The sequence below is a fragment of the Camelus bactrianus genome, chromosome 2 (assembly GCF_048773025.1).
Source record: "Camelus bactrianus isolate YW-2024 breed Bactrian camel chromosome 2, ASM4877302v1, whole genome shotgun sequence".
NCBI classification, from domain to species: domain Eukaryota; kingdom Metazoa; phylum Chordata; class Mammalia; order Artiodactyla; family Camelidae; genus Camelus; species Camelus bactrianus.
The window spans coordinates 82,340,600-82,402,536 of record NC_133540.1 but is presented as its reverse complement, the minus strand read 5'-3'; the positions used below and the strand labels follow the sequence as shown (position 1 = coordinate 82,402,536).

Here is a 61,937-nt window from a genome sequence, read left to right as displayed (position 1 = left end):
CAAAATATGCCACTTTGACATATGACTTTTTATTAAAGTTACTAAACAAACAGCTGGTGCAAGGATATTCTGAGCCTCCATTATTGCCCTAAAAGCAAGATATCAAACTCCCATGTGCAGCTGCCCTCCCTATACCAGGAGAGTAGAAGCCATCCTTATCAACAGAGAGAGAGGGAACTCTGGGCTGAGAAGGCTGTATAAACAAACTTTGTTACTTCATGAATTTGCAATCTGTTGGGCTGCACTATGCAGGCCTGCAAGGCCTGTATTTGCCCAACCTCAAGACTGAAGAAAGAGCTCGGAGTTGGCGACAGAGATATCAATGGCTCAATGGATAGGGGGATCTTAACATGTTGGAAGCAAGGTCCTGGAGTGACACCCTACTGTGTGCAGCAGACAGAGAGCAGGACACGGACACAGTCTTTGCTCAGGGGGGCAGGAGAAGGTTACCAGTTACAAAGGTTCGCTCACTGGTTACCAGGAAAATCAACAGAGGGGCACACCCCTCATCACCTCTTTCATAAGCTATCAGGGTGGCTTGAGTTAGACCAATCATTAGCTGGGGTCTGGCGCAAGTATGTAGGCAGGTCAGTCAGGTGAGTAGGGTATAGGTGAAACAGGCGCTGCTTGAGCAGGGAATGTACAGAGAGCAAGAGAAAAGTCACCTTGAGTGTCCTGACCAGACAGTACCTCAAGCCCAAACCCCTTTATCTTGTCAACTCTTCACAAATGTATTGCTTCTTTGTCTAAAAGGTATAAAAGCTGCATGCTTTGGTCACTTCTTTGAATCTCATATTTTTACAGGATCTCATAAGTACGAAACTAACTTTTCCCTTGTTAATTTGTTTTACGGCAATTTAAGTATTAAGTCAGCCAATGAACCAAGGAGAGAAGGAAAAAGTTTTCCTCTCCAACAGGCCCACGTGTAGCTTTTATCTCTGCACCCATCACCAACCAGTCTGTTCAGACATCCATCAAAGCAGCACTAGAGTGCCAGTTATTTGGTGCCTGGTCTATGGTGAATATTAAATCTAATAATCCAAAATATATGGAAATATAGTATTTCATTGATTTAACTGGCAAATCTCTAATTATGAATATGAATGGTCACCTTTTTATATGTCTGTTTTTGTTTTTTTGTCCATTCCAGGTTCTTTTTTTTTTTTTTTCATGTACTGCACTCCTTTTCCATTGTGGAATTTTTCTACTGACTCTTCTTTGGTTTAGAGAAATTACAAAAAGTCAATTTGTCATTTATAAAAAAATCTAGAATTCCAGAGCCATGGATGACAGTGGCTGAGAGTGACTGGCAAAGAAATAATATCCATGAAGTCAAATAAACTGGTAGAAGTTAATCAGAAATTCGAGGTCAGGTTGATCAATCATGAGGACATGCAGACTGCAGGAGTCAGGACTGTGAGGCCAATTGGCACCCTTCAACTTCCAACAACCCCCATTCCTAGGCTCCCAGGTGTCCGCCTGCAATCCCTCAAAAGTTAAAGTACATTCTTTCCTGACGTGTGTTTGCCTAGCAGCATTAATAGCCTTAGGAAATGGGCTACTCTCACAATAGCTCGGGCTGGTTTGTTTTGACCCACATATCCTTTTCAGAGTCATAAATCCCACTGCCCCTTCATGGACCCTAACTTCCTCACTTCATCTACAACCAATCAGAAACTTGTGCATGAGCTGATTACACAGCCCCCAACCCATTGTGTTCACCAACCCCTCCCCATAAAGGACCCTAAGCTTTCACCATCAGGGCACACACAGGCACCTCTCGTCTGTCTGGCCCACTGCTGTCTGTGGCAGCGTACCAAATAAACTCCTTTACTATTCTCCTCCTTTGTCTCTCGTAAATTCTTACACCACCTGCTCACTGTCCCACCGGATTCCACAACATTTTGGTGGCCTGTACAGAGACGGGATATCTCTCTTCTCCCTTCTTCCTACCGGGGCTCTCCCTGGATTGATCAGAAGCTCCTAGGCATTTCTCTGCGCCAGACTCCCTTGGGAGTGCGGAGGGTTGGAGAACATTTAGGACGTCACATTGTCAGGAAAGGCTTCCCTGCAGGCTTTGTTCTCTAGGCAGGGATACTCCTTCCCTCTCTCTCTCTGCTTTGTTCTCTCTCTTACTCTCCTGCCTTTTCCTAGAGTTCGGGACTTCCCCAAAGTCTCACCAGTGACTGGTGGGCTCTGGCTGGGCTACTCTCAGCAAGCCCTGAAACGCAGTCTAACAAATGGGACTGGATGTTTAGCCCCCAAGGCGAATGCAAATCTCACTCCATACTCCATCCCTGGGTCAGAAAGGACTCTCTCATTGGAGAAGGCACACATAAGGACTAGTCATCCAGTGCCTTGAGACACCCAGGACCCTGTCTCCTGGTTGGCCCCAGACCCATACAAGGTGGGGATGACTCAGTGTGTCACAGCACTTGGAGCCCCCTCATAGGCAGCACACCATCTGGCCCAATACCCACTTCATCTTCCCTCTCTTCTTACTCCCTTCCCTCCACCTTTCCCTTGTTCTGGCCTTGGCTATCGAAACACCTCTTAGTTCTCGGGCCTGACCCATTTGGTGCACCTCTGTCTTCTCTCCGCTTTTTGTGGATCACACCTGCAGATTGGCTAAGCCTCCTGTCTTTGACCATCATGTGCCAGACAGAAGCCTCAATTTGGTGAGTCTCCCTGTCCTTTCTTCTGTTTCTAACATTTCCGTAGGCCCCTAGTGCTACAGGCTTCTCTTTTCTGATGTGATGCCCCAGATTACGGGTTTGACAGTCCCTTTGTGGGTGTTTTCTTTTCTCCTCCTCTAATCACTATAGGGCAGGTCTTCTCAATCCCCCAGGACTCACCTTTGGGCTGCATTTTAAAGAACTGCCATAAGTTTGATCCCCAGACATTAAAGAAAAGATGTCTTGTCTTTCTCTCTACCACCTGGCCATAGTACCAACTCCCAGATCAGGAGACTTGGCCCCTTCATAGGACTCTAAACTATAACACCATCTATCAGTTTGATCTCTTCTGTCACAAGTTGAAAAACAGTCTTAGGTCCCCTATGTTCATGCCTTTATGGCCATCTCCCAAGATTCAGATCTCTGTAAAAATTGCTGCATGTCTCTTTCCCAATACTTAGAGGCATCGCCACCCTCTGGCTCACCAGCATCTAACAGCAACCAGATATTCTAGATGACCCTTTACTTTCCCAGGTTCCTAACAATAATCAGTTCCCTTCTCTGTACCCTTCATTGCATCCAATGGCCTCTAACTCAGGGACTTCTTCAGATTCTTATTTCTCCTCCCCGATCCCTCCTTGCTATTAGAATCCCTTCTCCCCACCACATACTAGAGCAGGTGTTATTTTTGACACAACAGGACCAGCATCCCCAGTTAAGACTACTATTCCAGAAGCCTCAAAGCAAGGGAATCTGTTACCCTTTCTTGAGGTTGCTAATGGCAAAGTGGGCACGATTCAGGTCCACGTCCCTTTCCCTCTGCCAAGTCTCCCACAAATACAAATTAGGCTCTTTTAGCCAGAACCCTTCTCACTTCATACAGGAATTTCAGGCCCTCACCACAGCCTTTGATCTGACCTGGCAGGACGTATTTGTTATTTTCACCACCTGTTACACATGAAGAAAAAACTCACATTTGGTCCTCGGCTCAGAGCTGGGCTGACAAGGTCCATGCTCACACCACCCAAAATCCTAGATCTAGAGGTTCATCTAGGTCTGGGAAGGAAGCAGTCCCTGACTCAGATCCCCAGTGGTCTTATCAAGAGAGGAACACCAGGAGGGAATACCATAATCACATGATTATTTGTTTAATAGAAAGGATGAAGAAGGTCACTTTTAAGCCTGTTAATTATACCAGACTGAGGGAAATTACCTAGGGACCAGATGAAAATCCAGCCCTTTTTCATTCCTAGTTGGCAGAGGCAATGACAAAATATACAAATCTTGACCCAGAAAACACAGAGGACCTTCCATTCTTGCAGTCCATTTCATTAGCCAAGTCACACCCGACATTATACATAAACTTCAGTGGCTTGAACAGGGACCACAAACTCCTTTTCCTGTCCTACTAGACAGTCTTTAAGGTTTTCAACAACTGGGAGGAAATATCGTGGGCTGAACAGGCAAAAAGGACAAAGAAAGAGACAAGCAGCAGGCTAAATACATGGCAGCCACTATTGCCCACTCCCTGCCAGGTTCAACTCAACCGAGGCCCTACGGGACACCGGCCCCCAAGAAAGAGCCTACGTCTCTTGGGCCCTCTCCTGTTTGGTCCCAGTGCCAACAACCAGGACATATCAGCCAAGATCGGAGGTCTCTGCAGGGCCACGCCCCATCTGCAAGAAGAAGGGACACTGGAGACGGGACTGTCCCTCTCTCCCTCGTGGGAGAGGGCCATCCTCACTCCAGACCCCCTTGCCACGGCTTAAGCCTGTGGCTGGCCAGCAGATGCCCTTGACCCTGCTCCTCAATCATGAAGAGCCCTACGAAGACGGCGATGATTACAATTCTATCCTTGACTGAAGGGCCCCAGAGGCTGTGCAGGCTCCCATGCTTTCTACCTCAATGGCAGAGCCCTGGGTGATCTTGGATGTGGCAGGCGGTAAGGCTGAATTTTTAGCTGACACAGGAGCCACGCACTCTGCCTTAATTTCTCTGGTCCAATCTTTTAGTACTCAAGCCTCCTCACCAGTATAGACAACCAACCATAAACAAGCCACTTTATTGCGCCATTAGTCTGTACACTAGGAAAATTGTTTTTACACATGCTTTCCTTGTTCTTTCTCAATGTCCCACTCCCTTGTTAGGCAGAGATATTATGACTAAGCTCCAAGCAAAGGGCCACTTGCCAGAGCATGTTTGCCCTCTACTGGCCTCACTCATTCCTCTACAGCAGGCTTCACAGGCTCTCCAGGCTCTCCCTCCTGCTGTTTATTTACAAGTGCTCCAGAAGGCTGGGACATAGCTACTCCATGGAGAGCTCTTTTTGCAAAACCTGTAAAAGTCCAATTAAAAGATCTTATTTCCTTTCCTAGAAAGCTTCAGGATCTTCTAAAATTAGAAGCCCATAGGGGCTTGCAATTTCTAACAACAAAATTCTTATCAGCTGGTCTATTAAGCCCCTGCAACTCTCCGTGTAACACCCCCATTCTAGCGGTTAAAAAGCCAGATGGAGCATTTAGAATGGTTCAAGATCTTAGGGCTATAAATGAGGCTGTAATTCCTGTCCATCCCATTGTGCCAAACCCCTACACTCTTTGGGGACAAATTCCAGCTGAGACCTCCTGGTACACAGTGTTGGATCTTAAAGACATCTTTTTCTGTACCCTTGTTCACCTTGACTCTTAATTCCTGTGCCTTCAAATGCATAATCTGGAAACCCAAGATCCCCAACAACTAACCTGGATAGTTCTGCCCAAGGGACTTAAGGATAGCCCTCACTTGCTTGGATCTTTCCACTTTATAATTCTCTGCAGGCAGTGCCTTGTTTCAATACATAGATGACTTGCTGATACACAGCCCTGAGAAGGAATCCTCAAATTCTAACCTTATCATGGTGTTACAAAAATTGGCCTCCAATGGATATAAAGTTTCTCCCTCTAAGGCCCAAATAACTGCACAGGAAGTATAATTCCTCAGACTCATATTAACCGCAGTAACCAAAAGTCTGCCAACTCAGAGGAGACAATCTTAGATATGGGAGTTATCCACAACCAAGCAACAGCTGTGTTCTTTCTTGGGCGTGCCAGGGTTTTGCGGAACTTAGATACCCCAATTTGACCTCATAACTAAATCCCTTTATGAGGCCTTACGAGGACCAGAAAATGAGCCCTCAGAATGTACCCCAGAAATGAACCGGGCCTTGACAACTCTTAAAGAAGCTTTTTCAACGGCCTCAGCCCTGGCCCTGCCAAACTTACAAAAGGTTTTCTTCTTATTCATATGTGAAAAGCAAGGTGTCACCTTGGGGGTCCTTATCCAAGCCTTGGGACCCACTCAGCACCCAGTAGCCTATTTATCCAAAAATCTGGATCCTTCTCTCAAGGATGGCACCTTTGCCTCAGGGCATTGGCATCTACAGCTTTATAGGTAGAAGCAGCATCTAAATTAACCTTGGAACAGGGGATGACCATTTATACCCCCACCAAGTTTTAGACATCCAAAACCCCCAAGCATTTCACTGTATTTCAGACAGCCAAATGACTAAATACCAAACTCTATTTTTAGAAACCCCCGAACGCAACATTAGACCCTGCTCCCCTACTTCCTAACCCCAACTCTAACTCCTTTTTGGAACATTCCTGTCTCTAAATGCTAGAAGTAACTTGCCCAGCCAAGCAGGACCTTCCAGATACACCCATTGACGATCCAGATGACACACGGTTTACTGACAGCAGTAGTTTTATTTTAAATGGAGTAAGGCTGTCAGGCTACGCAGCAGTAAGGCTCACAGAGGTTACAGAATCGGGGCCGCTTCCATGGGGCTCCACCTCAGCTCCAAAGGCAGAATTCAGAGCTTTACAACTTGGAGCTGATAGGAGACTAAATCTTTACACAGACTCGTCCTATGCTTTTCATGTTGTTCATGCCCATGCTGCCATGTGGCGAGAACGAGGTCTCCTCACAGCACAAAATACTCCAATAAAACACACCCCAGAAATCGTGGCTTTACAAGAAGCCGTCGTGCTCCCCCGACGAGTGGCAATAATTCATTGTCAAGCACACCAAAAGGGACACGGCGAAATCCCCCAAGGAAATAGGGCAGATAAACAGGCTAGGGGAGCAGCAAAACTCCCCACACAGGCAGCCCTCGTCCAGCCTTTACACCTCTCACTCCACATCACACCGAGGAAGAAATCCAAAAGGCAACAGGGACAGGCTTCGTCTTTACCCCAGAAGGATGGTTTAAAAACAGGGTAAACTGTTGCTTCCAGGGGCCTTACAATGGAAGCTGTTACACAACCTTCGCCAAATCACACACCTTGGGGCCAAAGCCTTACAGGACTCAATACCACTCACTTCTGTAGGAAAAGTGATTTCCCGGACAATACGTAACATCCCTCGAGCCCGCCTTCCTCGCTGTCGGACAGATGCCGAGGGCGCCCTTTGAAGCCGCCTCCTTCATTACACCCCCTTCAGAGATAAGGAACTTTACCCGGAGAGGACTGGCAGATAGGTTTCACCAACATGCCTCCTTGTAAGGGCTTAAAATATCTCTCGGTATTTGTTGACACGTTTACTGGATGGACTGAGGCCTTATCTACTCAAACTGAAGGGCCTCAGAGGGAAATAGTGCTTTGACAGAACATACGTCCCTCGTTTTGGTTTGCCTCCTTTGCTACAATCGGATATGGGCCTCAGCTTTGCTTCACAGATGACACAAAGAGTGCCAGAAACTCTTCAGACTGAACATGACTTACCCCAGGCCTCAGGCTGCGTGGAAAGGCCCACCAGACCCTTGAGAGCCTTGTAAGGAAACGCCCGCGGAGGAAACTCCGCCATCTTGCCGGCTCTTCTTCCTGCCGCCTCACTCCGCGCGGACGGCTCCCAAGCCGGACACATTTAAGCGTTTGGAGCTCCTTTCCGGCCGGCCGTTTCTCCAGACGCATTTACTAATAGATTCTGGAAATCATTCTCTCGCCCAATAACTTCAGGCCAGAATGTTAAGTCTCTTCATGAATATTGTGATAAATTTAGTCCAAAGCCTGATCCCCAACTTTCAGGGAAACTCACAGCCAAAATTCCCCCGCCCTGGGGTTGGGTTTACTTTAAAATTCTCCCTCAGGATAAACAGCCACTTCAGCTGGCCTGGGCCGGACCGCATCAGGTGCTTTTAACCAGCCCTACGGCAGTCAGGTTCAACGGGTTTGCTTCTTGGGTCCAGCTGCCCCGCATGGAGGTTGCCGCCCCGTTGCCGTTAGAAGTGGCTGAGGCGTCTCCAGCAAAAACCGCCGACAGCTGCGAACCTGTGGAGGATCTCTGCCTGTTGTTCAGGAGAAAACCTGGTGCTCTGAATCCCAATTCCTAACTCATGGGCGCCACCTGCTGGCTAACCCCATCAGTGGCCCTTGTTTCCTTAGCTATTCCTGGTAGCATTTTGTCTTATTATACTTCTTACTTTCTGTTGCTCCAAGCCGTGCTAATCCCTGCACTTCCCATCCTTGTGCTGACTGGTACTAAGTTCTCGACCTGCCCTATTTTATGACATTATTCTTTCAACATTAACTGAAATTCCCGTTTAAGGTCTTCTTTCTTTTTCTGAAACAGTTTACAGATTTAATTCCTGATCTATATCTTCAAGGTGACTTCTGATTTTACACCTGATGAAATTAATCTTTACTTAGAATATTAAATATGACACCCAGTTGTTCTGATTTTCCTTCTTACTTCACCCCTTACTGTTATAGGAAACAGCTTTTGGGGATGGGCTTTTTCCTATGCTAAAGTGTTTACTCCAATTTCCGGATCTGTGGCCAACTGCCAGTCTCCAGATTTTTGGGGCTCCCTTCATGGGTTTCCCTTTTGCAGGGGTCCTATTGGATCCAACTTGCAAAGCTCATACAGGGGCTCAGAGAGATTGACAGTATTTTAAATGATCCAGACGTTAGTGAATGGAACCCTCTCATGTGGAAAATTAATTTTACATAATCAAACCCAGGGCATAATTTTTTGTTTCCGTTTATGAGACCTATTCTCAGCAGGAATGAGCGATGACCTAGTTAAAACGTCAGGGAGACTGGTCTTGGAAACTTCCACCACGCCTAGAGAGAAGAAACGACAGGTACTCCCAAATACGGGATGGCACTTTCTGGCTTACTCCCGAATATGGTTGGCTCAGCTGCACCCACTCCCTTATGTTGGGAACAAAGAAATCATTCCCATGATTCTTGGCCAAATTTCACTAGTCATGTTAGATGGACATCCTCAGACCATGTGGAGCGACTGTATATCTCAAGTAGTCTGATTGGTTTGGAACTAACTGGATCCACAAATTCCAGATTCCCTGGCCCTCAATGGAATTAAATGGATGTATGAGTCCAATCTCTGGCCTTGGCTGCTAAACGTGTGGATTGGCCAGTGCACATTCGGTTTCCCCTGGGCTCAGGTACATATATGGGCCTCACTCCAGAGTGCAAAAACAGCCAACCTCCCCTGTTACGTGCTCAGCGGACCAGGTCAGTTTTCCAATGCTACAATCACTTACTAAACTCTATATATCCCTCAGCTGGGTTAGAGGATGTAAGCCTTCGTCTAGAAGCTCTAGAAAAATTTACACAAAAAGCACTAAGTGATGCCAAGGAAATTACATTTTTATTCAATACAGAGATGATCCGAATGAAGAGAATCTTACGAAACTGCATGTAAGACTTGCACATGCTAAGTAATACATACTGAGTGCTGTACTTACATCCCTGACGAGTTAGGTAAAGTTTCTACTCTCCTCACCCAGTTACAAACTCACATAAACACTTAAGGGGATGCCAGTGCTTACAGTACTCACCAAACAGGTCATTGACTGGTTTTCCAGTGTCTTTTCCTGGATCCCTGACGGAATAAGGTCCTTATTTCTAGGCATTTTAAAATTACTCCTCTCCATACTTTTACTAGGACTGGCTGTTTATCTTGGTATATGTATTTTTGTCTTGTATCCCTTTCTTACAAAAATGATTGTCTCTTTTTTTGAGATCCAAGTTTCACGAGATTAGAGGCAGATACACTCGCTCTGCTGAAGATGCCATGATCCGTGCCAGTGCTATGATGATGCAGCCCTCAGACGCCACCGGAGTCTCCTTCCTGGCCGTCCTTTAGGCAGTCGGATTTCTTTGGGACGCCAGGACCACCGCGCGCCCTGGACAGACTGGCATGATAGGCAGGGACAGCGTGATGCCCTTGTTCAGCAGGAAGTAGCCACAGAAGAAGAGACCATCACCCCTCTTCCAAAGATTTGTCACTGCCAATCTATTAGGGGGACTGTGAGGCCAACTGGCACCCTTCAAAGTCCAACAATCCCCATTCCTGGGCTCCCAGGTGTCCGCCTGCAATCCCTCAAAAGTTAAAGTACATTCTTTCCTGACGTGTGTTTGCCTAGCAGCATTAATAGCCTTAGGAAATGGGCTACTCTCACAATAGCTCGGGCTGGTTTGTTTTGACCCACATATCCTTTTCAGAGTCATAAATCCCACTGCCCCTTCATGGACCCTAACTTCCTCACTTCATCTACAACCAATCAGAAACTTGTGCATGAGCTGATTACACAGCCCCCAACCCATTGTGTTCACCAACCCCTCCCCATAAAGGACCCTAAGCTTTCACCATCAGGGCACACACAGGCACCTCTCGTCTGTCTGGCCCACTGCTGTCTGTGGCAGCGTACCAGATAAACTCCTTTACTACTCTCCTCCTTCATCTCTGGTAAATTCTTTTACTGTCTTCTCACTGGCCCACTGGATCCCATGACAAGGATTGAAGGAAATAAAAACTGAGGCAAACACACTGAATCAGATCACAAATACTGCAGAGTAGCACAGGATGGGGAAATAAGGCCAGGAAAACAATTAGAAACGAGAGCTTTAGAAGCACAGCAGATAATCAGGGGGCTTCTGATGTAAGGTGTTAGCAAATAACACACATTCTAATCAGTTGACTGAAAATTCCTAGAGCCTTTAGGTCTAGGGGGCTCTATCAGCTGAGGTTCAGTCAAGAAAGCAAATTCGCTAATTCTCTCTATAGCTGGTCTTGTTCATTCTTTTGATCTTCCATTCAGTCCCATTTTATTTCGTATAATCAATGAGTGTATTTCTGATTTCTAGAATTTCTAAATGGTTCTTTTTATATTCAACCATCCCACCCATACCCATGCTTATTAACTGCTTCATCTCTGAACATGTTAAATGTGCTTACTTTAAAAAGCTCATCCTGATTTTTTTTTCTATCTAAAAACCGTGGGTGCTAATCACCCTGTTTTGTATGGTTGGTTATTTCCTCATGTGGTTTTCATGAATTAATCTTCAATGGGTGTTGATTTCTTCAAATATTCCATATGTCTTGTATTGTAAAAGCATCCCTTCAGAATGGTTTCTTGATTGCCTCTGCTGGGGTCTAGGGGATGACCATTTCCATATAATTTTTTTAGCCTATAGTCACTGCATTCTGTAGACAGAGTAAATTTTGATCCTTATTTGATAATGTCTTTATCTTTTTTAATTCCTTTCCAAACTACTGTTGTATATCTCCTACAATCATTTATTCATGCAATTTCCTCTTATGAAACCAAAAGAGGATATCCATAAATTGTTAGCATATTTGGCTGTGTATGTTGTCCTATGTTGTCTTTTCTTCAAGATGTACATGCGACTGAAGCAGAAGTGGGGAGGGTTGAGTCGTTTATAATCAGCTCAGTCCACTACACTGAATGGAACTCTTAAGTGTGTATGTTCGAGGATGGGGCATTCCTTTTTAATTATTTTTAGAAATTTTATTGCGCTATAGTCAGAGATGTCTTATATAAATACTGAGAATTTGCTGAGATTTCATTTGTGACCTTGCCTAAGGTCAATTTTTATAAAATGTTACATCTGTGTGCTCCTGAAAAGAATGCATACACTCTATTTGGAGCTGCAGGATTCAAAAGATAAATCTTGTTACTTTTGTTGCCAAAAAAAATCAACTTTCATACTAATTTTTGTTTGCTTGATCTATCAGTTTCTGAAGGTTCCCAAACTCCCATCCAGCTGTTTGCCATTTGAAAATCAATACCAAGAGGCAATTGTTGGTAGAAAGGAAAGTTACTTTTAAAGAATGCCAGAAATCTGGGGAGAAGGCAGACTTACATACCCCCAAAAACAACTCTGAAGATTCTGCTCAGCCATGGAAGTTTTAAAGGGAAAAGGAGAAGCAATCTCAATTAATCACTGAGAAAGGGGATCAAACTCATAGCCATCTCCTACTGCATGCAGGCTTGCTGACTATTATCTTTCTTTTGATGCTACTTTGTTCACATAGTCAAGGGGAAGCTAGGAAAGAGATCTAGATATCTGTTAATTACTTATTCTTCATTTCTATTTCTTTGATCTATTAAAAGAACCAACAGGTTGGGCAAGTATTATTTGATCAAAAGGTTTGAAAAATGTGCTTGGGCTGGAGGTGAGTAGAGCATGAGGTTGCCTGATTTAAAAGTTAGTTACAATGTAGCTTTGGTAAAGTGAGAAGGCAAAAGGGGTTTCTTGCTGAGAGCAGTTTCCTGCTTACATGAGGGTACATAAAAATTTCACAATTTTTCTTATGTGTTGATTCTTAGTAAATTACTTCTAACCATAGAAATGTTTAACACATTTCATACTTTCCATCTTTTCTTCTACTTGTTTGATATTAATAATATTGCATAAATTTTCATTTAGTATTAGAAATTTTATATATCTGTATGTGTAACATATATATATATAAATATATATATAAACAATTTTAGGCCATTTGTATTAGTTATTTCATTTTTAAATTAAAAAATCGTAACTTTACAGTAAACTGTAGACATCACCTTAATCAAGTGATCAAAGGTAACATCACCATTAATGAGATACATTAACATCATGTATCTCCTGAAAATGAGATCACACTTCTGCAGCATTATTGCCAAAAACGCATAATTTGAATTGAATCATGAGTAAATATCAAGTAAACCTAAACTGAGGATCATCCTCTAAAATAACTAGCCAATAATTCATCAAAATTGTCAAAATTAAGAAGGATTAAAAAAAAAAAAGGCCAAGGGATTATCCCCAATTAAAAGAGACTAAGGAGACATGACAACTAAATGCAACATATGATCCTGGATTGGATCCTGGTGCAAAAAAAAAAAAAAAAAAAAAAAATTAGTGAGACAATAGGAAAACCAGAAGCTAGGGCATTATACTGTGATTCCTATACCCTTCCTACCCTCAATCCCCCTCTACCCCAAATTAGCGTCCTTTTCTAAAGAAATTGAAATAAACTGGCCAGGGTGAAATAAAGCAACTAAAATCAAGGTAACACATCAAAGTAAAGCCTTTCTCATCCTAAAATTTATGGGTCCCTTAGGTAATGCTTAGTAATACACACTCAGCATAAAAGTCAAAGCCAGACAGTTAACAAATCCTTCACAGGTACAAAGAGATCCCAGCAATCTCTTCGATCTATTGCCTCTTTCTTAAATATGGACAACCAAAGATCAGCCAACATTTAGGGATAGCTGATAAAATGGCAGAGTAAGGCCAAGATAAATAACCACGCACACACACACACACACACACACACAACCAGAATACATAGACTGATAAACAAAGGAGAATTTTAAAAAATAAAAAGTTAACCTTATTTAGTAGCATAAATAGTCAAAAATATTTCATCCATATACTACAAAGAAACAAGAGAAAAAGGGGGGGCTCTTATATATTTCACATCTCTTATCCCTATGTCATACCTTTTTATCCCACTTTTTTCACTAGTTTTCGCTGTGCAAAGGGGCTTCTGCACGGTTATAATTTGGTAGCCCAGATCTCTCTCTTCCTACAGTAGGGCTTCTTTGACATCACTGCATAGAACTGCTGATGGAGCTCATTAACACTCACATATGCATAGTCTAGCAGTATGTTCAATAGGAGCCCTCCCCCATCCTCCAGGTAGTCACCTGTGAGTACATGCCACGTGGCTTCTTACTGGGTCCCAGCGGGATTAGGTTCCAGTTGCTCACAGTGATGATGAGCTTGGCAATATGCTTGTACTACCTTTCCTCCCCTCCTGTTTCACCCTTCCCTGTCCCTACCTCCTGTACCCCAGGATTCTCTCAATAAGCTATTACATTCTGATCCTTATCTCAGGCTCTATTTTCTGAGGGGAATAGACTGAGACAGTTTGTACCAGAACTGGCTCTAAAAAGCACACTGCAGGATGAAACTTGGAAATTGGATAATTCACTGGCAATCCTGGCAATAACAATCTCACTACTGATGGCATGTGTGACGGTGATAGCTCTTAGCATTCACTCGAATCACAATTTATAAGATTCACACAAGATAGGAACAAGGAATTTGGGTGAGGTACACGGGGAAGGTAAAGTATTGACTTACAGAAAGTATAGGGACAATGCTAATTACATAGTTTATAGTGATTTTTTTTAAATGTCACAGTTTTAGAAGTTCTGTAAAAAGTAAATGACAAGCTCAGTTTGAACAAATATCAAATCAAAGTACACTGTGAAATTCAGAAGTTCTCCCTGGCAGTGTTTAGAGATTCTCTTCTTCTGTAGCAGCAGAAAACCAGGCTTAAAATTTAATTGCAAAGATAAAAGAGCTACAAAGGAGACTCAACTCACAACCTCAACAGCTTCCTAGACCAAAGTCAGGGCCTAGATAGAAAGAGAATGGGACTCCTGAGACCTGAGGTAGGGGAACAAGCCTGCAAATCCTCAATACCCAGACTCTTCTGGGTTCTGCTTCTGGAGGTAGGATAGTGAAGACATTTCTTTCATGGGTCACAGTAAGGCTACCACTGAACTTAAAGCTATGAATATCACATGGTCATTTTAGACTCCTCCCATCAGTGGGACAGTGGGCAAGGAAAATAGTTACTATCAGTGGGGACAAGTGACCCTGATTACAGTCAGGAGCTAGGATCATAGTTACATGATAGGGAAGGAAGGAATTTATCTGAGATCCAAGATGCAGAGGGGTACCTACAATTTAGAGGGGTGGAACTCAGTGCCGAATGAGAACTCTAAGAGCGCACCTGCAACAAGCATGACCCAAGAAGGGTAGGGCAGTTTGCGGATAAAGGCTCATGTCATCTGATCAGACTAGCAATACAGAACACCTGAACTGCTGGCCCAGCGAGAGAGAAATAAAGAATTTGTAGTAGAGGAGGATGAAGAGACAAGTGAAGCTAGCTTTCTGTAAAGACACAGATAGTGGTCACAGTTCTTCAGTGGAGGAATTGAGACTAAAAATGTGGCTGATTTGGAAAGAGGCAAAAAATTTTACAAGGGTTAGATAAATTAATTATAAAAATGCATTTTATAAACCTGATAAATCTATAAACAGCTATGTAAGGATATTATCTGGAGATGTGATAACCACTAGAAGAAACAAAAACTGAAATGGTTAAGTAGGCTAACGGTGAGGAGATACTTATTTTATAATATAAGGCCATATATAGTGTTTGATCTGTTTAACCACATATAAGAATTCTTAGATTTTTGCTAAGTTTTGTTTTCCTTCTCAAATGAAGTATCATTATCATGAAAGTCAAGAACTGGACAAGAATATTTAGTTGTCAATCTTTAACCATGCAGTATTGTACTAGAAGTCCTGGCCAATTCAATAAGAAAAATATGTTAAAATAATAAAATTGGAACACAGAAGGAGAATTTGACATTATTTGTAGGTAATATGGTGTCTGTTGAGAAAAATCAAACGTAACAACTGGAAAATTATCATAGGTTATTGTAAGTTCTGTAAGATGGCCAAGAACAAGATTAATATTAAAAATCAATAGATTTCCTAAGTGTCAGGAAAAAAAATCAAACATAAAATATTGTAGAATTTACCACAATAGGAACGGAAAACATAAAATAAATAAAAATAATCTTAACGAGAAATGTACAATACACATTGGAAGAAAAATATAAAGATTTACTTAAGAATATGAAAAAAAAAGGAAAGAACTACTGTGTACCTAGATGGGTAACCTCAATAGTTAAATTATTCTCTCCAAGTAGTTGCATGATCTCAATGCATTTATTCAAAATCCTGAAAATATTTTTAAAAGGCACAAAATGTTAGTGTTATTATGGAATATTAAATGCACAAAGATAAGAAAAAAATTGAAAGTCAACAATACACACTAGAGAGGACCATAGTTATGAAAACACTGTGGCCCTGGTGTAAGCAGATGCAGATAAGTAGATCAATGAACAGTCTAGAGTTCAAAGCAGACCCAGGTGTATGTAGAAACTCAGTGCCTAATATTGGGAGCTTTGAAAATTACTCATGATTTCTCAATTATAAACCATGTTGGGACAACTGTACAATGAGACCCCCATGCGATAGTCTCACAAAAACAAACTGCAGATTGAATTGAAGATTTAAATATTAAAAACTTCAAAATTTTAAAACTACATGGAAGAACACTTTTTTTGTGTTCTTGTGAAACTTGGAATGAAAACAGTGTAAAACCAAGAATCCATAAATAATTTGTATGTTTAACTATATGAAAGATTTAAACTTTTATGTGGAGGAAGATCCCATAAACAAAATAAAAAGACATCGTTAGCTGAGAATACTGATAACACATGTCACATTAATATTCATATATAAAAAGGTAAACTCATAAGCAGAGAATAGGAAAAGGCAATTTCTAGGGAAAGGAATAGAAATGTTCAATGAATTTATGAAAAGATGCTCAAATTTATAAATAATTAAGGAAAAGCAAATCAATTTTAAAAAGAAATAGTGTTTTTCTCCTGTCAGACTGCAGGGATTTAAGGGCTCTATAGTTCCCAGTGCTGATAAGGGTGCATAGTAAATGGACAAATCTCATAGACTGTTTAAGTAAATTGTACAACTATTTGGAGAAGAATTTGACAATAACTATCAAAATGTAAGATGACTGAACAATATCATTTCAAGATACCTCCCTATCTTATAAAAAACAGCGTGTTAAGATGTATGTGTGAAAATACTCGATATAGCACAGTTATCTAATTGTCTAAGATATTGAGGAGTTCTCTAATTGTCTAAGAATAGGTGAATGGATAAAGATATTTGGGTACATCCATACGTTAGAAAAGCTGGAGCCATCAAAACAGAAAAAAAAGGAAGTCAGTACTCTTTAACTCTGAAGTATGTTCATGATACATTTTTAAGTGGAAAAAAACTATCCGCAGAATATTTCCTAAGATATTTTACAATGCATGCAAATGATTATATACAAACATAGAAAAAAGCCTGGAATAAACATCAAACTGATAATATGCTACCCATGCTTCCTGGAATAATCTCCAGGGACAGAGGCTGTCAGGCGCCGTTTTCGCATCTTTCTTTCTTCCTTCTCTCTTCTTGGCAGGTGCCATCTTCATGCTCTCCCTCTGCTGGTGTCCTGATTTTTGTGGCTGCTGCCCAGGGTACACCCCTCAACTGCTGGTCTCTGAAGGCTGGTGGGGGGGTTGTGCTCCTGGGTCCCATGGCACTGTAACAATTGAAGAGACAGTTCTTGGCAGACTACCACCCCCAGGGCACTGCAAAGACAGTAGACAGAAACACGCCCTCAGTCTTTCTTAAAAATAGACCTGTTTGTTTGTCCAGGAGCTTTGGCCTGAGGGGCAGGCTTCTGGTCTGGCACACCTCTAGCGGCCTGTGGAGATGCTCTCAGGGAACCGTTAGAACTAACAAACAAATTCAGGAAAAGTGTAGGATATAAAATTCATATACAAAAATCTGCTGTGTTTTAATACACTAATAACAAACTATCAGAAAGGAAAATTAAGAAAACAATCCATTTATAATTGCATTGAAAAGAAAATACCTAGCAATAAATTTAACCAAGGTGAAAGATCTATACTCTGAACAGTAAGAGACACTGATGAAAGAAACTGAAGAAGACACAAATGAATACGAAGATATTCCGTGATCATGGATTGGAAGAACTATTACTGTTAAAATGTCCATACTAACCAAAGTGAACTACAGATTTACAGTCCCTACCAAAATCCCAAAGGCATTTTTCCCAGAAATGGAACAAAAAAATCCTAATGTTTGTATGGAATCACAAAAGACCACCAAATAGCCAAAGCAATCTTAAGAAAAAAGGACAAAGCTGGAGGCATCACATACCCTGATTTCAAACTATACTACAAATCTATAGTAATCAAAACAGTAGGTATTGGCATCCAGACACATAAATCAATGGAACAGAATAGAGAGCCCAGAAATAAACCCACACATATATGGTCAACTAATTTACAACAAAAGAGCAAAGAATACACCATGGGATTAGGGCAATCTCTTCAATAAGTGATGCTGGGAAAACTAGAAGCCCACATGCAAAAGAATGAAACTGGATGTCTTACACCACACACAAAAGTTAACTCAAAATGGATTAAAGAGTTGAAACAATAAAACTACTAGAAAAGAAAAAAAAAAAAAAACAACACAGATGGTAAGATCCTTGACATTAGAATGGCAATGGTGTTTTGGATGATTCCAAAAGCAAAGGCAATAAAAGCAAATAAACAAGTGAGACTACAAGCAACCTTGTTTTATTGCACTTCATTTTACTGCCTTTCACAGATACTGCATGTTTTACAAATTGAAAGTTTGTGGAAATCTTGCTTTGTCAGATGATGATCAGCATTTTTTAGCAATAAAGTATTTTTAAACTAAGGTACATACATTGTTGTTTAAACATATTGCCATTGCATACTTAATATATTATAATATAGTATAAACATAACTTACATGCACTGGGAAACCAAAAAATTTGTGTGACTAGTTTTATTGATAATTTTATTGCAGTGGTCTGGAACTGAACCTGCAGTATCTCTGAGGTGTGCCTGTACATGAAACTAAAAAACCTCTGCTCAACAAAGGAAATTATCAACAAAATTGAAAAGCAACCTACAGAATTGGAGGAAATATTTGCAAATCATATCTGATAAGGTGTTAGCACCCAAAATATATTTTTTTAAAAAACTCATAAAATAGCCACACAAAAAAAACTAATTAAAAAATGACAGATCTGAATAGCCATTTTCCAGTGAAAGCATACAGATGGCCAACAGGTATATGAAAACTTATCATCATCACTAATCATCGGAGAAATGCAAATCAAACAATGAGATATCACCTCACACCTGTTAGAATGGCTATTATTAGAAAGACAAGAAATAACAAGTTTTGGTGAGGATGTAGAGAAAAGGGAGCCCTCCTGCACTGTTGGTGAGACTATAAATCAGTGCAGCCACTACAGAAAACAATATGGCAGTTTCTAAAAAACATTTAAGAATAGAATTACCATACATTCCAGCAATTTCACTTCTGGGTATTTACCCAAAGAAAATGAGAACATTGATTCAGGAAGATATATCCACCTCCATGTTCACTGCAAATTTACAACAGCCAAGGTACAGACATAAGTGAATAAAGAAAATGTGTATATATACACAGTGGAGTATTGTTCAGCCATAAGAATGAATGAAATATTGCTATTTGTAACATGGACGGACCTTGATGGCATTACACTCAAGTGAAATTAAGTCAGACAGAGAAAGACAAAACACTGTACGATATAACTTATATGTAGAGTCCAGAAGAAAAAAATTTAAAGTAAAACTTTAATAAAGCTCAAAAATACAGAAAATAGGTTGGTGGTTACCAAAGATGGCAGGTGGTGGGGGTGAGCAATATGGGTGGTGGGGGTGTGTGAAGTGGGTGAAGGGGGTAAAAAGTACAAACGTTCAGTTACAAAAGAAACAAGTCATGGAGATACAATACACAGCATGGTGACTACAGCTAATACCACACTGACTATCTGAAAGTTGTTAGGGGAGTCAATCTTCAAAGTCCTCATCACAAGAAAAGAAAGTAAAACTACGTACAGTGATGGGTGATAACTAGACTGACTGTGGTGATGATTTCACAACACAAATACCAAATCATGTTGGACACCTGAAGCTAATATTGTCATATTTCAATTAAAAAACAAATCAATATAAATTTTTAATTTTGAATGCTTTTAAAAATATTTTGATTTTTTTCCCTTCGTTCCTAATCAATATCACATCTAGACTATTTTGCCAGATTGCACCAGGAAACACATTCCCAAACACAGGACAAATAAGCTTTCCCTTCCTCCTCTCAGATTGTGCGCTATTGCAGTAAAAACAACGTGGCTCAAAGCCTGACCTTGTCGCATCCTAACAATAAAGTCTGAAGCATCTATCAGAAAGAGATGATGTGAAGAGTAAACATGACATCATTAAAGCTCTCCTCTTTCCTCTTTTCGCCCTTCCCCAGAATTTTACTGTGCAAACTCAGTGTGCCCTGAGTACCATTCCCCCACATCAACACTTGTGTCTGATGAGTTCAAGTGCAAAACATATCCCTGTGTCACTTCAATAGCTGAAGTGTACTTTGTTTTATCAAGATCTGTTTGTTCCTATTGATCCTGCACTCACTCATCCACTACTTTACTCAGATCTATGACCCTTTCCCAATGATTTTTCTGTTTCTGTAAATCGTCAACTGTATTTATGGCATCTTTGGTTCAAGGCCCAGTGAAGTAGAAAAGTTCCTCAAAGATTACATAAAGTTCTACCCTATTCTATGATGCAAGACAGAATGGGTTATCCTGCTGTTTGTTGGATCTATCCTTAAACTAACAGTTCCCTGAAGCTGGCAAAATAGTTGTAACAGTTCCAGGCTTTGCTTTCGCATAATTTAGTCCCCTGATGTGAAAAAAAAAAAAGTATCTACTCCAGTGACTGTCCTAAGAGCAGGCAAATCTTTCCCAGAAATTCTCGGAAAAACTCCCATGACATCTCACTGGCCTAAGGATAGTAAACTGCCCAGTTCTAAGCCAAGCCATGGCAAAAGGAATGCCAGGCCCTATGTGACTAGGAGTTCCTAAGGAAATGGGATAACGCAGGACGGTCAAGTCCATTCTCCAAGGATGGGGCCAACTATTCCTGAATTGCATGGGTTCTGGTAGGGTGGGGATACTTGAGTGATAACTGAAGAACTGTTAGAATGTATAAAAAGGATGGAGGCTACATAGGAAACCAGTTAACATTCACAGTAACTATTATTTAGACTTTATTAATAAAATGAAGTCAGTGCATCTGTTCTCAAATCATCACTCTAGCTGTATGACCTCACTGTGGTGTTGAAATACAGCTGCTACAGAATAGGTAATGTATGTTTCTAAAGATGTCTGTTTACAAAGTATGAGAAGAGCCCAAGTTCTTGCATGAGTTTTTCTACAAAACAGAATATGGGTTTGTGATTTTGAAATAAGAAATGATGCAAATGGGGATTTAACTTTAAATCCAAAATCCCAAAAAGGAAGTTTACATTCAGTAAAATTTTATGTGCATCTAAATAGCTTTGAAAACACACACACACACACACACCCCAAATTGAGTATTACGAGGTTAAAATCAATCCCAATATTATTCTGTCATCATAGATTTCAGTTAAAAACTCTCAGACGTTACACAGAGGAAAAACACATTTCTCCAGTAAAATACTTTAAATAGGATGTTCCCATAAAAACCACTTAAGTTCCTTAATTTTGTACCAAAATTCTCATACACTTCTGAAAACCACTACAAATGAAGCGGGTAGACGGAATTTTTGTAGTCTATTAGCCAGTTGTTAATATTTTGTTGATTTAATATTTCCAACCTAAGGGAAAAAAAAGAAAATCTGAGCTCATATTCCAGAATCAGAGTCCCTTGGAAATTCTGTGAGGCTAACTGCAGCCCCCTGCCCTGTCTTTTGCCACACATTTTAAAAACAAAGTTCCTTTGAGTGACTTCAGTGGAAGCCAAGATCCGGAAGTTTCCTGACCTTTCATAACCTGAATATCATTTGTAGGATTGAATTGTCTTTCAGATGCCACAGACAGGTTTAGGACATAGAGAAGAAACTGAAAGGGAACCACAAAGACTTAAAAGCATGAAAAGGAGGGGAAAAAAATAAATGACCCGTATTACAGAGGATGGAATGCTCTAAATTGTTTAAGCTCTAAGATTCCAATTCCTACTACAAGGAACTTGAAGTCTAAAAGTTTGGACAAATAGTGTCACAGGTGCCTAATTTTTAATACATATAACAAATTACACTTGGGATGTTTTCTATCCAAATCAAACCAAATTTTAAAAATTGGGATAAAATCATCCATGTGTGTCAGTCACCCTGACCTTGGAGTCGGGAACTCCAGCATAGTCAGTCAAATGCTGGCAACTTACACTTCCTTCTTATTCCATGTTTCAATGCCTTAGGATGATAATTTTAAGACTAAGCCTGAGAATAAAATCATCATAGGGGAAAGCAAAGCCAAAAGAGAAGTGACATTGTTTCACTCCCTTGAAGTTTTACTCTAGCCAATAAAATCCTGACTGAATTTCTATAAACTCTGAATAATTGAATTTTGTTTTTGACTTGAACATGTTGGTGATGTATAGGCTTTTAGAAACAATATTGTGGAATACATGAAAGAAACTATGCTTTTCACAGCAAGGAAAGCTGCCATAAATATCTTCAAATAGCTAATCAGGATTTCCATTTTACATTTCTATTATTTTGACTCCTCTGCATAGGAGAAAAAAAAATATCATGCAATCTTTTACACCGTGGTCCTGTCAGTTTTTTTCATCCAAAAAAATCAGGAGGAGAGAAACCAGTTACTTTGAAGATAAATGCTGGAAAAGGCATGGAGAAAAGGGAACCCTCCTACACTGTTGGTGGGAATGTAAATTGGTGCAGTCACTAGGGAGAATAGTATGAAGTTTCTTTAAAAAACTAAAACTAAGAGTTACCATAGGATCCAGCAATCCTACTCCTGGGCATATATCCAAAGAAAACTGTAATATCAATAGATATATGCACTCTAATGTTCGTAACAGCACTATTTACAATAGCCAAGACATGGAAACAACCTAAATGTCCATCGACAGATGACTGGATAAAGATGTGATATATTCAACGGAGTATTACTCAGTTATACAAAGGAATGAAATAACGCCATTTGCAGAAACATGGATGGCCCTAGAGATTATCACACTGAGTCAGTGACAGACGAGTATCGTAACACTTATATGTGAATCTAAAAAAATGATACAAATGAACTTATTTACAAAACATGAATAGTATCACAGACATAGAAAACAAACTTATGGTTACCAAAGGGGAAATTTGAGGGATGAATAAATTAGGAGTTTGGAACTAACACATATAATATAGATAACCAACAAGGGCCTACTCTATAGCACAGGGGACTGTATTCAGTATCTTGTAGTAATCTTTGCAAGAAAAGAGTCTGAAAAAGAATAGATTTACCTATATATAGAACTGAATCACTTTGCTGTACACCTGAAACATTGTAAATAAACCATACCTCAATTTTTAAAAATGAAAAAGTTCCTGATATTGTAAAAAATATATATATACTTATATACAAAATAGTAAGGGAACTTTATTTTGTATAGGCTTGCTTTTAAAAAACTTTTAAAAATCAGTATTTTTTCTGAATGTGGGGAAAATGAGTCTTTAATGTTTGGTATGTATGCTGTATTCCTTCATCTTGCTTGGGCTCCTGACTGATTATGTCACTAGTCACCTAAAACTAGTAATTTGTTTTGGAAAATCAGGACACCAAAATGGTATGGTTCTTAAAACCCAATTGGAAATCAATGCATAAACGACCTGCGGTTTCATCTTGACCTGGCAGTTACCTCTTTTAGAAGGGTAAACCCAATGGAGCCTTAGCAGAGTAGGTCTTTCTTAGTATCTCTGTAGCTGTTCTCTCAGCTATGAATTTACAGACTGAAGATCTGAAGGGCACGTGCAGGAAATGTGCTGAGAAGCCCTCAGATTTAGTAAATAATTTTTAAAACCAGAAAAAAAAAAGATCAGGAGGGGGAGAAACCAATTATTTTGATGACTAAATCAGCTAACATTAAGCATATAGGATTGTATCTGGTACTTAAATAGGAAATCAGAAATAGGAAATAGAAACCTGAAGGAAATACATTTAATATTCTTAGTAGAACCCAGCATCATCATTTAAAAATATTTATTAATACTCTACTTTTCCAAGAGATGAGGTGACTTCTTCAAAAAACACCAAATTGGATAAAAACACGGGTTGAACCTTGGCTCCACCAATTATCAACTTCACAATCTTGGACAAGTTATTAGCTTCTTTGGGCCTCTCTCTCCATCTTAAAAATAGGGAGTTGGATGTCATATGAAGGTGAAATAAGTCAGTACACGAAAGCCACTAAGTGCCTTTAAATGCTAAGCGCTCAATATAACTTGTATTTTATTATTACTGTTATAATTTCAGGAAAATGACTACTGGTCATTTACCCACCGGTCTTGTATAACTGGTCACCTCATAAAGTAACATTTTTAGTGATTCCTCTACATTTTAGAAATTTTTCAGTTTAAGAACTTGAAAAGAAAACCTTAGATATTAATGTGTAAAACTAATGAAAACAAAGTATCAGTGAAATGACCTGCATTGCATTACCAGCTGGTTTAGTTTAAATGAAGGCAAATACTGAAACTAGAACCCAGTTTTCTTAACACATAGTTAAATATTCTTTCGTCTCTCCCTACACTCATAGATTTAAAATAAACCCTTAGGCTTTATTTTTGAAATAGGTAAATAAAACCACTAATTACAAGTGCATGGAAAAATATTCTAAGTGCCAGTGAGAATATGGAAGCAGTAAACTGATAGTTTTAAATATCCTTCCACAGTGAAGTTCTTATGTTCGAGACTAATAAATAGAGTAAATACCAAACTGTGATTCTGATTAGTACAGGACACAATTATAAATATGACAATGCATGAAAACAAAAAATGTGGTCAAATATTCAGATATCCCAAATGTTTAAATATTCAACATAATAAAAGCCAAAATTACAAGTGTAACTCAAAATAAAACACAAAAATATTTTTCATAAACTGTGTTTTATATAGCTTGTTATTACTGACGGGAATGATGAACTTAAAATAACTATGTGGTTTAAATTTTAAGTAAAATAGAAAATATCTAAGGTAGCTAACTTATCAAAGATGAAAACAGAAAACCTGAAAGAAGAAAGCAATTCTGTGCCCAGAGTAGAACCAAAAATTTTATCAGGTGAAGAACACTTAACCAACATAGGAAATTAACTCCATTGTGTACCATTAGTTCTTGTATTAGAAAGTTAATTAAAGAACCTGTGGTATATTTATATAATGGAATACTACTCAGCCATAAAAAATAATAAAATAATGCCATTTGCAGCAACACAGATGAACCTGGAGATTGTCATTCTAAGTGAAGCAAGCCAGAAAGAGAAAGAAAAATCCATGTATCACTTACACGTGGAATCTAAAAAAAAGAAAAACAAAGACAAACTTATTTACAAAACAGAAACAGACTCACACAGAAAACAAACTATGGTTACCAGGGGGAAGGGATAAAGTAGGAGTTCAGATTTGCAGATACTAACTAATATATATAAAATAGATAAACAAGTTTATACTGTATAGCACAGGGAAATATATTTAATAACCTGTAGTAACTTATGGTGAAAAGGAATATGAAAACAAACATATGTATGTTCCTATATGACTGAAGTATTGTGCTGTACACCAGAAATTGACACAACACTGTAGACTGATTATACTTCAATAAAAATATACATAAAAAAAGAAAGTTAAATGACCTAGGTTAATTGCTAAAATATGCAAAAAAAAAAAAAAAAAAAGGCAAATGGGGCCCCTACAATCCCTAAACACAAAGCATTCTTTGATGCCCACTAATACATAAGAAAACAAACTTGCTTCCAGACAAGAAAGAAACACAACGGGTAAGTGTCAATCTTTACCAATTTATTTTATACAAAACAGTAGCAATGTAGAATATGGGAATTATCTTCCGCTGCCGCACACACAAGTTGTGAACATTCCAGGCCGATGTGTACAGTGTGGAGGGGAAGGCTAAAGCGATGGCATCAACCATGCTACTGAACATGGGAATTTATTTAAAAAGATTAAAAATTAGATAGCAATGTCTTCTTAATATTGCTCTCATCATTGAAGATGGAAGAAAAATAAAAAGTGACCTTTTTTAAGATTAAAAAAAAAAGGAAAGGGAGAAACCAAGAGGCTGCTACAACACTGCCATACAGTCAAACCATCATACTTCAATATTTGCATACCTGATAGCAGCATTATTTTTACTGAACCGTGTGCAACTACATTTAGAAACACATCAAAGCAAAATATCATGGCAGTCATCAGTAAGATCCAAAAGGAAGAAAACAAACAAAAATAACTCTAGGATGAACACGCTATAAGTAGATAAACATTACGGAGAATGAATCAATATCTACATTCTTGGACTGTTCCATTCTGCCCCAGTAAGTGTCAACTCAAATTGTCAGCTGTGCATTTTTGGAGGATTTGAGTTTTTCCAGTTCTTATTATACTGCATGCTTGGAACAAAGAGGGTCATAATAAATCCTTCTACACAATGAACTTTAAGCAGACAGCTGAAAATAAATTTACTACTTGTAAACACACACAAAAAGAAAAATACAAGATTTTTTATCTTTAAACAATCAGTGCTTCCAAAAGCGCATTATCTTCTATAACGACCTCTCTCCCCTCGGTCTCTGTCCCGATCACATAATCGCTCTCTTTCTCTTTCTCTATCACGTCCTCTATCTCGCTCTCTGTCTCTTCTGTTATCTCTAGGACGGTCACGTTCTCGCTCCCGATCTCTTTCACGGGGTCTACTTCTCCGACCACTGACAACAGCTTGTGTTCGACGAAGGAAATCATCCACCCTCATATCATAATCATGCTAAAAAAGGTAAGAAATGGGTATGGTATGTCAAAATCAAATGGAATTTATGAGTCCCTTTATTATAATTGTCTGGTAGAGAGAAAGAATCTAGAGAAATATACTTATGCATTAATTCACAGAATGTAATTCTGACGCTGTTTAGAAAAAGGATTTTGATGTCTTACTCATTAGACACCTACAGCAGAGGATTATTCAAATCTCGTTAAAAATTACTTCATGTAGTTAGTTTTCTATTTAATTTCTCCATCCAATCCCTTTAATAAGATTTAGGCCAAAATAATCACCTAGTGGGGACCATCAACCACATGATCAAGACATGAATACATGTTGCCAATTCCATTAAATGTCATCAATGTTTTTCTGCAACATGGTGAACCCTGTTTTTCCTCCTTTGATTCTACAAACTAAAACTAAGCCAACTCTGCCCTCTTAAGGTGAAATTAGGAATTTTTCCATTCTGGATTTTCTCTCAAACTAAATCACTGTTAATAACAAACAGTTCAGGCATTTCATAGAATTTTGAGAAAATACGTACTGCAGTAAGATTGTGGAGTCTACTCCACACAGAGCTAATAATCCACAAAAGGTAGAGGAGGACAGCGAAGGGTAAGGTTAAGCAACTGAGGTGCAAAGTTGCCATGCGGCTACTTCTAAGTCTGATACCTCCTCTGGGCTTTCTATTCTTAGTTCGCAGCTCAACTCTACTTACTGAACTTGGTCTCTTCAAAAGTCAGCTGGAATATACAGGATATAAGGTTCAACAATTCCACATTACCTTTCATATATAATAAATAAGTAAATATTACGTGAGCATGGAACATAAATACTAACCAAAAAGCAAGCACATAAATGTGCACGAAACAGAACTTGTTAAAAAAGACGAGTATATTTTGTAAAAGAATCTCAGGAAAACTTCCTATTGTGAAAATAATATGATCATTCACAAAAGGGATTTTTTTTTTAAACACAACCCAGTAATCTAGTTAACTAAGATTTCATCATACACAGGCTGTATATTTCTTTTTCTGTGACTGAAAAAAAAAAAAAACCCACTAAAGTCTATTAGTCATTAATATTCACAGACTGTTTTACTGAATATTGAAAGTTCTAGTATGACTTTATTTTGAAGGATTAATATCTGTATAAGGATAACGAAATAAATGACAGACCAAAGTATCTCAATGACAGGCTAGGAAACTACTGCTCTGACGGGCCCTCTCAAATATGCAAGCCCTTCACCATCTGGGAAGATAAAAGGAGTTTATGTGGCCCAGCACAGAGTCAGAGAGTGTGTGTGCGCGTGTGCGTGCATAACATTTAAGAAACAAACTCGACCCAACTACTATGTTGAAGACCCAGAAATCTCAAACTGGAGACTGTCTTTCATTCATCCTATTTTGAAGTTACTGAAAAAAAGCTTTCATATCAACTATTGGAACCAAAATTTATTAAGAGACAATTACTTTTCTGCTGCATTGCTTCTTATCTGTTTGTCATTTGCTGTATCATCATAAGAATCAAGAGACAGAGAGGTGAAATAATTCATTTGATTACTAGCTTTAACAAAATATGGTAGAACCAGAAATAAATGACTAAATGAGATTAGAGTTTATCTATTAACTAAATATATACCATCTATCGTACAAAAATTGAGTCAGCCAGAATATATAGAGCTTAGAAATACCTATCTGTAATATTAATTACAGAGTTGTATTTAAAGATCCAAGCACAAAAAGAAAACATCCTAGTTTATGGTATCTTTAGGACACCACCTAGTTTGCTATATCACTAGGACATTACCTGAAAGTTGTATGTAGGAGTTGCCTCAACCTAAGTAGTTCATGCTTGATCAGTGAAAGAAATATAGTCTAGTTAAATGGGATTAGTCACTTTTAGTAAAAACAAACCGTGAACTGCTTCAAAGTCTGCAGTAAGCAGTAAGAACATGAAACATTCCACCACTCAACGTGCCCTGGTATACCCCACATTTAAATTTTCTACAGAATTATAAGTAGATCCCTCACATCTCTGCCTTCTTATGCACTTACTACTCGTTTATCTCTGTATCTGGCTTCATGTGGTACTGGGTGATGTCCTGAGTAAGGGGGATGAGCTTGAGGAGGTGGAGCATGGTGCTGATAGTAAGGATGGTGTGGAGGTTGTTCCATCCCAGGATAAGGAGTCTAAAAAAAGAAAACTTCCATGAGCATCTACCAAACACCCTTGTAAACAAACCATTTTTAGAATTCCCCTATCCAAACCACCCATCCCAAACAATTTAATCTGTACTAGCCTTCCACTTTGATGGTATTAGGATTGTTCACAATATTGTATTTGCTTATTGAAAACACATGTGCAATAAACTATCCAATTGGATACATATCTTGTAAGATTTAACATGCTTATACTTTTTAACATATTATTTAAATTCTAATAGACATAGCAAGCCGTTACTACACATTGATTACTATGAACCAGGCACTATCCTAAGCACTTCACACATCTCATTTAATTCTCACAGCAACCCTACCAGATAGGTACTATTACATAATCATAGTTTACAAAAGGGGAAACTGAGGCACCAAAATGGTCAAGTAATTTGCTTAAGATCACATTGCTATTAAAGGAGTGGAAGTTAGACACAGCATTAAGCACTCTGGCTCTGGAATCAGTCATCCTAACCATTGTGCACAAATCTATTTAAAAAAAAAAAATCCAGGAGCTAATAAACTTTTAAATGCCATTATAAAATGAGTAAGAACAAATCAAAGGTGCTTCTCCCCCTAGTTAGCGTCAACATAATAAATACTTTGATTATTTTAATTTCATAGAATCTAAAGGAAAGAAATTAATAATTCACCTATCTGTATACAATACCTTAAGTGAAACAAAAGTCAGATGTAAAGGTCACATTAAAGGCAGCACTTAAAATAAAAAAAAGTTTAAAAAGAAAGAAACAGTAAGAACTACTTCCAAGTTTTTTTATTTCTGAGGAATTGATGCTTCAGCTATCCTCAGTATCTCAAAATATACTCTAAAAAGCATATCCAGTTTTCTTAAATAAAGGAAAAAAAGTTTAGAAACAAGGTTTAATTAACCTTATCTTAAACAGAAAATTTACTGAATATTAGAGTCAGGCACTAGGCTATAAATTTTACATGTATTTTGCAAATTAAGCTTCCTATGAGGCTGACATTATTCCATTAAATTTTAAGACATACAAGGATAGGCATAACGTCCAATTTATTCACCAATGCATACCCAGAGAAAGCACAGTGCCTTGCAAAGAGTGGATACTAAACATTAAGTTTGATGAGCCAAAGAATAAATAGATGCTCACTGAGTTTTACAGGTAAGGAAAACTAAGGAAAAAAAAAAAGTATTATGAAACTTGTCCAGGTCAGATTTGTGAAGAGAAGGTGTTTGAACCTAAAGTTTGCACTACCTACCACTACAATAATAAATCATAAGACTTGTCAGTTAAGCCTGTACTATTAATACAAATCAAATCATTCATGAGTCTTGAGTTTTAAAAACAGCATGCAGTTATTTGTCCTCAAAGATACGTATTGTAAGTCTCTTAATGGGTAACTGTAATAATTAAACTGCAAACGAAGTAAAATAACTTGCAAAAATAGAATACAAACCATTCCTTGCCAAGGTGGTGGTGGTCCCATGTTATGAAATTCCCTCACATAATCATTGTAGGACTAAAATGAAAGATGATAATGTCAATAAGTAAATAAAAAACCCAGAACTACAAAATAAATCAGATCCTGATTTTACATACATTAAATATAAAAAATGAAATGCTTACCCCATTTAAAAACACATCTCGGCGAACTCCTGAAAATCGTCTGTTGGGAATAAGATTTGTGAAACTAAATTCAGGTAATTCATAAACTAGTTCCAAGAATGTAATTCAAAACTAAGCAAGAGTGAACCCAACTTACCTGTCTACTTCCTGGTATCGTGGATCCTTTAAATACCCTGTTCAAACATCAAGCATTTTAGTATATCAAATTTATACTTTTTATTATGGCATTATAATTAAACCTTCCTTACCACTCATTTCAATTCCTCCCATGAAATAAAGTGATGCTATTAAATGATGCTATTACATATCATTCCATTTTCAGATTTTCTTCTCAGATTACATGATAATTTAGGAAGTAACTAAGTAACTTACTGATATCACAGAATTATAAACTGCTAGAGAGGTTTTCATATGGATCTTCTAAATCCACACCCCAATTCTTGCTAGACAGAAATTTCTTCATGCTGCACCATAATAAAGGTAAGGGAAGAGGAATTATCTTGAGGACACTGTAATAGGACTTTCTTAAAACAAATGTTTACCTTCCACCTTGAGTATACAGAAGCCTTTCTGAATCAATCATAGATAGTTTTAAAAAATGCAAACTTAAGGGAAGAAAAGCAAAATTACAAAAGTTGCAAAAATGAAGATATATACACTTTAAATGAAAGAACCATGGTGATAAGAGAAATATTCGCCCCCTCCCATATCTCCTTCTAATAAGGACTCAGCAAATTAAAATGTAAAAAAATCTGAGTGGCCAAGTTATGGGAGTAAAATTAATTTTACTCTCTGGAATATTCCATTTTAGAGAAGAATGAGGCTTATCAAGCCACTTGTGATGGAATAGTGCTGTAGTGCTCACGAACGCCAATTTCCAAACTGCTGAATTTTTATAATTGGATCACTGACAATTTTAAATAATACAGTTTGCCTTTTATGATTCTAGTAAGGGAAAGACTGAGAAGCTGCTTTTAGATTACAAACCAAGTACTTCCTACTCCTCTCTATAAACATGGAAGTCAGATACTTGTATTTAAAAAAAAAATTTCAGTTTCTAATTAAAGCTATATACCACATGAAATACTAAGTACCAGAGAATAAAAAGCCTAACAGTGTTAAGATCATTGCTTTCCCTAACTACATTTAATCTTAAAATACATACGCAGTTTCCATTTGTGCAATAATTATAAACTGGCAATTTCAGGTAATTAACAGACTATGATAATGAGTCACACTGGAATAGATTAAACAAATTTAAAGTAGAGGAAGAATTATTAAGAACTATTAATAAATTCCTAAGGTTTAAGTAGTCACATCCTAAGTTTTCTCACTTTTAAAAACTATAGGCCCATGACAGAAGTTTTTGTGTTGTTGTTGCTGTTATTATTTTTAATAATTTCAAGTCATCAGGATTATAAAATATTAACCTGGTCTCTGATGAAACTCAGGGGCATAGTCAATCCTTGGTTTCTTTCTGCTGTTATGAATATCATAATCTTCTGGTCGACGCCTACACAAATTAGACACATTAGAAATTAAACCAAAAACTGCTGGGAGAACAAACAGCAAGCAAGAGTTTCTGACAAAAATAAGTACAAAGAATAGCTTATTACTTCCTTTAAAATAACACCCTAATTTCTGGTGAGCAAATATCTTAAAATTTCTAAATTTTAATTCCTCAAATTAATTACTATATACCAATCCTTAGATGTATTGCTGGAAACAAGATATTCTCTGTAATCCTCATGCTGTGATGAGACGCTTGCAAAGAGTAATCTGCTCAAAATATGTAAATCATATTTTAGTAATCAAAACAAAAGTAAATGAGCTGCCCTCAAACTAATGTTAATATCCAGTTTAGCAATCAAAACACTTTCTCAGAGTCTCCATTCAAGTAAAAAGAGAGGGAGAAAAACTCTCTCATCATTACACAATAACTAACTACAAAATCTATATATTTAAACTTATTAGTGTCATGTTAGGCTAAGTCTGAAGAATTAGGACTTCTTTAATATTTTTCTTCTACTTTGCACAAAATTATACTTTTCACATGATCATACAGAAAATTTGACACTTATTAAAAGTGACTTTACAGGTAAGTTTTGAAAATCTTAATACTTCAAAAAACTAATTTCTAAAGTTAATAACATTTAAGAATTAAGGGAATTTTATTTCCAGAGACAATGCCTTAAAAAATAATACTGGCAAGTAATGGGCCAGAGTTTAACAGAGTTTATACAACAAGTTCAAACTTTACTCTCTGCAGAGGGCTGCTCTTCACTATCTGCCATAAATCTTAATGGTTAACGTAAATACATCATTAAATACACCTCATTTTACTTAGCTTTTAATAAAGAGCTACACAAAAGAAACAAAAATCCAAGTTTTTAAGGTAATAAATATCTTTCTACCCTTAATATCAAAAACTCTGTAATAACCTGACATCACTAGTTTTCCAGTTATTTCTCTGAGTATCAACTGCTTTCATTAACTTTTGCAACACAAATTCAAACTGCTAAGTTGCAATAAACCCAAGCCCCCCAACAGAATAAAAACAGTTGCATCTACAATAAATAAGACTAAGAAAATAAAAACTGGTTTAAAAAATAAACATACCGCTTTCTTGTAGTTTGGGAAGTGCATTTACGACCGGAATAAAACATGATAGTAACAGTTCATAAAGTAGTCCAACTACTGACTTTAAGCTGTAAGCCACATACAAATATGGAGGCCCTGGCAGGCTTGAGAGAAGGTGTAGTGGTGTAATAAGTATGGTTTACAGTCCATTGCAAAACTGAGGTAAACTTCACTTGTATGTACTGTATTGCACTGGAACTCTCTTAGCTTAAAACTTCAAGAGACATCTTGGTGTTCAGTCCTTCTAGGCCAAAAATAAGGGGGCTCTGCCAGGTTCCTCCTACCTAATTGACAGTGTCCTTCTTAAGCTCAAAGAAATAGGGACGCTTGTTGGATTATCTGTACCTACCACAGGATGTTTCCATCAAAAGGAAACTTAACCAAAGGTTTCATCCCATCATCAACCATACATCCAACAGTCTTTAGCAGAGTATTTTAGATTTAGCTGTATGCAAATCTATACAGGGGAAGGTGTTGGGTAGAAGGGCTTAAATCAGTCCTTTGCAAAAACTTCTCCAATTCTGTAACAAGTTAAACCCCCTTTTCCTGGAAAATGCTGTTTAGTTCATAAAGTAGTGATCAATAACCATGGCGATCCTCTAAAAACACTTTTAAGTCCACAGGTACTGCCAGCATCTGGAAAAGTTGTAAACAGACACAGCAACAGCCCTTCTTTTTGGTTTGTTGCCGGGTCTCCCAGGGCCACTTGATCCCCTTTGGAAAGAACCTATGGTTTTCAGAAGCTCAGCAAGATGTGTGAATTCACTGGGTACATGTTAGACAATATTTGACAATGGGGTTAACACATCACGGTGGTAAAATCTGAAATAGTCCCAATAATGCTCCTCTTGAACATCAAAATAATTTAAAATATTTTATCCTCTAAACGAGGCGGCATCTTCTGAAAAAATATTAGTGATCCTTTATAAAAGTCCCATATCTGATAAGGTTATCCAGAGACACACCTGAAAGAAAAGGCTTTTTACAAAATATTAACAATTTTTGCAAATAAAGACTTTCTCCTCTTCCTCCTTCCTAGCCTGTTCTTAGCAAAAAAGGCCTACCTCATTTCAGTGGTATACATCGTATAATGAGATTATCATCTAAACTGGTTATCACGCTTTAGCAAATAATTTTTTCTGCATTAGGAAAGATCCCCATTTTCCTCTTGAAAAATGACTGAGACCAAGGTGAGACCATGTGAAATCCTCAATGAAGCCACAAACTAGTCCATGCAGCTTGATTTGAGGATTTTCTCTTTCTTCTTTACCGCAGGACAAACTTTTGACGAATCAAATTCCTCCATCATGTTATTCTGACACATGTGCCTATTATCAGTCCAAAGAACGTTTCTAACCTTCCCACATCCCGGACTGGTTCTCGACGGGATGGACGTCCTCTTGATCGGGGCTGAGAATGCATTCTTCTCTTGTGACGCATTTTATGAATGACCTGATACAAGTCAATACTTTCATCAGGGGGAAATAGAAGACAAAGCTGGGTTCCACATTCAAGTTCAATTTCCTAAAATAGGAAAGTAGTAATTTACAAGATGAAAAAAAGAGGAGACACTTTCAATAGACTTGCTGTATTTTCCTCATGTACAAGAAAAACAGACTGACTTGAAGGCTTCCTTCCTGAGGTTGATGATTGTATGAGATTCCGATAAACTTCCGTGAAAGGTTTTAAAAAGCCTTTCAAAAGTGTTTCATGTATTTATATAAAGGTAAAAAACTAAAAGTGTAAAATCTCCAAAGTTAACTATACAAAAAACTCTGTGACAATGACCCTCTGCAACAAAGGAGTATTTCTTTGTGCAGAATACTTAAGAATCAGGACAAAGTCATCCATCTTAACAGTGGGGGAAAAACATTTACGTTGGTGTGTGTCAACAACTTTCGTAATTACGAAGAGCTAAATGCACTGAAATACATTAACTACAAAGGCAGACTAACCTATGGGATTTTAAAATTAAGTTTTATTTTCAATTACCAACATTTCATTTATAAGCAATGAAAACCTGGTTCAAAAATATATGTAGAAACATAAGGGTCACAGGTCTGGATTTATTTTAATTTCATTTGTAGACTCGAAAATCTGAGTACATATACTTATCATCTTTTCATAAAGCTTCCTTCTATTCAGAAAACTTCAGCAAAGATGTTAAATGGCATTTCTGAAATGTATTATACAAAATGCAGAACCTATTAAAACCGTAATAAATATAATGAAAAACCATTTGAAATAATGTCAATTTTCTTCAAAAAAAATTTCCTTCAATTGTATTAATTAAAGTATCACATAAAGCTACCTATCTTTCAATATTAATGGAAGTTTTATTAATCAGTCATAATCACAGTGATCACAAACTCCAAATAAGAGTATCTTCCCTTAATCTTTCCCAAGTTCTTTCAAAAATGGTTTTTAAATGTCCCTCAATAAAGATCTCTAAAAGGGTTGATTAAATATGTGTTTTTTTAAAAGAATCAACTAAAACAACAAACCTGTCCATCGCGTCCAATCTTTACTGGCTTATGTTCATTCCAAGGGTTAGTGAGATGAGCCGACTTAGTGAAGGGTAGTTCACGCCTAAAAATACAGTGTTATCAATTATATTCTTTTGCAGAATCCTTTAAAGGCCTTACAGTACTTTCACAGTGAATTCCTATGTTAATCACAATTTAAATGTGACTAAAATTTAAGACTGGTAGAACTTATTTCCCAGAAAGGGAACCACCTTCAGAGATGCATTCTTTCCACATTCTCTCCAGTGTTTAAAAAAAACAAATGGAACAAAACAGATCTAAATAATATGCTTAAGAACATGAGCTTGGAAACCAAGACAGTTTGGGGTTTAAATCCCAACTCTCTTTCAACTTCTCCGAACCTGAGTTTCTTCATCTTATAAACCAGGATATCACTATTGTCTTCATACTTGTTTTTAGTAGTTTGAAATGAAATATCAAATGTTTAGCATATTTCTTGCTTCTCTGTACTAAAAGAAACTGTATTTTTTTAATAACTGATCAACAAAGAGATAACCCTTAAACCAGGCAGTTAACACCAAATGAAAATAAGTGTTCCCTATTCTTAGTTCAGGACTGCTTTCCCAGATTCAAGCATCCTCCCCTTTTGATAACACAATACTCCCCACCACACATGGAATGGCTCTTGACAATACAAATGTTTATAGTTATAAATACATATATTTGCATGTATTAATTATGTCCTCCACTTATACTATAGCACTATACCTATTTACCTTAAAAAAAAAAACAACAAAAAACAAAAAAACCCTAGCTCTAAGCTCTCTGAGCAATAGGGGAAAATGGTCTCTCCAAGTTAAAAAAAGTATCCTGTATTTTTATAGTTCTTTATCAACCTAGCATAATACTGAACACAAATATGACATTGTAATAAGTACTTGTTAGTTGTCAAAAAACAATCAGAAATTAACAACGTTCAGTAAGATATCATCTAATTGTGCATAAAACAAGCATTGTCAAATTAAGTAAATGCTTTAAAGAACTATTTATTATAACTATAATACAAATGAAATTTTTCAAAGGACATACAAAGATGAATAAGATAAAGAAAAGCCTGCATTCCTAACTTTTCTTCCACAGCTTTTATCAAAGAATAAACAAGCACACACAACTATTTTGTAAATGAATGAGTAGCATAGAGTATAGAATTTTGTTTTTAATGTGGATGTTCATATTTATTTTGGAAAGAAAAAAAACCCAGAAATTGCATCCTGGAAAAGGTGGCATATGGGATAAATCTGAAAGAAAAAGAGATTCAGGAAAAGCCATATGTAGGGAGGTTAAGGCAGGGTTACATCTGAAGCAATGAAAAGGACTTGAGCAAAGACGTAACAGAGAAGACAAAATACAAGCAGGTAACCTGGTCCAGTCAACAAATGCTATATAACCATTTATTCTAACCTTACATGAACTTTCTTCAAGATGAGTATTACATGCTCAAATTTTATACCACTGTTTTAAACCTCAGAAACATTTTGACATTTATAGGAAAAGAGAAGTACATCTAAAATTAATGTTAACAAGGGGGCATGATCTGTAGTGGTGATGTGAAGGTATGGAAGAAGTGGGCCGTGAGTGATGGAAATGCCCACTAGGTACTACTACAAGGCTTGGATTCTTCATCTAACACATATCTTACCTCACACATCAAGAGTAGTTCAAGAATATATATACACATAGGTATGTATATATATAACAATCACTTTGCTGTACACCTGAAATTAATGCTGTAAATTGACTACATGTCAACAAAAAAATAAGAATTAAAATAAATTAAAAAAGCATATATACATACATAAAATATACATATACACACACAAACATTCCCTGCCCTGCCCCCTTTTCAGGGAGGTTGGGAGAAAGAGACTATCATTAAGCTAGAGCAAGTCCATACCAAAGCCTAGAATATCTAGAGGCAGATCTATAGTTTAAAACTTTGTATTTCGTTTAATACTTTCTTAGATTTTTCTTCTAAACTGCCAGTTAAAAAACAGTTATAGGAAAGGAATACATAATCTACAACTAACCAAAGTGCAGGAAGGTTACAAATTATTATTGCACAGAGTTATCACTGTTATTTAAATATTAGCAATAGAATACCCTAGGTCCAAAATAAAGGCATATGTCAAGCCGGCTGAGTCACCTGGGGTTAAGAGTCTTTGGTGGCACTGGTTCTAACGAGATTCTATAGATATCTGCCTACTGTTTTGACAAATTAGTTAATCCCAGCCAGAATATCACAGAGAACTATGAGGTCTTAGGCAAAACAGGGCTCAGATTAAGAATAAGAGAAATTGCACATCTGTGATTACAATTAGAGAACAGGCATCCTAACAGTTAGCTTTTGAGCAGACATGTAATGAAGAAGCCTACAGATGACTATCTTTACTGTGAGTACTTTAGATAACATGGGAGTAATTCTTTAACTTAGCAAGCTTAGTAAATGGGGCAAATTTAACAAAAGAACATGAAACTGTACAGAGGCTCTGTGTACTGGATAGTGATTTGGTCATTAAAGTCAAAATAAAAGAGAAATCCTGAAAGAAGAGAAATGGGTTATTTGGAATGGCCATGAAAAGGGTGAGTATAAAATATAGTAATAGTCAGCAGATTTAATTCTAGTCGAATGACATTTTATAGATTACAGCCTTATTTTGATCTAACTCCCAGTGACAAATAAGTCACTTTTTATGCCTCCCCTCCTATCTGCTACCACGTACCATCTGGTCTTAAACTTCAGTGTGCCTACAGGTTTCAGGTGGGTCTCAGGAGTCTGCATTTTAACAATCAGATACTACTGATGCAAGTGATCCAGGGACCACACCTAAAAACTTAAGGCTAGTTATTATTAAATCCACAAGGTGCTTAAATGAAAGTCTAATAACTATCATATCTGAAAAGAAAAAATACTAATAACAGTATTACTGATAGCAAAGATCTTAGGGTTTATATTTATTGAAGTTTAATCCTTTTAACTCCGAGTCAAATGCAATTCTAATTCATACAGAGAACTTGAGAGTTCAAGTGATTTACCCAAGGCAATATCAAAGTAGTAAGTATCACATGCCCCCTCAGAACTCTTAAGTACTGTAAAATTACTCTTGAACAAAAATAATATTAAAGCTTTTTAAATTTAAGAATATTCTTTCCAGCTAAACCTAAAACTTACTTGAAAACAGTTTAAAAAAAAAAAGTCACTACCCAAAATCTTGAACAAGATGTTAGTAGAATGGACTATTTAGGTTTGTACCTCTTCTGTTGCTATATATATATATCTAATGAGTTAGTATAATAGCCAGTAAGTCAATGAAGAACATGAAGACAATAATCTGTGAATAAATTAAACTTATCTTCTAAAATTAAGAAACAAATTTCCTTACCAATAGTTAAAAAATGAAGGTTAATAAAACAAGTAACATTCAAAATAAAATTTGCAACCAGTGATCTAAAATTGGTAATTATTTTTCTATTACTAAGAAAACATCATCTCCAAATATTTATTAGTGACACAATGCTTCTAGTCATAAAACTATAGACTTAACCTCTATTTTGGTATTTATAGTTATCCAGCCAATCAATCAGTCAATCAGTAAAAGTGTCTATCTCTGCTAAGAAATAATTGGCACCTTGTCTTCCCTATAAACTGCCATCAGATTTTTAAATTTTATAATTTTGATTATGATCTAATTTTAATTGAATTATAACTAATTTCTAAAGAACTATAATTTTGTATTTATAAACCCTGGGTACAATGGAGTATGGGGATATCATCTATTGTCTCACCACCCTAACAATGCATTCCAACATTACAATTATGTATTCTTTCATCTATTTTATCTTTCCGTTTATTACATGGACAATTATTTTTGCATATTACATTTAAGTGACAAACCATAATTTACTTAACCAATTTCCTATACGGGAGAATTCAGACTGCTTCTATTTTTCCCCTATAGAAAGTAATGATGGGACGAATAATGGTGATACACTTATGGCATAAGCTTTTTGGTTAATTATCAACCTAATACCACTGTATCACTGCCCATGTATTTTCTTAGTTCCTCACTGTCCCACAGTAAAGGTTTAACTCCTTAGGCTGGTCCACATTACCATTCATCTTTGTCTTTTGTTCTTCTCCTTACTATACAGTTCATTAAAAAGGTGTCTCCTTATCCCACCCACATACCCCACTCCCACCCCCGATCTCCCACACCATGGTTTCTGATTCCTTGGCTCTTCTTTGTGCTAGTCTACCTTCCTGAATATGAATAGCATTTTTCCCTTTTACCCAATTCCTCCATCCTCATAAAAATCCATGTAAGCCAATTTATGACACAGAAAAAAACCCATATGGTCCCTTTCAGGTAATTCTTATTTGACTAAAATTAATTTTACAGGTAATAGATTTGTGTATGTCATACAAAGTTCACTTAAATAATTAGCTTTTTCTGTTGTTGAAAAAACTTTCTAGACCCAAGATGGAGCCAATCCTATCCCAGGTGTCACATCAGCAAACTGAAACTTGTAAAATTTTCATGTCCCTATAAACAAACACTCCACTTAATCAGAAATGCAGTATATCCAGTCAGCCAATTCCCAAATGCCAAGCCAACTCTGGGCTTTCTCATTCCAAACATGATTGACTATGTGGCTCCATCCAATCAGATGTTTCGTTATTCGTCTCTTCCTTGTTTTCTTTACTATTGATAGAAAAGCTTTCTGCCATCTGCCCTATTTTGCAGTTCTCCAAAAGAGACTGTCCATTTCCTGAAGTGTCAAGTTTGTTTGTATCACCTAAATTGACTTCTTTAATTATTTTTTTTTAAACGATAATACAGGGGGAGGGTGTAGCTCAGTGACAGAGTACATGTTTAGCATGCACAAGATCCTGGGTTCAATCCCCAGAATCTCTATTAGTATCTATTAAAAAAATAAAAAATAAAACAACGTACAATCAATCAGTTAAGGACAAAAAAACAGTGGCAAATAACTCGGTGTTTGAAATAAGTCTATTTTTCTAACAAACATTTAAATCAAATACTCCAGTTTCAAAAGATAACAATGCCAGCTAACATGATTTAACTTCCTTTAAAAACACTACTTGTTCACAACTAAATTAGTCACCTCCAAAATGTTATTAGCCAAATCAAAGAGTGATTGTTTTCCCACTCCACAGTAATACGATATGTTAAATCACTGAACATATATATATATATATGCCAAATAACATTCCAAGCAATTGTCGTAACAAATTTACTGCTGAATTACTAATACTGAGGACAACTTAAATACATAAAACTCTTGACTACATAAACCTTTGCCCTTTGCATCCTATATAGATTATAAAGGTGGTGAACAAGACAAGCAAAGCATATTAATGTTATTTTTTAGATTGTTAAATAAATTTTACAGGTCCCAATCACCCTAGGAATGAGACCAAACAAAAAGAGAGAATAATCAGAATAGTAAGTTAAAACATGTAACTGTGAAGTTTTAACATTATTCTCAACTAGCAGTCCATTCAAAACAAGGACAACTTTACACACTGAAATGTATAACTTACCTGCAAATCCAGTCAATTTTGAACACACCTCCCAGCATTTTAGCACTCATTCCTGCTGGAAGCACCCAATGTATAGGAGATCCTCCATGATGTGACTCTGAAGAAAGTCTTGCAAAGCCTAAGGGAATAAATCACAACATAATATATAGATGCAAATATAATTAATGTTTTTAAAATCCAACTTATTTTTATTCTTACCTTGAAATTTTCCACTCTCTCTCACAGAAAATATTAAGATAACACTCCTTGCAGATCTGAATGCAAGATTTAATTTCTTCTCATTTACTGGCAGTGTAGACCACACACCCTATATGCAAACATCACAGACCGAAATCAGTGCAGATCATTTACGTTTCCAATTATATTTGCAGAAGATCAAAGCTACCAATACTGTGGTACATTAAATTTAAGTAAATTATAATGAATTACCAGCTGTCAAAATAATGGAATAACCTATTAAAAACTCAGAAAAAATATGGAGAAAATTACCAACCTTAACCAAATCACTAAAACAACTAGTAAACCACACTGGGCAGGGGGGTGAGCAAATCATATGGCGTAGAATTTCATGTAATAAAAACAATCACCTACAATTATTTTAATATCAGAACCATTTACTGTGGTAAAAGCATGTTGTTTGAAGGTGAATCACAATGTGTACATTTTTCTTCTTAAAAAACTATGCCTAACGAAATAATTATCATTATATTAGTAAATCCATAAGTGAAGGATTTCTGTCAAGTTACTAGCATTTCTTTTTTCCTATTTAAGTTCAAATTTTCACGTATCAATAGTTTGAAGAGGCCTGTGTTTTATGTAGAGTTGGAACATAATTATTAATTTCCAGAGCATTCAATTCTTTGTTCATTAAAGATTAAGAGATAGAACGGTAAAAGAAGCCAGAAGCTCTAATTCAGTTTAGCCCATTGATACAAACTAGATCTCATTCACACTAAGTGATTAATTACTTCTGCCTAAATCTACTAGTTAAAGAACAGAATAAACTTCCACTAGAGAGTTATCTGATGTATTATTCCTTCCATCTGTAAAATTTAATGGGTAATCCTCAACTTAAGTTAGAAATATAGGATTATTAAGTGACAAAAATATGGTTAAAAAATATTTAACTTTAGTTTTAACTTTCTCAGAGTCATTAGAAACTATTAAACAAAAAATAGTGACCTTACTTTTAAAAGTAAAAGAAACTCTCTGTTAAAGAATGATTTTTTTTCAAGAAAAATCTCAAGGCATAGAACAGCATCAATATAAAACAAAAACTGGCTAACTAAAGAAACTTTAAAAAGTATTAGTATAATAAATTAGCAACCGAATACAAAAACTCAAAAATTGAAAGAAACACATCTTTTGCAGTACAATGTATAATTATATCCATTCTTCAAATACTGAATACATTTACTCCTAAACTTTTAAAAGATTTAAAAACTTAAATTACTACTATGTTGCCTCCAAAAGCAGACTGGGCTATGGATTATGGCAACTGGGCTATGGATCTTTAAAGCTTTCACAAAAATTACAGTATCTCATGCACTCAAGTGACACTCAAATCCAGCTCACATTTAAAAATTTCAAGATTAGGATAGTTTCAACAGAACTGATGCTAATACCTTAGCTTTGGCAAGGGACACATTCTCATGGTTGTTACTCTTTATGAGGAAAAATCTTGCATCCTGTAGGACATATTTGAGTTTACTGGTTTGATCTGAAAAAAAGAAATCCAAATTGATTAACCAGAGGCCATTATCAAACAGAGGGATGTAAACTGTACTAACTGAAATTATCCCTCTACAACCCAGCTGAACTTTCAAAATTCATAATCACCCATTCAACCTAGAAAGCTAAGCCACAACACATAATAAAGCAAAGCTAAGAGGACACATTAGCATTTTGCATGAAAGTAAACCTAATATAGTGATGCTCTGATATATCAGATTCAAATTTAAATACAAAAATGGCTATAAATTTTATAGATTTCTTTTATCAGATTAATCATTTAAAAACTGCTAACAGACCACTATGCTATTAAAAATATATATACCATCACTGTGTCCAAAAACTGTTAACGATATCCTAAAATGTTTGCTATTATTCTAAAAGATAAGCAGTAAGAAGTGAACATGGAGTTCTATGTAAGACTACATCGTTAATTTTTCTTCCCTTAATGTAATATATCAGAACATTACTACATTAAAACCAACTATTAATGGAGAACCAATAAGGCAAAATAATGACTTTACGCAGCATGCAATGAAAACAATTTCAAATTTAAATGATACCTTTTCGGACAGCACGAACGGAAGATGATAATTTCTCATGCTTCTTTTCTGAACCTGTATTTAGCCAAAGTACATTTGTTCAGATTGAGCTTTAATATAGAAATAAGACAAAATTTCTAAGTCTTGTCACATAAAGTTCTCATTCAAGACAAATTATTCTTTCTGGCGCACCCACACACACAAATACTTCTCAATGTGTACGAGTGTTTTGCTTTTTGGGTTGTTTGGATTTTTAAAAAAATATTTGAACAGTTTCTCACTCAGAAAACTAGTCACTGAATCATCATCTTCCAAGAAAAAAAAAAGTGAAATTCCACTTAAGCAATAACAGAACAGGATTAAAATAATAAGAAAAAGCTTAGTTTCCTCTAGAATTATTACACTGAACATGCCAGAAATCAATACTAATGAACATCAACAAGTTCACACTAAACTACAGCCTCCACACACTTTTTACAGCAGATTACATCAGAATTGGTCAGATATGGTCACAAGTAAAAGTAAACTGAGAATACCTGCATATGACTCCGATGCAGAGCTTCCACTCCTATCAAAAACAATAGGAGATATGCCTCTAGCTCTCTTCCTTTCCTTCTTTTTCTCATCTAAAAATGAATTCAAACAAGATTTTTTAAAACATTACAATACAGGTACAGGTAATCCAATAAGAATGTTTTTATTATGTGTCTGGATTTTGCATAAGCCCTAAGTATTAGTCATTACTAATCTCTCACACTTAAATTTTTTCAGGTTTTCCAATCAGAAGACACTGTTCAAAAACTAAGGACATTTTGTTATTTCTCCCTCCAATTTTAACCAAACAAAAACGCATGGCCATAATTAAGTACTTGTCCTATACCTAAAGGTGGTCTTGAATAAAGTTTTTCAAAAGGGGAAAAAAATTCTGCAAAGCAAACGCAACTTTTCTTTTAATTAAATTTACTGTGCTCCCTTCTATGCACCAGGTACCACTGTTTTAAGTCCTCTTTTTAAGATGTATACTATCATTCTTCATCACAATTCCAACTGTGATTCTCCCTTAGATGTCTGATAAACCCCAGAACCCAAGCCTTTCAACTGTTTAAAAAAAGAAAAAAATTACACTACAGTAAACTAGTAATTCCCTTCTGGTTGTTCACTGTTTTTGTACCTTCAATTCCATTCTTCTTAACCACTTCCTTTCTCAATTATTGTTTGTTTTCAAATTCAGTTTAAAATTTATCTCTAAAATCAATGATAGTCTATAGATATCTTAAAAAAAAGCTGGGAATCTTCAGTAAATAGAAAAAGTTTGCATTACCCATCACATAAGAACCATTTCAGGCTTAATTTGGAATTTTATAAGCACATAAACAAGGGCCTAAACAGGAATTAGGCTCTCCTGTCTCTGTTTATTGGTATTTTAATTATACCACTATAAGCACCTTTACTTTTCAGCTAGAAGGAGGAATATGATAAGAGAAAATGCATATACTTATTTTTATAAAAATAAGTGAATGTTGAAAAAGAATAATCAATGATCTTTCATACACAGTACTATTTTAAAAGCTTTAAATAAATTATCTCCCTTAATCCTTGAATCAAACTCATGAGATACATAATACCATTATTTTCATTTACAGAAAAGGAAACTTCAACTTAGTGGGGAGGTTAGCCAAATTGGCAAGGGTTCCACAGTTCTTAGGTGACAGAATCTAGTTTCTAACTTGAAAGTACAAGCCACGAGCTCTAGTCTTATTAAGAGAAAACAAAAAAATTTTACTACTATTCTAGGGGGATCCTATGTCTAAACTAGTTTAAAGATGGAAAACTCCAAGGAGATAAGTTCCTTTTATTTTAGTTTAAGTATCCTTCCCTTTGTAATGTATTATTAATTGCTTCTCCAAATACACAGTATTAAAAGCTTGTAAATAATACTGATTTTCCTAACTTAGGGCAGAAAAGAAGGGCTAAGCAACACATATCGGCACAATTGTAAAGCCAAGCCCATTTAAAGCTAGCAACCTTGGGGACATAACAATATTCAAATAACTAGCTGTAGGGAAAACCATTTATTTTCAGGCTTGTTGGCTTTGAATAATGATACCTGACTTTCAAGTTTTAAAATCTTTTCCCTCAGGGCAAACTATAAGACTTCAAGAGAATACACTGAAGTAGTTTAAAATGACTGAGAACTTCACCCAAACAGATGAGAAACAGGTTTTGTCAAATCCCAAATTTCTTTCTCATCCATGTCTGTTTTGTTCACTGACTACACATTCCTACATAGCGCCTGGCATACAGTAGGAACTGAATTCATTCAATCAATGAATATAACATGTACATGAAAGAAATGAGAAAAATAAAACTTTTAAAAATTTTTAATTATTTCTTCCAAAAATTCTAGCATTTTTTTATTTTTCCTCTATGAATATTTAGGAATATGAACTTTATAAATTGATCACAAAGGATAATACATTTCTTGTTGCTATTTAAAAATAATATGTTATGTTTCTAAGTACTAAAAGGATGTCTCACTAAGATCGAACAGGAAAAATGATAGAAGCAGAAGTTAAGATCTTGCCCAACTATTTTTATATAATGTTAAATACAGCATTATCATGAAAAAATCTCCAAGGATTTTTTCATCTTTTTTATATAACTTTTTTTGTATAAATCACTGCTCTTCCCTCTCCCAACAATTATTCTCAGGTCAAAAAAACAATGAAAGTCACCTAACAAACTTTTAACAACCTTTACTAAATCACTTTTGTAAGGACGGTACTGAAATTCTGAGAAAAAATAAGGTAGAATAAACTAGAATGTAGGAAATTCATGACAAAGAAACTAAACTGTGATCCCTTGTATTTAAAAATGGACATTTCCTAATCAAAGCATTCCAAATCCACCCCATTTTTCTTTCGCACATTATTATAAAGAGAAACTACTCCACGATAAAAATTAAAATGTCCTGCATACTGAATACAGTCTCTAAAACATGTTCCACATAAGAGCTCTTCAAAGGAAAAGCCATATATTTCCCTTTAATAAGGAAAGTAAGACTTCTAGGTATGTCTTTTAAAACAACAAATCTAACAGTTTTAGTATCAAGGTTTGTAAAACTATTGCCTATCATTCAATCTGAAATATTTTATCCACAGATATATAAAGTATTAATCAGTACCTTGTGAAATATCAGCATCTAGGAACTTATTAAAAATACAGATTATTTCAGGTCCTATTCATATAATTCTACCTTATTTGACTTAAAACAAGATATACATAAATTCTAAGAAATATTGTTCCTAACGTGGACATCAAAAAGAAGACTCCTAAAATAAACTCTTACAGGTGTTTCACATTCTCCACATAAATGAACATTCATTCATATTGCCAATGCAATTTTTGTTCTCTCTCCATTATCATAAATTATAAAATGTATATCCCATCAGTTTGCAAAACGTATGACAGAATCAGAGTAAAATAAAAGTTTTCCACAAGTTTTTTTTTAAAATATCAAATGCAACTACTCATCCATTCAGTTTAACTCTAACCTCCTTCAAAAACCCATCTAAACTCCCAAACCTAGAACTCTAGTGAGTACAAGGGTGGAAGCACTTCAGCTGCCAATTAGAAAATACTTGGCCATTTGCTCTATCATTTACACTATTATCAAGAATATGATTTACTAACAATGTATTACTAAGATAACAACATTCTATAATAATAAAATTGTAACTATCATATATATCTAAATAGGATTTTTCTAATGTTTAGTACATCTTGCCTATAAAGCAGACCAAGCTGTATCTTCACATAAGACAGCCATGAGAGTGTCATCACCACATAGTGGCCAGGGGTCTTTAAGTACCCTGATCTCTCCTTGCTCTACCCTCTGAACTTTCCCCCAAAAGAGGGTCCCCTCAGGCTAGTGACTGCCACTACCTCCCACTTCTACATTCAAGTCCCAAGGGTCAGATACAGTGGGAGGGCATGTAGTACTGAAGGAATTACTCAAGATGGCTCTTACCCCATCTCTTCACAAGAATTTTACTCTTATTTTCCATCTTGTACCTTTATACCCAGCCTTTTGGTAATCCTGCCCCAGTCAGTCAACCCACAGGTATAGAACTGAAAGAAAAGTCTGTTGTGCTCCCAAAAGAAAAAGAAAGTTAAGTTGTTTTGATTTGTTGCCACATGATAGAAATGTAGAAGCACTTAACGTGAAAATACTGTAAATATCTAGCAGACAGGTTCCACGTGAATATACTTCAAGTACTGTAGTGTTTAAATAAGCTGTTGTTTAGTACAGAAATCTAAGAATTTATAACATTAAAACCTCACATACATCTCCTTATAGAGAAACAGACTAGTGTACATTTACAATTAATCAATTTGTAGCCAGGAAATACCTTTACTAAGATATGTAAATCTTACTCAAATGCATGTATAATACATAAAAGCATGCTATACCAAAAAATCACTAGGCAGTCTTATTAACATCCCAGTCTTATTAACATCCCCCAGCACCTCAAAAATTTTATAATTTAACTTAAACAGGTTTAAGAATAAAGCTAATCATGTCAATTAAAAAAAAAAAAAAAGACAAAACTTTACAGATAAAAACTAGTACCTGATCCATCTGTGCCTGAACCAGATCTGACAGATCCATCCGTGAAGGAAACAGATTCAGAATCAGAGTCACTAGCCTCACTTCGAGTGTCATAATCATTTCCCTCTTCCTTCTGGTCTCTCTCATCCTGTTCATACTCTTCTTCCTCTTCCTCTTCTTCCTCTTCCTCCTCTTCCTCCTCCTCCTCCTCTTCTTCTTCCTCCTCTTCCTCTCCATCTTCATCCACCTCTTCATCTTCCTCTGCATCTTCTTCTACCTCTTCATCTTCCTCCACATCTTCCACCCCTTCCTCCTCATTCTCAGTGTTGTTGCCTTGCTCATCAGAAGAACCACTGCTGCCAGTCTCATGGTCGGAGCCATATTCTTCAGAGTTCACCTCTTCCTTAGAAGACTGGCTGGATCTGCTTGCACGTCTATCCACTTCAAGCCCAATTCTCTGATGTTTAAAGAAAAAGGGAATCAGGAGTCATGTAACAGACAAGGTCAGAGTGAATAAATAGTTCTAGCCTCAAAAAGAATTGCTTTCTGTTTTATATTTGCAATAATATTTACTACCTCAGAACCATCTGGCGTAGGGGATTTGATCCTCCTTTCAGGATCCCTTTTCCGCAGACAAGTTTTTTCAGGTTGACTCTTATAAGGTTCTCTAGAGGCACTGCTTGACAAACGAATCTTCCGATCAGCTTCCAGACGCTTGTTTCTTTCAGCTCTTTGATATTCTTCATTTTTATACTCTGTAACTGACTTTCCCTTTGTACTAACCATTCTTTTGTTATTGCTAACTGATGAGCTCAGGGGCTTAGAAATTAATTGTCTTGAATGAACAGAAGGCTTCTGTCTCTTTGTGTCAGAGGATTCCATTCGATCACTTTTTCTTTTTGATCCTTAAAAATACAAAGAAAAAAAAAAGAGTCTGAGTATTTGATTTATTTCACCCAAGATTAACAGGTAAATATATCAGAGAGAAAAAAGCCTCTTCTCTTTCATGTCTTCTCAAATACGTTTACTCCAAAGTTAATCATAAAGAAAAACAGCTTTCAAATACTGGAATAAACCCCATGCAAATGTTTGAAAAAAACATATTACTCTTATTCATGTGGAATTGGGTCCCACTGCTTGTTATGATTGTGCTTTTGGTGTTAAGAGTCTTAAGGAACAAGTGCAAAAGTGAAGACTCTTTCTTAAGAAATTAAATCTCTATTTATACTGGCATTTTAAAAAAAAATAATAGAAATCTTTCATACCCTTTTTCTCATTTTTATCTTGTTCACTCTCTGGATTATACAGTTCATCATCCTGTTCTGGTACTTCAGTCAAAATATCATCTAGAACATTAAGTTCTCCATCTGAAAACAAAATTAAAAATAGGGAAAAATCATTATCATTAAACATTTATTTCTGAGTACTTACTATGTTGAGGCTAAAGAAGTATAAGGACATAACCATCAAGGAGCTTTTATTTCAAGACACAAGAATAATTCCTGTAAAACCATACAAGATAAAGGATGTGATAGAGCTCTGATTCACAAAGCCAGGAGGAGTATATACCCCATAGGATACAAAAAGATATACTGGGATGTAAGAACTTCTGTATGTGTATCTCACCCTTTAATTTCTAACTTTTATAGCTGTTTTAAAATATGCACAATAAACTAGCATAAAAATACATGTGCATAGTATAACTTTTAAATAAACATACATTTATCAAAGATTGTGTACTTCCAGCAAAATACTTATTGATTACCAATTTACAGTGGAGAAACTTGGTAGACTCCAGCTTAACCAACTAATGAAAGTTCATATCACCAGTAGTGGTCAAATCAACATCCTGGACCCTCTGGTATGATGCACTATGAATAGAACAATTCTGTAATAGATTCCTATGAAATACGCAAAATCTGAACCTACACATGAGGAAACAAATATTAAACAAACCCAAATTAAGGGGCATCCAAAAAAATCAATGACATGAAATACAAACACTAAGGAAATACTTCAGATTAAAGAAGACTAAAAGATACAATAACTGAATACTTACTGTATATGATCTAAGACATTAACTGGAAAAACTAGTAAAATCTAAATAAGGTCTGTAGATTACAAGTTATCAATGTTAATTTTCTAATTTTGATAGTACTATATAGTTAAGTAAAAGAGAATCCTACTTTTTAGGAAACATTTAAGGATTTGGGGGCAAAGAAGCATCATGCCTGCAACCGACAAAAGCATTCAGGAAAAAAAATGTGTCTGCATGCATACATCCACACATATATACAGAGAAAGAGAGAGAGAAATAGAAAAAGCGAAAGAGAATGAGTTAGAGAGAAAGATAAATGTGGTAAAATGTTAACATTTGTGGAATGTGGTTGAAAAGCAAAAGAATTCTTTGTACTAATCTTATAGCTATCCTGTTTGTCTGAAATAATGTCAAAGCAAGTTAAAAGAAAATTATTGATGTGCTACACAACCAAAAACATTTGAGGCTGCTGGTATGGACTATATTAAATGCAACTTGTTCAGACAAGGGAACTACTGACAATAACTGATATTCAGTAATCATGAAAACTTAGAATTCAAGTTTTATCACCCTATCCCCATCCCCACCCTCATCCAACAGGACAAAATAAGTCTTAGAAATACATGCAAATATTTATTTACTACTTTAAACTGATTTTTTTAAAAAAATAAGGCACTAAAGCTAATGGTAAATGCTTTGAACACTAAATATTTCGGTATAAAAAAAAAACCTCTGCAAATTTAAGGTGATGCAAAGAGGGTTATAAAATTATAAAAATTGTTGAGATAGGACAATTATATTTATGACTTCAGCCAAAAGGCAAAGCCCACTCAAAGTACAGCAAGGGCTGTTAACCTGAGGTCTATAAACAGGTTACAGGGGATTCAAATTTCTCCAAAGAGGGATAGAAATCAGTGACTGAAGAGAACTAAAAAAGTTAATGTAGGCATTGATAAGGAGGAAAGCAAGATTACACGGATACAGAAAAGGTAACAATGCACATATTCCTCTGTACTTATAGTCACAGTTGCTGTTTAAGAAGAACACGTGAAAATTACACATGCCTGGAATAGCATAGTAACTGGTATCTTTGGGTGGTTAAGAACGCTTATCTACACTATTTTTCTAAAATGAACGTATACTATACGGACTGTTTTCATTTGTGTTCATTTATTTTTTTAAATGTTACTGAAAATCAAGATATGTCAAACAAAAAGGCTTCTCTCATCCTCTGCGTTCATGTTTTTATGGAAGAAATTCCCTCAAGATCTGAATTGTAGCAAACAATTTTTAAAGGATAGATTGTAAATAAAAATTCAAAAACATGTAATTTGATTTTTAAAAATCCAAGTTTTTCAAATACTTAATGATTCTTGGGTCAAAGCTTTCTAGCCAGTAAAAAGGGGGCCCAACAGATTTTGAAAAATCAAATGTATTTGTAGAACCAAAAGAAAAATACTAAAACTATCACAGGAAAACAGGCAACTAAGTAAATAGTGCTATAAAAATCTTTTCATGAAATCACTAGTTCTTAATTAGAAATATCCACCCAAAAGCTTGAACATTCACATGAAATTATACACTTTAATATGTGCTAAATCTATTATAGAATGAAAGAACTGTGCAGGTTAATTAACTCCATTTAAATTTCAGGCATGTCTAAATCATGATTTCCCTACAAAAAGGGTATTATTGTCTTAAAAAGCTTTAACAAATAATTGTATCAAATTCAAAGACTGGCTGCAGTTTTAGAAAGCATCTACAAATTTTTAAAATATTAACCAATTCTTAGTTTTCTAACATTTTATCACTCTCACATGTCATACATGACATATATAAAGTATGTTTTAGATCTAATACTTTGCGGATAAAGAAATACAAGCTCAGAAGTTCGAGTTGAGCAAATTCACTTGTCTACAGTTCAGGCTTTGTAAACTCAGGGTTGAATTAGATGAGGAACATTAAAAGCACCTTTAAACAAAGTATAAGAGAACAACCAAACTGCAGAGTATCACTGAAAAATCTTGATTAATTTCAAGTTAGTACACTAGTAATTTCAAATTAGTGCACCAGAAAGCTCTGTATTAATATCATAGCATCTTAAATTTACTTTAAGATGAACAATAGCATCCTCACTTAATGGTCTACACATTTTTATCCATATTACAGTCCATGACATCAATAACCTAACTGTAGTTTTATCTCAACACTGGCAAGCTAAGACCTGCAGGACAAATCCAGCCCATGGCCTATTTTTGACTGACAAGATAAGAATGGTTTCAGCATTTTTAAGGTTGTATTTTTAAAAAAAGAACAAAAAAATATATTACAAAGACCTTATGTGGCCCACAAAGCCTAAAATATTATCTACAATTTGCCAACCTGTGATATAAAATATCATACTTTAAGTTACTTTCCTCCACCACTGAAACCACTCATGTATTTGCCGAAATATAATACACAGGAGAAAGAGGTTTGTATTTGTAAGTAAGAAAATCCAGCTCATCATTTAAGAGCCAGGTATCCTTGGGAAAGTCTCAGTCTGAGCTTCAGTTTCTTCACCTCTGGGAAAAGGCATTTAAAACAAAAAGATCAGTGTTTGGGGAAGGGGGGAAAGGAGGTAGTTTTCTAAATCCTCTGATAAGCCTTTCCAGTCACTATCAGATTCTAATGAACGCTGTCTGCCACAAACCTTGCTAATGACTAGGGTATATGACACACAAAAACTGGTCCAGAACATAAAACAAAATCCTCTTAGTAAGACAAATATATAAATGTTCTGATTATCTATTGATGTAAATATTATATGTTACTCCAAAACTTGACGATGACCTAAAACAATACAATGAGTTATTATTACTGCTTATGGTTCTGAGGCTTAACTAGGGTCTCTCATGTGGCTGCAGTGAGGGCCAGCTAGAATCATCTGAAGGCTTGCTTATTCACAAGTCTGGCTGGAGCCTTGGCTGGGAAGACTCAAAAAACCTGGGGCTCCAAGGGCATTCCTTTCCAGGGTCACTTGCCTCTCCACCAAGGCAGCTTCAGGGTAGGCTGACCTCTTACATGGTTTAGGGCTCTAAAGATGTACAGTTCAAAAAAGAAAGGGCCAGGCAGAAGCTCAACAACACTGCCATAGTATTTTATTCAGAGACAATCACAAAAGTCTACTAAGGTTCAAAGAGAGGAGCCATGGATGGACTTCACCTATTATTGGGAGAAAAGTCAAATAACTTGGCAGACATTTTCAAAACTACCACCGTCTGCTTAGTTTTGGTTTAACCTTAATGATTTTAATAATAAATGTATGGAGTGTTTTTAAACATCAAAATTTGGTTTAAAAAGAGCTCATAGTATTGCGTTATAAAGCTAAAAAGCTGCTTCCACTTCTTTCATTGGCTAGAAAAAGTACACTCTGTATATATTTTAATTCACTTTTTCAATTTCAAATCAATTAGTTATAAAGAAAGGGAAGATTATTTTGGTAGTCTCAAAGCTACTATTATTAAAGACTAAACATAACTGGCATAACCTTTTCGGAAAGAAATAATTATCTCTAATAATTAAAGTAACACCCATTGGTTCTCTACAGTGACTTTAAGCTACTTTAATGTTTTAAATCATTTTCGTTACCCTGAAATGTAACATTATTATTCTGTATAATGATGTAGATATATTTAAATACTTCACAGTTGTTTGACAGCAGCACCTTAAGAATACTGGTAATAAAATGAACAAAGGTTAGCAAACACCAGTTAAGAAGAATTCTATGAACACAATTTATATAGTATAAAAATGACTCAAAAGCAGTTATTTCTGAGTTAAAGCACTTCATATTTTTTGAGAAGTCTATATAAAGAACTACATAGTCTTTTTAAAAAAGCATTTTAAAACCCTAAAAATTGTATTTTAGACACCACGACAAATGAGTTTTTTTACATCAGTGCAAATTAACTCAAATGAAACAAAATAAACAGCATTTCCACTTAAAGCTAAAATTCAAATCCATACAAAATTATATACTAACAACCTGTAGATGAATCTAGTTCTTGGATGCTTTGTTTTTGAAAACTCCAGGGATTTAATATAAAAATCCAGACCCTATATTTTCTAAAAAAGACAGTTTCATCATTAGTGGCCCAGACTCTCATCTAGAAATGAGCTGGAGCAGTCCTGACAGTCTCCTGCTAAGACACCGTGAAGGTAACTTATGTCAAGGTTGTGCATGAGACAATCTGGGTTTATGCCCCATAAATCAAAGTATTTACTAATACTGCCTGAACACAGACCATGTTTACTCTTTTATTCCTTATAACCTAATACTCACAATTTACATACTGTATTAAATGAGTACTTTATCTGCCTGACCCTAGAACGCATATAAACCTACAACTCTTAAACAACACTGATATTAAATAAATGCAAATAAACTTAAGGTTCAAGACACTGAGGCACAGGGACACCAAACTACAGTTTTAGTATATATACAATACTTTGTAAAAGAGTAGGAACCCTAAAAGAGACAAGCCTACTTAACTCCAGTAGATTAACTGCCTTGACAGAATGTAAGCACCATGATGTCAGATCTTACAAATTTTCAAGAGGATTCCCAAATTCAGATTTTAATTTGGAATTTTCTGACTTCCAAATGCTGCCTTAATTAAAAACAAAACAAAGCAGACTGCTGCTAGCTTGACTCCTCTATGGAAATGCAATCATCTGTGAATATTTCGCTTTCACAATATATGATGTGCTTCTATGGACTTGATCATCATTACTGGTGCAAAGGAACACAATCTTAGTTATTGTCACAAACTATAATTAGCAAACTGAATTTTAGGATAAAGGTACAGATTCACACGTATAGGAAGCAAAACAAGGAAATAAGTCACTGTTTTTAGAACCTTTTCAAAACTGTGTTAGAATTAACAGGGCGTGTCTTTTTGCTTGATTGGGAGATTTTGGTCTTGACAAGATAAACATGGGAACTTTAAAACCTAACTAGCTTTCAAAGCAGTTTAACCTTTAGAAGGTTATGTATGGAACAAGTATTCCAAAATGAAGCCCAAAGAATTAAAATAACTTGACTAAAATCTCACAGCTCTGATTCCAAATTCAGTGCTCTCTTTACTATACCAGAATTACATCTTACTGTTGAAATTCTTGGCCCAGAAAGGCCACAAACCTTATTTAACTCCAGGGATTATCAGCGTAGAAAATTAACCTTTATCTGAGACACAGTTCATTTTCTTGACCCTGGAAGCTTCAGTGTCAGGAGACACAAAGTACAATTTATTCCAGGATCCAGCATCAGACTAAGATCTGAAATATTTAAAGGAAAAAAAAAAAAAAAAAAACACTGGGCAGTTAAATATACAATGCATTTTGTTTTCCAACACAAGGCACCAAAGTACATTATACTTTTAATTTTAATTCACTTAATACAGTTTCAGTGGGGTTTGGCAATGGAGCAAGATTTCCTGGAACCTCCCCTTCTGTTGTGCTTTACGTTAGACCAGTCTTTCAGTTACTTTTTGTCATTCAAAACTGTCATTCCTTTATATGAAGTGCAGAGACTTGGATTTCCCACCCCATACAAATTTAGGTCTTCCAAAAAGCGTACAAGTGAAGTCTAAGGAGAGCATTTAAAATCTTTTGTCTTACTTCTATTATGGGTAAAACAAATATACTGGAATATCAAATATATACTCCATGCTTTATAAAGCCCTAACTAAAGTATAAGTCAATCTAACCCTAAGGACTTACCATACATTGGCAGCTACAGTATGTAAATATGTGTGTGTGTATGTGTATATAATTGTGTGTACATATTTATATGCACCTGTGAGTGCGTACATATACAATTTAAACTGAGAAACTCTTACCTTTGGACATCAATAACAAATATCACATAACTAGTCAGTTATTAAAGAAGTCTGACCTTGAGCTAATGATTTACAACCTTCTAAATCATTTATTCAAGGCACTGAGACAATTACTGTATACCACGAACCTGGTAAAATCCTGGCCCTCATGGAGCTTCCAGTCTGATAATGTACAAAACACGTTACTTTTGAAAGTGGTACCTTGTTATCCATGTTTTAGGTATATTAAACTTGTATAGCTGTTCTTCAGAGAGAACTTTGTAAGAGCTTAAGAAGTAAAATGTATACAAGGTGTTCATAATAGAAAAGATGTGTTATTTCCCCATATAGAAAAATGGCATTTAATTTTAGCTAACACCACCAACATTCCAACAATTCCAAATCCATTTTTTGGACAAATAATCACCACAGGAATCAGAGGGAGCTGGCAATTTCTCCAGCTATAGGCTTCAGCTTCTAGGTATGGGTATTATAGGAGCATTTATAGAAGGTAATGTCTGCTTATTACACAGCTAATGTACAAAGCCCAACAATCCAAGCATTTTATGACCAAAAGTCTTTTAACTATTCTGTGATTAATAGCAAACTTCTGCAACTTAAACTCATTTCTTATCAAGATCTTACACCATTTACAGAATCTTTTAAGAAGGGATCAAAGGTTTGTTAACATGTCTAAGATCCTTACAGGGTTTACTTTTTTAATTTCCTAATGTTTCATATAAGGTAACTGATGATAATAAGTACTTAGCTTTCCACTTTTCTTTGTTCAACATGAGAAATCAAGTATTAATTTTAATTCTGATTATAATTCTGGCTGATTGACAGAGATGAAATAAGACACCCTAGGCCTCAGTTTCTTTATTTACAAAGTGGGTTATTCTAGAAATCTTCCCATTCCAATATTAAATAAGTCATTTCAGTAGGTTTGTATTTGCTAGCTTTCCCAATAAACTAGAGACAATTAAGGTAAGTATTTATATCATAAATTTTGAAATAAAGAAGCTGAACTATGGAAATTAAGTTTTTAAAAAAACTACACAAATGTGAGGTCTTTCAAAAGCTGGACAATTTAACTTAAGTATTGCTAATAGGGGGCATTTACTACTTTCCAATAATAGTCACAAAGTTTAAGTTCTGAACTACATTTTCATCATTAAATCCATTTCTTAAACAAAATTTTTAAAACACTACCTACTTTTCTTCCTCCACATACTTTAATGTGTCTACTGTATCACTTTATTTACAACTTATGTTCATCTGAATGGACAATTAATTCTTAAGAAGTATTAAGTTTTACTCATTTTGTATCTAGTTCATCTCACCCACAACCACCACCCCACTCTCAATACACACAGCTCACAGATTACACAAGCACAAATGCTGACTGGATTAATTCTTATTGATTAAAACCATCTATTTAATACTACTTTACTCCTAATTAAAAGCAGTTTCTTTTATTCACTAACCCCATGCAATTTTATGTTCACATTCCTTCTGGATTTCTCAAAAGTGGGGGTGGGGGGGTTGGATTTTTAGAATTAATTTAAGGAAAGAAAATTAAACTGCCATAATTTAATTATTGAGTTTAAGACTGGAGTAGTACCTTAAACATATTCCCACCCACTCCATTTCCCAAACTTGTCCCTATCCAGTTCACTGATTCATGAAGTCTCTTCTTTCTCTTAAGAAAAATCACACATCACAAGTCTAATATCATTTAACTCTACAGCCCATTTAACAAATCCCCACCCCAAATTAATTAGCCACACAAAAGGGTAGATCCGTGAAATACAGGAAAGCAGCTAGTCATATTTTTTATCAACCATAACCTTTTCAAAACCATCATAATAATCTTAGGGTTGGAAAAAATCTTAACGCAGCATCCAATCTAGACCACTCTACTACAGACATGTATTGATTCAGGATCTACGTTAGTATTTCCAGGGGCCGGAAGGTCAGTATTTCAAAAGATACGGCATTCCATTCTGGCAACATCAGTTCTTCCGATATTTCAATGTAACTGTATCCCTCCAATTCTCCATAAATTACATCCATTTGTTCCTCGCTGTACCCTCTAGGAGCTATGCACAACGTGTTTCTATCAGAACAGTGGCGGGGTTTGTTTGTTTGTTTGTTTGTTTTTGCCTGGCCTCAGTCACACAATCACGTTTTCAAACATCATGTTTTCCAAAATAAGTATTTAGGGAAAAAAACAGGCCATTCTTGCCACTCTGCCTATTTGACAGGAATAGCCAAAACTTAATTATAAACATTTCTCGACATTAATAATCCACCTATATACCACTTCTTAAATATGTTGCTTACTAGCTTTAAACTTGGCATTAAGGGTTTTCGAAATTTAGCCTAATAGAAAAGGATGTTCTGAAAATACGCAGTACATCCGCATACTACTACCAGGAACTAAACCCTAAGGGCCTTGCAACTCAGAACAGGCCTTCCTTCAGCCGCGCCCAGGACAGCTAACGTTAAGTGAAGAAGGGAATTACGATTAGAAAAGAAAAAAAAAAAAAAAAAGAACAAGACTAGATGAAGTGTTAGGACATGAAGATCGAAGACGAAAGGGTAGGCCTGTTCTTTTCCAATGAATCCAAGGGTCTCAGCGGGGAGACCGGCTCCGCGCGGGGCAGATTAACCTTCCCAACCCCCAACCCCCAACCCACAACGACAACCACAGCTCCATCTACCCACTCCCGAGCCCCGCCTGCGCCCGTCACCCTTCTCCGCACTAACCTTTCTCCTCTCGGCTGTCGGCCGCCATTGCTCCCCTCTTGTTTCCGCCGCTGTGGCCGCCGCCGCTTAGACGCGACCCGCGAGGGCGCCACAGCCGCGGCAGCAGAAGCACAGGCGCGTCCGTCAGTCCGTCCGCTGGGCTGCGCGCTTCGCACCTGAGTGTCTACCAGTCACCCTTTCTCCCTGCTTCTTCCCTTTCTCCCTTTTCCCCTTCCCTCCTTTCACTCCAGCCTCCCGCAGCCTAGGCCCAGCCTTCCCGTTGGGGCTTGGGGACGGGAGGGGGCAAAGGGGAGGGAAGGGAAACAGATGGCGACGGCGGGCGGTGCTAAAATGGAGCCTGCTTCCTGCGTGAAACAATCCCGCTCCCGAAATGCCCTGCGCTGTTTACGCCTCGTTTCTCCCTGGGAACGTCACAGTGCGGAGAGGGGCGGGGAAGTGGGGCGGGCAAGGGAACGTAACGTCAGCACGTCGGCCCCCCCCCCCCCGCCGCAGCCCGGAAGTCCCTTGAATGAGTTTTACTTCTAGTGATTAAGTCGGCCAAGTTACTTTGTGGGCAACTTGCTGCACTGCGTACTCCTAGGTGTCAGTTTTCTCACCTGAAACGACCATTAATGGACCTTCCATCCTCCAGGCAAAGATGCTTCCTGTCGCTCCGCGGGACGCCTAATTCAGTTCTGGAAATCGGAGTCTTATTTAGGACAAATATGGGCCGGTCCTTTTGCAGCCATCACTTTATACTCTGGGTACCAGATGTAAGTTCTTATTTGCTTCAGCGCAGGATGCAACCAGCTGACTTCACAAAAGCCTACTAGTATTGATTTTAATTGGGGAAAGGAATGATATTTTAATAATAGCTTTGTATAACAAGTTTGTTAAACATTTATCGAGGTCCTGGGACTAGTGAGAAATTAAAACTACAGAAGTGACCAAAAATTACATAATATGGTAAAATCTGCAAAGAAAACTTGCATGAAGTAAACTGTCCAAAGGAATGAAAATGTAATTTTGCTTCACTGCTTCATAACTGAGATTACAAGGGAAACAAAATTTGAAGAAAAAAAAAAAAGAGGTAACACTATTATATAAAAACAAGCTAATGGCAAATTTAGAGAAAGACAGTCTACAGAGTCTTGGTCCTTGATAGCCCTTTTAACATATTGAGACCAAACTGAAGGGAACTGGAAGATTTTAAGCAGTGGGAAAACATGAATAGAGATTTGTTTGGAGCCATCTGGAGGGCTTCAAGGGAGAAAAGAGAAGGAAATCAATTCAGTAAATATAAAACCAAGCTATGTATCAGAGGCTTAGGAATCAAGATTAAATAGGACAGTATTTCTGCCTTTAAGGAATTTTAAATATATAGTATAGGGAAGAGAAAAGTAAACAGGATATTACTGTGTAAAAACAATACCTAAAAATTTGTGTGTTCTTACTGTGTGGTGGGTACTGTTCTGAGCACTTGACCTACACGATCTGATTTCATCTTTCAAAAACGCGATTAGATTAGTATATTATTAGCTCTATTTTACATGAAAGGAAAGTGAAGGATTATGAAATTGAAGTGCCCAAAGTTAGGAGTAGTAGTTAGTAACATGACTGAAGTCCAGGTAATTTGGATTCAGCCATCACCCACTTCCTAATACTGCTTTATGTAGTAAGCTCAGAATGTTACTGGAACCCTTGGGGGCAGGCCACTCAGACTGGTGGGGGGTAAAGAATAGAGTAAACGAAAGCTTTCTGGAGAAGGGGAAATAAAGCCTAGTTGAGATTTAAAAGCCTCTCAGCCTCAGTAAAAGGAAAAAGGGCAAGGGTGGTGGGCAGAAGAATGGTTTTCATGTGAAAAAAAAATCCTAGGTGACAAAGCTGCCCATGGTTCAATTCAGGTTGATATTCAATGGTTATGTAAGAAGAAGCTGAGGATTATGTTCTAGTGAGAGAGACAAAGCATAAGGGAACAAATTAAAAGTCATGATGAATCCTGTGAAAGAAACAAGAGGCTAATGTGGCAAGGCGGAGATGGGTGGAGGCTTTTTATATTAAAAAAAAACTAGTAAAGTCCTCTCTGAGGAGGGAATACATCAGGTGGACTGATAACCAGTAACAGGAGATAAGAGTCTTCCAGGCAAAGAACAGCCCATACAAAGGCTCTGAGGGAGAAAGAGGCCTTGGTGTGGTCAAGGATCTAATGAGAACACCAATGAGCCACCCAGATAATGAGTGAGAAAGCAAGTGACTGAGATAATGTTTGAGGGAAAGGCCACATCATACAAGTAAGGGCCTAATCAAGACCCAGGCTAAGACAAAAACAGCACATGATCTGCAGAGGGACAGAATTTCAAGGTTGAATCCACTGGAGGGTTGGAATAGATCCACAGATCCACAGCTATAAAATATAAAAACAAGCCAATACAAGTTCAAGGTGACCAGCACTTCTCAGAGGATGATAACAATATCTAGAGTCTCTGAAACATTTTTCACAACATTTAATATTAAATCAGGCCAGGGCCAGATCATACAGCACAAATTGCAAACTGGTGTCCGCTGACCTAAGACTTTCCTGGAACCAGCAGTGTTTGCGTGCTTTTACTGAAGCTTAAATGCCTTTAATCAGGGCATGCACTTTCCAATAAGACCTTTCCTGCATCATCCCTCTCAATTGCCTTACCTTTGACCAATATTACTGACTGAAGTATATATCTATTGAGCATGTGGATTGAAAAAAAAAGATAGATTCTGTTGCCCCAGAAAGTTTATGCGGAGTGAGGAATTAAGAAGACTCAGTCCAGAGTCTTAGAGAATATCAATAAAGGGAATATGCAATATGAATCTGGAACATTTTGTCATATTAAAAAGTAGTAATCAAAGAATGCTAGGGTCCTATCAAGATATGAAACATTTTGAACATCTGTAAAGATAAAATTGCATTGAATTGAAACATATGCAATATGTTTAAATCCATGAATTTATAATAGTTCAAAAAATTCATCAGTCCCTCTTGAATGACACTAGGGAACCAGTTCATTATTTTGAAAACTGGTAAAGAGAAATCATCATTTATCCTGTCCTTCCAATTAGAACTCTATCTCAGTATTACCAAGCAAGTAGTTGATGAAGGGAAGTTTCTAGGGAAGTATTCCAGCTAATACGTGGCCAGAGCAAAGTAATGATAGAAGTAGGACACCAT

General features: G+C 36.6%; 1 protein-coding gene across 4 annotated transcripts; it reads right to left on the bottom strand.

Moving 5' to 3' along the window:
• Positions 1-25,631: 25,631 nt before the first annotated feature.
• On the bottom strand, positions 25,632-59,129 carry YTHDC1 (YTH N6-methyladenosine RNA binding protein C1). Of its 4 annotated transcripts, none has more exons than XM_074344323.1 (17): positions 58,754-59,129; positions 49,348-49,449; positions 48,659-48,987; positions 48,104-48,539; positions 44,007-44,096; positions 43,492-43,545; positions 42,823-42,917; positions 41,396-41,504; positions 41,198-41,315; positions 35,593-35,677; positions 34,446-34,612; positions 31,879-31,961; positions 30,585-30,621; positions 30,449-30,512; positions 30,279-30,341; positions 28,680-28,814; positions 25,632-26,628 (listed from the first exon to the last, which is right to left on the bottom strand). In XM_074344323.1, exons 1-17 carry the CDS (start codon positions 58,779-58,781, stop codon positions 26,404-26,406), a joined length of 2,220 nt encoding a protein of 739 aa, XP_074200424.1. In that variant the 5' UTR covers positions 58,782-59,129; the 3' UTR covers positions 25,632-26,403. The 4 variants fall into 4 exon arrangements, with proteins under 4 accessions (XP_074200424.1, XP_010965852.2, XP_074200443.1 ...); XM_010967550.3 differs by having other exon boundaries at positions 30,449-30,488; XM_074344342.1 differs by lacking the exon at positions 43,492-43,545.
• Between the last annotated feature and the right edge of the window lie 2,808 nt (positions 59,130-61,937).

What these genes read in the sequence shown, in the direction of transcription:
- YTHDC1 (XM_074344323.1), bottom strand. Translation starts at nt 58,781, where the DNA reads ATGGCGGCCGACAGCCGAGAGGAGAAAG. An exon ending in AGATAAAAATGAGAAAAAGG is followed by an intron (nt 48,988 to 49,347) that starts GTATGAAAGATT and finishes TGTATTTTTAAG; the next exon opens with GATCAAAAAGAAAAAGTGAT. An exon ending in CACCACCTTGGCAAGGAATG is followed by an intron (nt 28,815 to 30,278) that starts GTTTGTATTCTA and finishes TTCTTTTTTTAG; the next exon opens with ACTCCTTATCCTGGGATGGA.